Genomic DNA, 72089 nt, shown 5'->3' with positions numbered 1-72089 from the left:
CATTAAAAATAATAGTATCTCTGGATTGAACCTTCATGTCGTAGATGAGAAATCTGAAACCCAAAGAGGGGGTGGGATGTGCCCGAGGACACACAGTGAAGCAAGTGCAGAGCCCAGCTCTCCTGTTTTCCAGGGTGATGTCCTTCTCAAAGCGAAGTCTTTGAGAACAATGTGAAGTAAAGCAGTCCAGGTGGGCAGCTGCATCTGATGGACAGCTTTCTCCTAAACAAGAAACTGCTTAGATAATTGCACAGAAGATGTTTGACACATCCTTTATTCTAAAATACTGCACATCTTTTTTTTTTTTTCTTCTGGTTTTGCCATTTAGATTTATGGTTTGGCTAGCAGGCAGCAAGGTTGTTTTGCTAGGTGGTTAAATACCTCTCTTCACTCGTTTGTGAGCAGAGTATCCTGCTCTTCCTCTGTGGAATGTTTTTGTCATTTGTTACAAAAAGCAGGTTCACTAAATCATAGAGTCAGAAGCAAACCTCCCTGGTCCTGTCAATAGTTTAGTAACGATTCTCTTACACTTTCATTAGCAATGGTTTACCAGGGGATTTCCATATCGTTCCTGTTGTGCTCTGAGAAATGGTTCTTAGGATCCCCATTTTGGGGCTGTGAAAACTGACGCTCAGGAAGGGAGTTCACGTGGTCTAAGCATTTGTGCAGATTCTCTGTAACTCAAGTTTCAGAGATGCAGCCACAGGACTGGGGCGGGTGGGGGATCCATTTATCCCACTTACTGCATTCCCATATGCAACTCCGCATTTCGGGCCCATCCAGAATTACATCCAGTCCTTCCTTTACCTTTTTTCAGTTCAGCAAACCTGACCAACTTTCCATGCACTGAACATGAGTCGTCCAGATGAAAACGTGGATCATTGCTAGGCTTGATCAAACCCCATTTCACATTTTCACAAAATATAGGCAATTAACTAGGGCCTTGGTATTCTGTGGTTGTATCAGCTATTTGAAGAGTTAATTTTCTTGGTTGTTTGTACTTTCCCCCTTAATATTTGAATTAAATTTACTTGCTGTTTTATTCTCATTTTATTCTACTTTCATTATTCTGCCATTTGAAAACATAAACCCATGATTGAATCAGTTTTTAAGACAGTGTGTCTGAGGCTGGAAAACAAGGTTTTGTTTCCCAGTTCTTCCTCTCTCCAGATTTGTGACATTGGCTAAGGCTAGTCCCCACTTGGGGCTTTAATTTCTTCACCTCTATGCTAGGGTTTTGGACTCGATGACTATAAGGGCTCTTCCTAGTCTAAAATGCTCTACTTGCACACTTCTTTCTTTTTTAAAAAATAAATATTTACTTTCTAAACTAAAGCTAATGGTCAGGACTTTGGGCGTAGGGCTTCTTTTTCCTTAGCAGAATTTGATTATTTTGATTAGATGGAAAGATATGGGAATCAGGCAGATCAGGCAGGATGGCCTCAGTCTGGGATAATCTCTGTACGGTATCTGGATTTCTCAGAAATTGTCCAGGCAGAGGCCTCTCAGCTCCAGATCCTGGAGACATTGTGTCAGGTGCTACAGCGTCCGGCACTGCTCAGCGTCAGGACCTGACAGCCTAGAGATATGGAGGCCCTCAAAGCATCACAGAACTCCCAGCAAGCTGTTAACAGGTAGAATTGGAGTTTTTATTTGGTGGTTTTTTAAAAAAAACATGCTTTACAGCTTCATAGATTATGAACTCTGAGGAAAACTTCAAATCCTCATTTTACAAAGGATGTTGCCGAGGCCCAGAGAATAAGTGAGAAAGCTATCTATGATGGCCTCTCTTTCTCCATTTGAAACCTACCATTTTAGGTTAAGTTTATAAAGTTAATCTATCATTGTGCCGAGATTCTTTGAATCACATAGGTGCCTTCCCCTGTGTTAGACTCAGAGACAGAATTCAAGTTAAAATCCTATTAATCTAAGAAGCATATTAAAAAGCAGAGACATTACTTTGCCAACAAAGGTCTGTCTAGTGAAGGCTATGGTTTTTCCAGTAGTCATGTATGGATGTGAGAGTTGGACTATAAAGAAAGCTGAGCGCCAAAGAATTGATGCTTTTAAACTGTGGTGTTGGAGAAGACTCTTGAGAGTCCCTTGGACTGCAAGGAGATCCAGTCCATCCTAAAGGAGATCAGTCCTGGGTGTTCACTGGAAGGACTAATGTTGAAGCTGAAACTCCAATACTTTGGCTACCTGATGTGAAGAGTTGACTCATTTGAAAAGACTTAGATGCTGGGAAAGATTGAGGGCAGGAGGAGAGGGGGACGATAGAGAATGAGATGGTTGGATGGCATCACCGACTTGATGGGCATGAATTTGGGTGGACTCCAGGAGTTGGTGATGGACAGGGAGGCCTGGCGTGCTGCGGTTCATGGGATCACAAAGAGTAGACATGACTGAGTGAGTGAACTGAATCTGAGAAGTGACACCCCTCTTCTCAAATAATCTGGTTTCACACTAGGTTCCAGTTAGTGGAAGCCAGTTAGCCTCAGGTACCATGAGGCCATTTGGCTGTTGCGCCAGAGAATACTATTCAAACTCCACAGGCTGGCATTCAAGGTTATTTAGGCTTGAGTTCCAACCTATTTATAATACCTTAACCATGTTTAAACCTCTTTGGCTCATGGTTCTAAGCCTGTCCTTGATCTGCTGTGATTTGCTCTAGTATACAGATGACACTCTGTCTCTAGTAACTATCCCACCCTAAGATTTTAGACTCAACGTGAATATTTGGTATTCCCAGTTCAGACTCTTACCTTTGTCTCAAGGACTTGGCCTGGAGTTTTCTTCATGTTCTGTAGCTTCTTTCCCAGAGAAAGACACCCTTACCCGCCTCTCGGAACTCATGCTCTGGTTCCATGTTGCTTGTCTGGCATCCTGGCTGGCCTTCTAGATCACTTATTGGGGCAGCCTAGGAGTAAGAAAATACAGGACAACCATCATAGATCCCATGTGCCAGGCCTTGGGTTAAGCTGAGGATTCTGAGATGGATTAGATACTCTCAAGACCTAGGACCTGGTAGAGAAGCTGCTAAGTTGCTTCAGTCGTGTCCAACTCTGTGCCACCCCATAGATGGCAGCCCACAAGGCTCCCCCGTCCCTGGGATTCTCCAGGGAAGAATACTGGAGTGGGTTGCCATTTCCTTCTCCAATGCATGCAAGTGAAAAGTGAAAGTGAAGTCGCTTAGTCATGTCCGACTCCTCGCAACCCCATGGACTGCAGCCTACCAGGTTCCTCTGTCCATGGGATTTTCCAAGCAAGAGTACTGGAGTGGGTTGCCATTGCCTTCTCCAGGTAGAGAAGAAAACTGTCTAAGTAAATAAAACTAGTAATACAGTGTGGGTACTAGAGATACATCCATATGGAGTGAATGAGGGATATAGACGGGGGCAAGTCCGTTGCACCAGGTTGTGGGGATGGTTAAGGAAAGCTTTAGTGATAAGGTGCTGAGTCCCCAGGGGCATCCCCTGTGAAGGAAGAATGCTTCATACAGAACCAAATTTCCTTCTTGGGGCCAGGGAATAAATTCTGTAGAAAAGATAAGTCTTTGGTTTGTTAACAAGGCCTTCGCAGACAGAATAATGTGAGAAATAGGTCAGAGTCTCTTGGATGGAAATCTTTGACATTTGGGATCCAGAGTGCTCCATGGCCAGCCAGCCTGGTTGTGGGTCTAATTAGGTCTTCTTCAGATAGAGGAAATTCCCAGGGGCGGCGGAAGTGGAAATGCTAAATGTGGAAGGCTGACAGAACAAGACTTGTTTTATCTGACACAAATGAGGGGGAAATGGCTCTTGATATGACCTTTCTCCCATGGAGGGCTGTCTTTTAGACTTGGAAAGCTGGCTCAGAAACAAAATGCCAAATGAAATGATAAGTCCAGAGCATTGGTGGGTAGTAGTTTCCCCCAGACTGTTCTTCATGTGTGTTATCCGAGAAAGGCACAGTCAGATGTCTGCCTCGTTCCCCTCCCCACTTCACACCCAGAGGGTGTTGAACTGCCTGGCTCACGGAGATGGGTGTTACACTGGACACACTTTTCCATGGTGACATGGGTGTCAGGGCCCAGTGTCCCTGCAGGAAGTGGAGTGGTGGGAGGAATGGAAAAGAGCAATGTTTTCCAGCAGGACCATTACCTTATGGAAACTGTGACACTGATTTGCAAATATCTCTTTTCTCCTACTACCTGAGGCTTTCATTAACATCAGATACCATGGTGTTTCTGATTCAGAGTTGATGAAATAAAGCTACATTCAATGAAAATGTATGCAAGTAAATCTCAGGATCATATTACCGAATGAAAAATAAAAGGCATGGAAGAATACAGACAGTATGGGTGCCTAGACTATATGTGCCAGTGTCAAAGGTACCAACATTGATTGTATAGGGGCCACAGGTCAGTGACACGCAGCAGAAGCTGGTGTAGCAATGAGGAGGGAGGGACATGGGATCAATGCTGATGCCAGCCACCAGCTCTGGCACATCTCTGAAGAGAGCAAAGACCTGGGACTTGGTGTGGGGGTGGAAAGAAACCTGGAGAGGACAGTCTACTTCTCTGCTGGAATCTGCTGGTTCGTGGTCATCGATCAGCAGCTAAGGTTTTACCCTGCCATCTTCCAACTCCCAAGTCTAGTACTTTCCACCGTATCAGGCTCAATACTGTATAAAACATTATTTTATGTGTGAAAAGAAAGACAGAAATGAATAATACCTAATTCTTTCCCTCTTAATCAAGCAGGGGATATAGATGCATGTATTGCTCTCATTCATTAAAATAATTCTACCATAGCACAAATAACATGTTTGGGGAATATGTAACACCATGAAGTGGAAGGTATTCTGAGAGGAGTGTTTTGGAAAGAATTGATGGACAGGTGAGATTTTTGAAGTAGGCCTTGAAAAATGATGGTCAGACTTAAGAATAAAGAAGACATTGTGGCAGAGTTAACATCCTGAGCAAAGCACAGGGTGAGAATGTGAAGGTCCTATGGGAAATAACTGAAATGATAACAGTGGGTAGGAACAGATGGGAAAAAGCCAGGAATTGAGTATTGAATCAATATGGGATGTAGCATTTACAGCCTAGTCTTACGTAAGTAGAAATCAGTGAACGTTTTTGAGCAGGGATGTGGCAAAATCAGATCTCTGTTGTGGAAAAATTGCCCTTGTGTCATGGGGCATATATTTTGAGCAAGAAGAAGGACTGAAAAGAGCCCACTTAGGAAGGAGGCTATTGCAGTAGCCAATCAACCACCTCTCTGATATCCCCTAAGAGGCCATGGATTCCTTCGGGTAATGAAGACAAAACAGAAACTAGCTGAGCTTGTATCATCTTAAGAATATTTATGGATCTCAAGAAGATTTGGAAGAATGACCAGTATCTGGGTTTACACTTGGCAGGCTTCTGCAGTGGGCTGTAGTGGGTCAAGAAATTGGGTCTCTCAGCTGACATCATTGACCAGGAAGCCCAGTAAACCAAGGAAGGGTGTTAGCTAGAGGGTCAAATGCAAGAAGTCCCAATTAAGGCAGCTCTCAGCGGCTGTAGTATCAGTGAGGGGAAAAGGACAGACTGGGAGATTAGTGAGACCCAAGAGGGTTTCATGGATGCTCAGTGGTCATTTCTTATTCACTTATCTCATGATCATGAGAGAATGGAAATTGGTTTTTACCACTGTGTTCTTTAAGCACATGCGGAGGCAGAGTAGTAGGGGCAACATAAGTTCAAGAGTAAGGGGTCATAGGTTCATTTGCAACTGTATGCTTATTAACTCTATAACCTCGTAACTGTGCTCTGCCTCCTCTGGCTGTGACTGAAAGAGCAGCCTGGTCAGTGGTTAACAGGGAGGGCTCTGGATCCAGGGCAACCTGGTGTAGGGCCTTGAGGAATTGACTTAACTTCTCAGTGTCTCAGTTTCTTCCTTAGTAAAGTAGGGAAACTAGTATTGCCTACCACTTGGAGCTGTGAGAATTAAATTAGATAATACAAACTAAATTTTTAACACAGTACATGGAATGCAGTGTAATAATTAATAATATAGTGTAATTAGCATGTTATACTACCTATGTGTGCAGGTGCTCAGTCGTGTCCGACTCTGCGACCCCACGAACTGTCGCCTGCCAGGCTTTTCTGTTCATGGGATTATCCCAGCAAGAATACTGGAGTGGGTTGCCATCTCTTCCTCCAGGAGATCTCCCCGACCCAAGGATCGAACTTGGGCCTCCTGTGTCTCCTGCATTGGCAGGTGGGTTCTTTACCACTGAGCCACCTGGGAAGCTGTATTTCTAATGCATAATCATAATTATTAGCAACTGTAAAATGGGCATACAAATCCGTAGCTCTGAGAGATTCTGTGGGGATCAGATAATGAATACGAAAATGCTTTTAAACTATAAAGCACTGTACAGATGTAAGGTATTAATGATGATGATAACAGTGTTCGAAATGAAATGCTCCCCAGGCACACAAACTGAGCCAGGGCTGTGTGATTGCGGAGGAACAGTTCATTTCTTCTGGATGCTTAGCCTGCTTTGTCTGCCCTGGCTTCTCTCGCTGCTGAGAATTAGCTGATAATTACTCATCTGTTCATGCTGCCCTGAGTGGGGTGTTTGGTCTATTCTCACCGTGGCTCATAGCAAGGATGCTGCTGCTATAAGCAGATAATGGATGAAGCCAACATCCAACCTGAAGGCAGCCTTGGGTGGTCACAAAAGCCATCACAACCCAGCCCTTTGATGATGAAGAACGCAGAGCCCAGTTGCATTTTGAGCCTCATCACCTACAGAATTGTTAGAAATTTGCCCACAGGTCATGCAGTGGGGAAGGAGAGAAGGCCTTAGTTTTGGAGGCCTGTTCTGATTCTAAAGCTCGTGTTCTTTTTGCTTTGTGTTCTTTGTGCCTTTCATGGACCCTTTTGAGGGTGACTGAAGGGGGTTCATTAGTGTCTTGGGATGGGGGAAGTTGGCAGAAATATTTTGATGAGTTCAAAAGCCCCCTTGACTGTTGATTAGAGCCGATCACCGAAGTAGTGGATTAAAGTCTTAGCCCAGGAGGAGTGCTGAGTATTATCTGTTTGAAAAAAAGTGATGATTGCCATTCCCAGAAATCATGGCAAGAGCTGATGTTCATTCCTGGTAATCTTTCCAAGTAAGAATGAGCATTAGCCAGGATGACCCAGAGCAAAAGTATCTTCTCTCTCCCAATCAGTTTTGCTCCCAATTTCAATAAGAAGTAAAAAATCTCTTTAGTTCTAAATCTCAGAGTTATCTAGCCCCTTCTTCATCTCCCTCTGTCTTCAGTCAGCCCTTAAATCTGTTGTTTTACCCTTCATACAGTCTCTGTCTCACAATCCCTCTCTCCCTACAGGGCCCTGCTCCATCTATGTCCCACTCACCCTGTGTGTGGGTACCAGTGTGAGCTTTCAGAAGCAAAGCTCTTTTCATGTCAGATTCCTTCTCAAAGTACTTCTGGCATGTCCACAGTGTACCGAATAAAGCTCGAATTCATGCACATGGTGTTCAAGACCCTTCAAGACCAGGCACCTTTGTCATCACTCATGCTGCCCACTAACACCCTCATTGCTTTCTCATACTCATTCTTTAAGGCTGAGCTTAAAAATAATCTTTGTTGTGAAGCTTTTCTGGATTCTCTTGATCTGGAATAGTCAGTTCTTCTTCCGTATTTCCACAGTCCTGGCTTGGGTGTGCTTATTTCAGACTTTTTTATGTTTTCTGACTTTTCTGCATGTTCATTTTCCTGCCCAGATAGCAGGCTGCTTGCGGGCAGAGGATTGGCAGTATCCATTTCAGCATCCCAGGAGCACCCATTGGTCCCAGGCACCATGACACAGATGGGACTGAATTAACACTTACTCATCTGCCCCCATTCAACTGCAGCTACCTAGCTGAGCCTCATTAACAAAGGAGACACAGACATTTTGGACACAGTTGGGGGGAAGGAGAGGGTAGGATGATGTGAGAGGATAGCATTGAACGATGTATATTATCGTATGTGAAATAGATAGAGACAGTGGGAGTTCGCTGTGTGACACAGGGAACCTGTAGTCAGTGCTCTGTGACTCCCTAGAAGGGTGGGATAGCGGGGAGGACAATGGGAGGGAGGTTCCAGAGGAAGGGGACCTGAGTACACCTAAGGCTGATCCATGCTGATCCATGGCAAAAACCGTCACAATATTGTAAAGTAATTATCCTCTAATTTAAAATAAAATATAAAGACAAAGCAAATAAGAAAACTGCTTTTGGCTGGAACACTCATGTATAGAGAGTTTCTGAGCTCATGAGTAGATCTCATGATTTTAGTTATTGTGCCTAAAAACTACAGGTAAAAGAGATATCAGGCATAAAATCAATGAGCAACACATTAATAGCAGAAAAGCAGATACAGGATACTCTCCTCCCTCTGCAGCTAATAGTACTGTCCACACATTTGGAAGTGGTGAGTGTTCGTTTGTTGGCTTATTTTATGTATTTTTGTGTTCTTCTTTTTCCTCTTACATTATGTGCCTTGTCAGGTGTTCCTAAATTGGGATTAAATTATGCAAGCTGTATATTTTTTAAAAGGTAGCTTGAGTACATATTATAGTCACTTCTATGACACCAAATCCAGGAAATAATAGAGAAGACAGGTATTGAAATAAATCTGATATTGGGATAGAATATCCCTGATATTGGGATAGAAGTGGTGGTTGGGTCACTAAGTTGTGTCTGACTCTTATGACCCCATGGACTACAGCCCACCAAGCTCCTCTGTCCATAGGATTTTGCAGGCAGGAATACTGGAGTGGGTTGCCATTTCTTTCTCCATGGGGTCTTCCAGACCCAGGGATTGAACCCAGGTCTCCTGTACTGCAGGCAGATTCTTTACCATCTGAGCTACCATGGAAGACCAGGAAAAGAAGGGGCATGGTGAATCAGGTACTGTGAGAAAGCTCTGAAAGACAGCAAGCAGATGGATTGGGACTAAAGATGAAAGGACAGTCTGGGACAGGCGTGACCGGATTGTGCCATGAAGGTGAGAGCAGCGCCAAGAGTGTGTGGGTCCTGGGGCTGGAATAAGTGCAGGAGACACTGAGGGTGGTGATGGGGGTTCTAGAGAGGGAGCAGCCAGGTGTGTTGAGTTCACGTGTTGCTATGGGAGAGGCCACTTGCTCCCAGGCAAAAGTAGCATGTGGAGTCTTTGAGCCAGAGAGATGGGCCCAAGGTTCAGGTGGCTGGCAGTGCTGGGAGGAGCATTTTACAAAGTATCCTTAACAATTAGTAAGAGAGAGAGAAACCAGAGGACATGAAATGACAGTGAATGTTATGCAGACGTTTGAGTTGGGAATGAAACAGTGCCACTGACTTGGTCATTCAACAGATGAGAAATTTCAGCCTTGAGTCCTCACCACTTAGAGTCACAACCATCTCAGTTTGCCCAGGACTGAAGGGATTCCAGAATCACATTTACTGCCAAAACCAAGACGCTCCCAGGAAAACAGGGACAAGTTGAGTACCCCACCACCATTCTTCTTTTTCTCATCTCATCAAGCAAAACAGTGTCTTATTTGACCTCTTGTTTCAAAGTTGCTCTGGCTACTCTGTGGCTCAGTTTTTTTTTTTTTTTTTTTTTTGGCAATTCCCAATGTTGGTGAGTGGGTCTCAGATCACTTACATAAAACATCTGTTTCCTCCGGTGTTTATTGTCATCAGTGAAAACATTTACAATTATATGAATTTGGTAAATGTTGAATGAGATATGTGATCATTATGATGCACAGGAAATAGGAAACCCATATTGTATTTATCGTAACGATGTATTTTTTTCCATGGCCAAACTAAGTTTTATTTTCATTCTAGGTTCTCCAGGTTCTATAACTGATGCTGATGTCCTTGTCCTCCTTAATTACACTGACCTTGTAATCAACTCCAGAGAGGAATTATGTACACTTAACTACAGAAAGCAAAGCTCTGGGTCCGATTGTCTAGCAGTTGGAGATTTCTTGCCTCTAATTGCTCTTTGTGCCCCAAGTTTGAGGAAATAGCTGTGGATATTCCTGGGTCCTCATCCAACAGATCTCTCCCTATCAGAGGGTTTCTAGCCGCTGTGACCTATTACCCATTCACAAGTCAGGGTCTTTAAGCATCTGTAACTTTAATTAATTCATTCAATATTTGGTAAGTTGACAAATGTTTTTTGAGAAACTACAATGTTCCAAAAAGTTTTAGTGTTGAAGATTTAAGAGTGAATAAATTGACAGAAGCTCTGATTTCATGGCGTATATTCTAGCGGGAATGGGACACTGATAAAAGACTGAACACAGAACTACAGGATAAGCATAAACAGGAAAGCTGTCAGACAGTGCTGGATACTTAGCGGACAAATACAGGTAGGTGCTGTGATGAGAATTTCCTGGGTAGTGGGTGATGGGTTCTTGATGGTCAGGAAGGCGTTTTAAGGAGGTGACATTTAAGCTGAAATTGAATGGTGGGGAATGGGCCATACAGAGATGGCAAATGAGGCGAAATAGGCACACCTGTTAGAAGGAAAGCTAAGAACAAACCCACAGAAGGAAATAAGCCTACAGTATCTGAGGATCAGAGCTGACTCATTGGAAAAGACCCTGATGCTGGGAAAGATTGAGGGCAGGAGGAGAAGGGGACGACAGAGGACTAGATGGCTGGATGGCATCACCAACTCAATGGACATGAGTTTGAGCAAATTCTGGGAGTCAGTGAAGGACAGGGAAGCCTGGTATGCTGCAGTCCATGGGTTTGCAAAGAGACAGACACGACTGAAAAAGTGACTGAACACCAACAACAATCTGAGGATCAGCAAGAAACCCAGCAGGGCAGGAGTTGGAGGTTAGCCTGAGGTTAGGCTGTGGGGAGGAGTTTGAATTTTATGCTAAGTTAGTGATAAATTTTTGGTGAATTTTGAGCAGGGGAGAGATACAATAGGAATTAAAAAAAAATCATTCAGATTGTGGTGGAGAGAAAGGATAGAAATATCTGAATGTGGAGACAGGGAGTTCTGTTAGGCTGCTACAGTAGTGGTCCGAGGAATGATGATGATGGTATTGGCCTGAATGGTGGTGTTAAAGGTGGCAAGAAGGAAATGATAATAGAACATATGGTGGAAGTCAAATCAGTGGGACTTGGGACTGATTTGATGTGGGAAGGAGGGTTGAATTGTGTCCCCCAAAGATATGACCACCTGCATCCTCAGAATGTGACCTAATTTGGAATAAGGGTCTTTGCAGCTGTAACTAAGACAAGGATCTTGAGATAAGATCATTCCAGATTACAGTAGGTCCTAAATTCAATAAGAAATAGAAAAGAGACAGATACAGAGACCCAGGGAAAAGATCATGTGAAGACAGAGACAGAGATAAAATCATGCATTGACAAGTCAAGGAATGCCAAGCGTTGCTCACAGCCAAGAAGGTGGAAGAGGTGTGAATCCTTTCAAACCACCAGAAGGAATGAAAACTGCCAACATCTAGTTTTGGATTTTTGGCCTCCAGAAGTGTGAGAGAATACATTTCTGCGGTTTTAAGCCAAGTTTGTGGTAAATTTGTTATGGCAGCCACAAAAAGTCAAAAATATCTTCTGAGTTTTTGAGAGGATGATACCATTTACTGACATGGGGAAGCCTGGGAGAAGAGCACCTCATCTTCTAGAGGTGGCAAGGGGGATGGAATTCCACATGAAGCAGAGTTCAGTGCTGGTTGGCAGATCCAGGGAAGAGGAGAGAGGTAAGCAGAGATGGTTCCAGGTCTAGGGTTCAAGTATGGGGAGAGGGCCAAGAGCACTGCTCAAGTAATAGCCTGATGGGGGGATCTAGTGCTGCCTCACTCTACTCTTCCTTCACTTACTTGTGAATGAACTAGGGGCATTTACTTAATTTCTTGGACTCTCTTTTGCTTCATGTTAAAATAGAGTGAAGAAGATATCCTTTACTTTTATCATTTTCCTAAGATATTATTTTCCTCTTAGGAAAGATCAACACTTTCCTCTTTTTATTCCATGTAAAACATCAAGAGAATTAATTTAAATACATGGATGTGGTTAGGGCTTCCCTTGTGGCTCAGCTGGTAAAGAATCTGCCTGCAATGCGGAAGACCTGGGTTTGATCCCTGGATTGGGAAGATGCCCTGGCAAAGGGAAAGGCTACCCACTCCAATATTCTGGCCTGGAGAATTCTGTGGACTGTACAGTCCATGGGGTTGTAAAGAGTTGGACACGGCTGAGCCACTTTCACTAATCACTAATCTAATGTGGTTAAGGGGAAGAATGCTCCATCAGTGGAAGTGAGCTCTGTTACCTTGTAATATTTGGGAACACAAATGTGTTCAAACCAGCTGCAATTTCCAAGTGCCTTAAATGTTATTTCAAAGCGTTTTCAGGAATTTCCCAACTTTTCATTCAATAAAGTACAAACTCCTCCCTACTCGCTGCCACTGCCTGGTCCAAAAGGGATCACTTTACTGTAATATGATATTTATAAACACGTCAACATATTTTATTGAAAATAATTTTCAAATTAAGAAATCTGTGAAAAGTCTTTTAAATCATTAAGGCAATTGCCTCTTGCTCTTCATGTAAGATCACAGATGCTATGATAAAATCAATGGAATTGCTCAACCCTCCTGTGTCAATTGCCTATAAATTTTCAGGATTCAGTCAGTAAGCCTCGAATGTGCTGACAGATTCTTTACGGTTTGGTTTCTGTGGTTAGAAAACATCGAGGAAGCTGTAAATGATGGCCTCTTTGACTTTGCTTAAGCTATTTTCTCGGCCTCCCATTTTCCCATTGTCACATCCTTCCTGTCCACCCACCCCCGCCCACAATCCTTCAGAGCACACTTTAAGGCCCCATTTCCAGGAAAATCACTCCTTTTATTGCATTCATGATGAGGTGGAGATGTTGGGAGAACTCTAGGTATTCCCTGCCCGGACCCCACACCAGCCAGCTGTGACCCTATTCTCCTTGAACCTCCTTCCCATGGCAATTTCTGTACCTCTCTCAGCTTGCTGACACTGTCTCCCTTAAGTGCTCTAGTTTCCTTTTTCTTGTTTCTTTCTTCTTAGCATCTTGATCTATACTATATTCACCTCTGTACTCACTCATCACAACCTTACACAATGAGGAATGGAGAGGGTCCATGGGCATGGATTAATGGATAGATGCTTGTAGGCATGCAGGCATACTAAATGCATATGCTGTCTGTAGATTTTGAAGTGGTCTTTCTTTGCCCACATTCTTGCTTTGGCAGTATGCAGCAGGTGCAACATAGATGGAATGTTCTGGCAATTGGGTCTTTTTCAGTTTAGCTTCTTTAACCACCAGTTTGGCTCCTTCTTCCTTACCTCTCAATTCTCCCTTGATTCCTTTTAACAGCTCAGTTCAGTTCAGTTCAGTCGCTCAGTCGTATGCGACTCTTTGCAACCCCATGAACCACAGCATGCCAGGCCTCCCTGTCCATCACCAACTCCTGGAGTCCACCCAAACCCATGTCCATTGTGTTGGTGATGCCATCCAACCATCTCATCCTCTGTCGTCCCCTTCTCCTCCTGCCCTCAATCTTTCCCAGCATCAGAGTCTTTTCAAATGAGTCAGCTCTCTGCATCAGGTGGCCAAATGATTGGAGTTTCAGCTTCAACATCAGTCCCTCCAATGAACACCCAGGACTGATCTCCTTTAGGATGGACTGGTTGGATCTCCTTCCAGTCTAAGGGACTCTCAAGAGTCTTCTCCAACACCGTCGTTCAAAAGCATCAATTCTTCAGGGCTCAGCTTTCTTTATAGTCCAACTCTTACAGCCATACATGACTACTGGAAAAACCATAGCCTTGACTAGACGGACCTTTTTGGCAAAGTAATGTCTCTGCTTTTTAGTATGCTGTCTAGGTTGGTCATAACTTTCCTTCCAAGGAGTAAGCGTCTTTTAATTTCATGGCTGCAGTCACCATCTGCAGTGATTTTGGAGCCCAGAAAAATAAGTCAGCCACTGTTTCCACTGTTTCCCCATCTATTTGCCATGAAGTGATGGGACTGGATCCCATGATCTTCGTTTTGTGAATGTTGTGCTTTAAGCCAACTTTTTCACTCTCCTCTTTCACTTTTATCAAGAGGCTCTTTAGTTCCTCTTCACTTTCTGCCATAAGGGTGGTGTCATCTACATATCTGAGGTTATTGATATTTCTCCCGGCAATCTTGATTCCAGCTTGTGCTTCTTCCAGTCCAGCGTTTCTCATGAGGTATTCTGCATATAAATTAAATAAGCAGGGTGACAATATACAGCCTTGACGGACTCCTTTTCCTGTTTGGAACCAGTCTCTTGTTCCATGCTCAGTCTCCCATAAAACTTCCCCACAATACTCACAGCTGCTTTTCCCTGGATAATAATTCAGTTTATCTCTTGACCATGGCTTTCCCAACTATGGCTTCTCTGGTGTGATGAATATACACTCTTGAGTTACCTTGGATAAAAGACTTCTGAGTTCAATCCATTCTTTGGGGCTTTCCTTTCTCTCTTCTCCTGTTGGATTTGCCTTGGTTTTATTAATGGGGTGTTTTTCACCTTATTGATAGTAACTCGGGGAAGAACTTAACTCCAGAGACTTTATACTCGCTCTAGAGAGACAAAGATTTAGAGAAAGCTGTATGGCAGTCCCAGTTTATTTATACATTAGGTTTCATGAAAACCTTGCTATAGAGTGTATAGAAAAACTACCTGAGTTTTGTAGATTCATTTTATCAACCTTTGTGGTTTGGGGAGGCCCAAATCCATGTAATTACTTTGCCCCACTTGGTAGGGCCCCATAATCTGATGACATGACTAAGGAGAAGGGTAGCTATGAAGATGTAAGGCTGTTTTCCCAAAGTTAGGCAAGAAAATCAGATTTGTTGCTTCTAAAATCCATTTCATATGTTCATATCCACCTCACACTGATAATTTTACTGATGATACAATTTTTATCCGGGGAAAGATATCACTAAAACAGATTGGATTCCTGAATGTCAGTGCTCAAAGGCCCTTAGAGATGATCTAATGTGATGTTTTCCAAAGCAAGAGATTATACCCTTGTATCACTGAGGTTGTTTCGATAAGGTACGTAGATACAGTACTAAACACCATTGACTCGTAAGAGGCATTCTCTTTTTAAAATTCTCCAGCTTTCTGATTAATCAAGGAAAAGCTGCAGTTTGGATCCCAAATGTCTGTATCACCTCCCTGTGACTTAATCATCTTTATTTATTCATTTGTTTATTTTTAAAAAAGCATAAGCATACACAACATGCAAATCTTCTGTAGACAACCCTCTCTGTGAAGTGAATTTTGTAATGCCTCTTTGTCACAGTGTTTATTTTTCATGTTTCATGATTACATGTGGCAAGGAATATTCACTTACTGTATAACACGGTAATATAAGGCTTCCATTTACAAACATTTATATAAGTAAGATTGTGAGTTAACTAAAAGAGAAGTAATGACACTTGTTGAGATCCACAGAGTCTCTTGCTTTCGGAAGTCCACATTGGAAAATAAAGATGCAGTCCCCACTCTCTTTAGCATTAATTCAATGAGAATTGGGCCATCAAGAAGGCTGAGTGCTGAAGAATTGATTCTTTCGAACTGTGGTGCTGGAAAAGACTCTTGAGAGTCCCTTGACCTGCCAGGAGATCAAACCAGTCAATCCTAAAGGAAATCAGTCCTAAATATTCATTGGAAGGACTGATGCTGAAGCTGAAGCTCCAATAATTTGGCCACCTGATGTGAAGAGCCTACTCATTAAAAAAGACCCTGATGCTGGGAAAGATTGAGGGCAGGAGGAGAAGCCAGCAACAGAGAATGAGATGGCTGGATGGCATCACTGACTCAATGGACATGAGTTTGAGCAAGCTCTGGGAGATAGTGAAGGACAGGGAAGCCTGGTGTGCTGCAGTCCATGGGTCACAAACAGTTGGACACAACTTAGCGACTGAACAACAATGACAACAATTGATTGAACCTCCCAATCTTTATGACTTACATTTGTCCTAATTTGGAGCTTCTAAGAATCATTTCCACCAAGTACGTGACTTAGTTCCTCCTTATGACAGTGAACTCCTCAGGAATACATGATGCAATGGGAAGCCAGGCGGGGCTGGGATGTGTCAAGGCATTCCAGGTTGGGGCCACTCCTGCAGGCAACAGGTTTCATAAAAGCCTCCCTCCATTTTAGGCGATTTAACTCATGGCTGATCCAGGAAAGAGCTAGTCTGCCAAATGCTTCCATGGCTTCTGTCAGAAGATGACTGGATACTACTCTTGAAAACTCTCAGGACCTCATGTAATCCCTTTCCCCTTGCAGAAGTGGAGTGAAGCCACAATCTGATAAGTTCTTTGGGAACTACTTCCCCTCAATTGTCATCCTAGCTTTCACTTTTCTAAATCGAGTTGGGGGAAAAGATATTGGGGTCTGGTGAACATCTGGGTAACATATTTGTCAAAGGAATCTGTTTCTCTTTTCCGCTTACAATGAGGAAACTATCCTCCATTCCTAGGAAAATGATTAATGATAACACACGGAAGCCAAAAGCATGTGAGCTTTTACTTTACTTTCTGTCTTTTCCCCCTCCCACCTGTGCACAGATAGGCTTTTCCTATCTGTGTTCTGGCTTGGGACACTCAGAGTCTCAGGAATCTCTCAGGTCTGTCTCTTGAAAGGCCTGTGGATTTGCTGAATCACTTCCTCTTTGGTATTCTTGAGCAATTATTTGTTGTAGATGGTGTAGAAGTTTCTGAAGCACACAAGTCTGCTTTTGCCTCCACTTCAGTTTCTCTCTATCTGTATCAAGTGAAGGCAAACCACAGCTCAGACAGACAGAAAGGCGTGTTCACAAGTGTGTTGTGACCTGAAAGTGTTGGGTGACTCATGAGTGAGGTCAGGGTCACCTCCTGTGGCCACCCGATTTCATATACCACAGAGATAACAGAGACCTGGTCCCAAGCCCCAAGCTCACCCCTTCCTGCAGTGGCTTGAGGCCTTGCAGCTCCCTCTTCAGTTTATAAGACTTGGGAAGCATGGTCTGATGTGAGGCATGTACATAGAAGTGGGGGTTTTGGTGGCTTCCTGTAGCCTCATGAGGCCAGTGTGGCATCTTCTCTCTCCCATAAGGCCCTCCTCACACAATCTTTACTTCCATTTCCATTTTTTCAGCTTGACTATTCTCCTCTTGAGTACTCCCCCATTCTCACTTATGAGTACCCCCCTATTCCTACACCTGAGCACAGAGGGCAACCTCTGTTGTGATCTGGGTCTATAGGACGCTTCTCTTGCCTTATTCCTCCAGATTTGTACCCCCTGCACTGACTCTTTAACTCATTACTTCCCTTTTCCCTGTCCCCTCCTCACACGCAGAGGCCATGGAAGGCCTCAACTTATGGTGGAATCTGAGCCATGCTGTTACCACAGGGGATGTCTACATATATGCCTTATGCAAAATAGTTTAACTTATAAAAGGCTAGTTCTATTTATGAATATTAATGAATTAGAAATGGGAATAGAAAAAATTATATTACATGAGGAAATGACAGAAATGATAAAATTTAGGAAACATTTAACAAGAGATTTACATAACATGTGTAAAGAAAACGATTCAGTTTTATTCTTATTTAAGAAACAAATGGTACCTAGTTTCTCCAAGACCTTGTAACCCAGGAGAGGTCTGATTGCGGCTCCTGAAGTATGTCATTACTGTATTGTTGCAATGTCCCTCTCCGGGTGTAATAGCTGATAGTTACACGACATAGCTCCAGACTGTTTATGTAGTTATATGAGCCCGTGTTACCTACATACTTAAGCAAAGTATGCAAAGTAAGCAAAGCATACTTAACAAAGCAATAATAAAAAAAGAAGCATTTAGTCAATAGCATACATTTTGTATAAGAGACAGTGGTTAACAAGCTTATTAATAAGGTTAATGAGCACATTAATGAAGTTAATATGTTTATGCTCAACAAGTTAACCACTTGACGATACTGACAGTGCTTATTGTAGAGCATAAAGGATTCTGGTAATTAGATCTAAATAGACTCTGAATAATTAGTTTCTTTTCATTTCAGAGACATAGAAGTAGATTTTAAGCCAGGGAAAATCTGACTGTCTCTTCAGGTAAAAGTAATTGAAGAAATACTGTGCATTTCATTTCAATGTCTCTGTATAACATGTGCTCCTTTTTAGTTTATAAAAGAGGTTATAAAAATAAAATGACAAAGCATTTTATGTTACTGATGTTGCAGTGCTTATATAAGGTATATTTGTAAAATACAAAAAAATAAAAATTATATGTGTTTAAGGTATACAACATGATCTGATATACATATACATAGTGAAATTATTACTATGGCTAAGTTAATTATTAAATATAATTACCATTTTTGTGTGTGCAGTAAGAGCACCTGATATGTATTCTCTTAGCAGATTTCCAGTGTTCAGCATATCATTATTAATAAAGTTTATTTTCTGCTGTATTTTAAACTATAACATATAGTTGGTAACCTAAGTTGCTTCAGTCATGTCTGGCTCTGTGCAACCCCACAGATGGCAGCCCACAAGGCTCCCCCATCCCTGGGATTCTCCAAGCAAGAACACTGGAGTGGGTTGCCATTTCCTTCTCCAATAAGACAGTAGCTGCTGCTGCTGCTGCTGCTGTTGCTGTCGCTTCAGTCGTGTCTGATTCTGTGTAACCCCATAGACTTTTCTGTGTAACCCCTACCAGGCTCCGCCATCCCTGGTATTCTCCAGGCAAGAACACTGGAGTGGGTTGCCATTTCCTTCTCCAATGCATAAAAGTGAAAAGTGAAAGTGAAGTCACTCAGTCATGTCCAACTCGTAGCGACCCGTGGACTGCAGCCTTCCAGGCTCCTCCGTCTATGAGATTTTCCAGGCAAGAGTGCTGGAGTGGGGTGCCATTGCCTTTTCCATAACATATAGTTAGTGTATTATAAAATAGAGCTTATGAGAATATGAAAATTTCTAGAGACTAAATGATATATAGTTAAAAATCATAATAAATAACATTCTGCTTTAGATCTTAGGACTTCCCTGATGGCTAAGAGGGTAAACCGTCTGTCTGCAATGCAGGAGACCCAGGTTCGATCCCTGGGTCAGGAAGATCCCCTGGAGAAGGAAATGGCAACCCACTCCAGTACTCTTGCCTGGAAAATCCCATGGATAATCTCAGTGTAGAATGCAAAATGGTGTGAAGTTGTAAAAAGTAACAACAAAACAGCTTAATAGTGGCTTGTGAGGAGCTCTCAATAGTGTGAGAGTTCCAGTAGTTCCTGTGTGAGGAACATTTCATGCAAAGATGAGCACAATAAAGGACAGAAATGGTATGGACTTAACAGAAGCAGAAGATATTAAGAAGAGGTGGCAAAAATATATACTCTTAGGTATCAGTTTTTTTGAAAGCCCTTCAAAATATATTGATGACAGTCTGATTTTTTTTTTTCCAGAAATGTTTGTTGAATTCTAAGCTGTTTTACGTCATGGTCTATGGAATAGATATCTGAACACAGGCCATCCATTCTTCTGGTGAAGACTAAAAGCTGTTTTTCATGGAGAAGTGAAGTTTTTCATGGAGAATCCTGGCTCAGTCCCTGGGCAGGTAGCTCTCAGATAGGTGGGCTGGGTGCAGATGATGGCATATTTCCTGGTCAGGAACCCAGAGCCCACTAGGGCAGTGTTGTTAGACTGTGGGTTGCAACCCACTGTTGTTGCTGTTTAGTTGCTAAGTCAAGCCCGACTTTTTTGCGACCCCATGGACTGTAGCTCTCCAGGCTCCACTGTCCATGGAATTTCCCAGGCAAGAATACTGGAGTGGGTTGTTATTTTTTTCTCCAGGGGATTTTCCTGAGCCAGGAACTGAACCTGTGTTTCCTGCATTGGCAGGTGGATTCTTTACCACTGAGCCACCTGGGAAGCCCTGCAATTCATTAGCAGGTCATAAAATTAGTTTACTGTACTGTTGCCCAATAGAAATATCAGTCATCTAATAATTAAAAAAAGTTTCTTCTAACCATATGAAGAAAGCAGTTAACTTTAATTTTAATAATTTAATCTGTTATATTAAAATATTATTTGACATGTAATACTGAACTGAAGTGAACTTTAATATAAAATAAGAAATAAAAATAAGAAATAAGAAGGCCTTCCTCAGTGATCAATGCAAAGAAATAGAGGAAAACAGTAGAATGAGAAAGACTGAGATCTCTTTAAGAAAATTAGAGATACCAAGGGAACATTTCATGCAAAGATGAGCACAATAAAGGACAGAAATGGTATGGACCTAACAGAAGCAGAAGATATTAAGAAGAGGTGGCAAAAATACACAGAAGAACTATACAAAAAAGATCTTCATGACCCAGATAACCACGATAGTGTGATCACTCACCTAGAGCCAGACATCCTGGAATGCAAAGTCAAGTGGGCCTTAGGAAACATCACTTAACAAAGATGGTGGAGGTGATGGAATTCCAGTTGAGCTGTTTCAAATCCTAAAAGATGATGCTGTAAAAGGGCTGCACTCAATATGCCAGCAAATTTGGAAAATGCAGCAGTCGCCACAGGACTGGAAAATATCAGTTTTCATTTCAATCCCAAAGAAAAGCAATGCCAAAGAATGTTCAAACTACCATACAATTGCACTCATCTCATATGCTAGCAAAGTAATGCTCAAAATTCTCCAGGCCAGGCTTTAACAGTACGTGAACCGTGACCTTCTGAATGTTTAAGTTGGATTTAGAAAAGGCAGAGGAACCCGAGATCAAATTGCTAACATCTGCTGGATCATCGAGAAAGCAAGAGAGTTCCAGAAAAACATCTGTTTCTGCTCTATTGACTATGCCAAAGCCTTTGACTGTGTGGATCATAACAAACTATGGAAAATTCTGAAAGAGATGGGAATACCAGACCACCTGACCTGCCTCCTGATAAATCTGTATGCAGGTCAGGAAGCAACAGTTAGAACCAGACATGGAACAACAGACTGGTTCCAAATCGGGAAAGGAGTACATCAAGGCTGCATATTGTCACTCTCATTATTTAACTTATATGCAGAGTACATCATGCAAAATGCCGGGCTGGATGAAGCACAAGCTGTAATCAAGATTGCCGGGAGAAATGTCAATAACCTCAGATATGCATGTGACACCACCCTTACGGCAGAAAGCGAAGAAGAACTAAAGAGCCTCTTGATGAAAGTGAAAGAGGAGAGTGAAAAAGTTGGCTTAAAGCTCAACATTCAGAAAACTAAGATCATGACATCCTGCCCCATCACTTCATGGCAAATAGATGGGGCAACAATGGAAACAGTGTCAGACTTTATTTTTTGGGGCTTCAAAATCACTGCAGATGGTGACTGCAGCCATGAAATTATAAGACACTTGCTCCTTGGAAGAAAGGCTATGACCAACCTAGACAGCATATTAAAAAGCAGAAATATTACTTTGCCACCAAAGGTCCATCTAGTTAAAGCTATGGTTTCCCTAGTAGTCATGTATGGATGTGAGAGTTGGACTATAAAGAAAGCTGAGCCCTGAAGAATTGATGCTTTTGAACTGTGGTGTTGGAGAAGACTCTTGAGAGTCCCTTGGACTGCAAGGAGATCCAACCAGTCCATCCTAAAGGAAATCAGTCCTGAATATTCCATTGGAATGACTGATGCTAAAGCTGAAACTCCAATACTTTGGCCACCTGATGCAAAGAACTGACTCATTTGAAAAGACCCTGATGCTGGGAAAGATTGAAGGCAGGAGGAGAAGGGGCCGACAGAGGATGAGATGGTTGCATGGCATTACTGACTCAATGGACATGAGTTTGAGTAAGCTCTGGGAGTTGGTGATGGACAGGGAAGCCTGCAGTCCATGGTGTATCAAAGAGTCAGACACGACTGAGCAACTGAACTGAACTGATAAAATTATTAATGAAATATTGTACATTAACCTTTTATACTTATTTTTCAAAACCTGGTGTTTATTTTACACTGGCACCGTCCAATTCAGACTAGGTACACTGAAAGTTCTCAGCAGCCACATGCGGCTATTTACTATCACACTAAACAGCCAAGTTTGGTGCCTGCAAGTTTATTCATTGAAATATAATGGAATAGTTTCAGCAGGAATTGCTCATGGTAAGGTAAATACTTTTTCAGGAAATGCAAGGTGTGTTTTTGAATGAGGATTGTGGTTTATAAGTATGAGATGTATAAGACTCAGAGATGTAGAACACAGACTTTGGGTTGCCAAGGGGGAGGCAGGAAGGAAGAGGGATAGACTGGGAGTCTGATGTTGGTAGATGCAAACTATTACATTTAGAATGGATAAACAACAAGGTCCTAATGTATAGTACAGAGAGCTATATTCAATATCCTGTGATAAGTCATAATGGAAAAGAATATGAATAAGGAATGTATATATGATATGTATTTAACTGAGTCACATTGCTCTGTAGCAGAGATTGGCACAACATTGTAAATAAACTGTAATTCAATAAAAAAATTTTTAAGCATGTTTGAAAGCTGATATGGTACATTCTCCCAGCTAAGTGTCTACGGAGATGTGCTAAAGGCAGTTGCTTTCTTGGCAACATTAAGAACTCCATGGAGTACTTGCCAGGCTCACCACTTCTTGATATCTGCTCAGACTTTAGATAGCTATCAAGTAAGACTTAAAGGATTCCTTGAAGGACGTGCAACTCACCAATTTGCATGTATGCTCAGACTTCTGGACAGATTCAAATCGAGATGGGGCCCTTGACTCACTTGGGTTGTTTTTATTATACTTTGATACGACATCATCATAATGGTGTTCAAAGCTGCCATCACCATATATATGGGCATTTTAACACGTTGCTGCTGCTGCTGCTGCTAAGTCACTTCAGTTGAGTCCAACTCTGTGTGACCCCATAGATGGCAGCCCACCAGGCTCCCCCATCCCTGGGATTCTCCAGGCAAGAACACTGGAGTGGGTTGCCATTTCCTTCCCCAATGAATGAAAGTGAAAAGTGAAAGTGAAGTTGCTCAGTTGTGTCTGACTCTTGGTGACCCCATGCACTGCAGCCAACCAGGCTCCTCCGTCCATGGGATTTTCCAGGCAAGAGTACTGGAGTGGGGTGCCATTGCCTTCTCCAAATATGTTGCTGAGGAAATGTGTATTGTTACAACACTTCTGGTAGACAGTTCAGTGACACACATTAAAAAAAATGTGTGTGCCCTAGAACCCAGCACTTCTAGAAGTTTATTCTGCTTCCAGCAATAAATGAAGGTGATAAATATGTACATGAAAGTTCAGCTATACTAAATGCATTGAGGTATGTTGGATTGGATCCTTGAACAGAAAAAGGACATTGGCAGAAAAACTAATAAAATCTGAATAAAGTATGGAGTTTAGTTAATAGTAATATGTCAAAGTTTGTTTCTTAGTTGTAACTAATATAACATGGTAATATATCAACGTTAGGAAAAACTGGATGTGGATGTACAGAAACTCTGTGTACTGCATTTGTGACTTTTCTGTAAACCTGAAATTACCCTAAAACAAAATGTCTTTAAAATATTTTTTTAATTCAATTTTTTATAAAAATAAATATTTTCATTATAGTACTGCTTGTAAAAGCAAGAATTTGAAAATAGCCTAAATATCCAGCCTCGATCTCATAGGGTGAAATACCAGGCAGTCATTTAAATGATGTTGTAGAATTGTATTTGCCAACAGGTAAAGATGCTCTTAATATATTGAGTGAAAAATAACTTTCAAAATGTTGTTTTATTAAAATGTATATATACAGAGAATTGGCAGAATGTTCACCAAAATGTCAAGAGTGGTTATGTCTAATATCAGTGAAATTAGAGGAGATTTTTAAAAAATGTATGTTTTATGTGTATATGTGTTTTCTTGTTTTCTTTTATGGTAATTGTATTGATTTTTTAATAAGAATTCTAAAATATTTTTTCTATTTTTAAAGAGCTTTATTGAGATATATTTCACATAGCATAAAATTCTTCCTTTTAAAGTGGACAATTCAGAGGTTTATATTTGCAGAAGCAGAATGGATGAGTCAGAGTGCCCCGACATGGCGTGACAGTGATGAGTGTGCTCTCACCACAAACTTGGAAAGAAGGGACTCAGCTTGCCCTCTGAGAATTAGGCTCAGAAATCAACATTGAAAAGTATTAGCATTGAATTACATGAAATCTCTTTAAAGAATCCAGATGACTCACAGGCCAGAATTTATGCTGGCTACAACCAGACTTGACATTCAGAAATGCAATCCAGGATGTATTTGTTGAAAAATAATTGATAAAGGATGAACGTGTCTGAAAGATCACAGAGACGGCTGGTGCCCATCTCAGCAGGCCTCAGTTTCTCTTTCTCCATGGTAAGTCTGCCCAGTGGTGAATTGGAAGCATCATAATATTATCCTGCTGATAACAATAAGCATTTAGATCAGGTTACTTCTCTGACTCTTATCAGGGTTAGGCCCAGTGAAGAGCCTGCTGGTCTCTTGGCTCTCCGTGTAGCCTGTCCACAGCTGGTCAGGCTGACATGAGCATCCATCCACTTGACAGTGAGTTTCCTCATGGCGAATTAGCAGATTTGGCAGCAAATTTGATGAATGTCTCTGTGAGCAATGTTAGAATGAGTCAGTGTTCTGGGTCCAGTCATGTCCATGGCTTTGACAGGAGGAATTTATGAACCCAGGAGGGGAGTGGCCATACTGTGGACCCTGTCAATTGCCTGAGATAACAGTTCCCTTTGGGCCTTGTCAGGTACCCTCTCAGCCTCATCTCCTCAATACTATGAACTGTATTTCTCTTTGTATATGGCAGTAAATTCTTTTTTCTTTTTTTTTGCAGTACCCAGCCATTCCATCTAATATTGAGAAAATCAATATTGGACAAGAAAACCAGTCTTGTTCCCCTGAGTAGGGCAGCAGAACCCAGTGGGTGAATGCTACAGGAACCAGGCCAAAGGACCGAGAGAGCCACGGGACCCTGGCCCGACTCCCACTGACGGTTGAGTAGTTTCTGGTGTCTAACTGAGGTTGGTCAAGGTAGCTCATATCGTTGGCGCCATAGCTCTGTTGTGGTGAGAGAAACATTAAACTTGGACTCAGCAGGTTTTAGTGCCATGATTTTGGCCTCATTATCCGGGTGACCTTGCACAAGGCAACGTTTTGGGTCTTTGACCATGAAGTTAAGAATACACGTAATGCATGATAATAGTATGTACTGCCCAGTATTGTTGTAAATTTAAATGCTATGATTGATGGAAAAGTATACTATAAGCTGAAAGAATGTTGTGATGTTATTTCTTTATTCATGAGCTGTAAGCGGAATTTCTTTGCATGAATGATATTTGAAATCCAAGCAAAACTGAAATTTTTTATGTCCTGGGAAGTGGAGAGCCAATTTAGTTTGTTATGTAATATGTTGAAATTAATCTGTTACTGAAAAGACAGTCAGCAATGCCCTAGCTTGCTTAAAACTTCATAATTGAATATTTAAGTTATATTAAGAATTCCATCACTAGGTTTTGTTCTGAATGATTGCTTTGCATACAAAGTAGATTGCCGTCTGTTTTATTTTATTCTGTTCTATTTGTTTTTGGTTGTGCTGGGTCTCTGTTGCTGCGCAGGCCTTTTTCTCTAGTTGTGGGGAGTGGGGGCTACTCTCCAGTTGCAGTGTGTGGACTTCTTATTGTGGCGGCTTCTTTCATTGCAGAGTACACGATCTAGGTCATGCAGGCTTCAGTACGTGGGCTCCATAGTTACGGCTCCCAGGCTCTAGAACACACGCTCAGTAGTTGGGGTACACAGGCTTAGCTGCTCCATGTCATGTGGGATCTTCCCTAATCATGAATCAAGCTCATGTCTCTTGCATTGGCAGGTAGATTATTGACCACCGGGCCCTCAGGGAAGCCTCTACGTTTTTTAAGATACAGTTTTATAAAGGTGATTCTTTTTCTGCCAAAATTCCAAACTGCTGCAGAAGTCTTCCAACCTAGAAGACCCTAGAATTCTTATGGGTAATTTTTTTTGTGAGCTTACGGCCATATTACCTGATTCTATTTTCTGGCCTGTGCCCTACTTAGAAGACTAACTTCACTTGTGACCTTTGCAAGGCCACACTTATGCAGCAAGAGAAAGACCTCTGCAACTGTAGTTAGAAGACACTCACTGTGTGACTTCTGGTATATCATTTCACCTCTCCAGGTCACAGATTCCTCCAACAAAATGGGGAAAAGACTTAACAATCACTGCAGGATGTGGCTTCAATGGAACACTGAAGATGAAATTACTTTGTAAACTATTTATAGTTCTATTACTTAATTATCTTCCTATTTTGTTTGTCCCATAAAATGGTAACAGTCAACATTTTAAACTTATTTCTGAGACTGAGCCATAGTGTAGGGCAGACTGGCATCCCAAATCAGACCATTTGATATTTGGATACCATTCTGTCAGGCTTTCAGGCCTTGGCCATGTGTATTGACAGAAGACCTCCTATTGGTTAAAGTAACTATTCCTACTCTGGAAGAGCTCTACTTCTGAAATTATTTCTATAAATAGAAATTTGCTTCGCTCTTTTCCATTGTTCTGAATTCTTCCTCCTCAAGTGACAATAGGAAAAAAAAATCTATGCCCTCTTCTGCTATGATACAAGTTCAGCTTTTGAAGACAGTTGTCAGGTTCCCTCCTCCATATTTCTCTTTCCATACCTCACTACCCTCTACTGTTCTTTGCCTGAGTTGTTTTACAGATTCTTCAATGTCTTGGCCTAGCTTCTCCAGATACATGGCAGTTCATCAGCATGTGTCTTAAGATCCATCACCTGAATTGTAGTGATGAGTCTGCACTAAATATTAACATGGCTAACATTTATGGAGGACTTACTCTGTAGTAGACACACTGTTATAAGAACTTTATGTAAATTAGCTAGTCCAGTACTCACAACAACCCTGCGGAGAAGATATTCTTATTATCTCCCCTGCTCCTTTTAGGGAGAAGAAAATAGAGGCATAAATGGTAAAGTGCTTACCTGGGGAGTAAGTGGAGAATCTGGAATTTGACATTGGGCTACATTGTATTATCTGGCCCTGTATGAAAAAGAATGCTTGTCCCTATCTTTGGAATGATGATAGCAGGAGAATTCATTCTTCATTCACTCATCGGTCCTGTTATTGACACCCTGTGTCTTATTCTATTGCACAAGCCCAAGTGGCTTCTTTCTGGATCTTGTTTTTCCTACCCTTCATCTGAAGGAATTGGACAAGGTAGTTTCTAAAACATCTTCATAGCAATAATATTTGATAATTTCATGGCCCAGGAATTAACAGTGATGGCAACTTAAAATGTCTGGCATAGTTCCTGCATCAAAATATATCTAAATGATTTAGACTTCCCAAAGTTAGTTGAAAGCAGCTCTCTTATCTAAAAAAAAAAAATCCTATCTGATCTTGGATATTGTTTCTATATGATGAGAGCATTTTGTAGAAAATGGGAGGGTTTCTCTGGTAGTCCAGTGGCTAAGACTCCCAATGCAGGAACCCTGGGTTTGATCCCTGGTCAGGCAAATAGATCCTGTATGCCGTAGCTAAGAGTTCACATGCTAGAACTAAAGACTTCATATGCTACAACAAAGGCTGAAGATCCTGCGTGCCACAGCTAAGACCTGGCACAGATAAATATATATGTATTTTTAAGAAAATTGGTCCTGGTGAAACTGGTGAGATTTATTTCAGATCTGATCTTAAGTCCTCTCTATTCTTATTTAGCCCACACTTAACATGCTGATTTGTCTTTTTGAAGCCCAGATCTGATAGTTTAGTCTGCTGACCAAACATGGTAGTTCAGTCAGGACTTCCTGGTGTTTATTGAATGGGGCTGAACTTACTGGCATGCTATTCAAGGTCCTTGATTCATGTTTGCAGTCTTTCCTTCCACTGGGCATCTTTACCCACCATCAGCTGCTGCTTCTTTGGTTCACACTTTCCCCTCTACTTGGAATGCCCTTAACCTTTTTCTCCTGTTGAAATTCTACTTGTCTTTCATAGTCAGCACAGATAATACTTCTATTTGAAGCCTTCTGTTCTTTCTTCAGTTAGATAATTTCCCATCTCTAAACTCCTGTAGCTTTTAAACTGTGGTTATCTCTCACTACATTTACTCCAATTTAATAATTATAATAATTATTGATATATAGACAAAATGGTCTTTGTTTTTGATGAATACAAAGCTAAATAAAATCTCAGATATCATTTCTGAATACCAGGTTTTTTTTTAATGCGATAACTGTAAGAAAATAGGTAACTGAAAATAAAGTCTGTTTCAAGGACAGACTGAGCTGTTAAAACTATCTTAGCCATAGTAAAGGAGGATCGATCCTAGAAAGTCAGCCTCAAGAAAAATGTTTGAGGTGAAATCTGACCTCACTTCTAAAATTTCTGGCCCTAAGTGTCTCATTTGTTAAGATGTATGAAAGGGTGTTTGCCTTGTTTATAATGCTCAGCAACTTTGAATACCTTTCTCATACTAGGGGAATATCTTTATAAATTTTGCTTCCTCAAGGAAGAAACTAGCATTTTCAGGACATACGCGTATGACTACAAGCTCTATGAGCCAGAGCTAATCATGTGAGATTTCATTTTATTTGGAGCAATCTGAGAATCAGCTGCTATAAGAACTCCATCTTTTTTCTTTTTTAGTGCAAGTGATGATGTGGCATCTGTTTTCAGGATCAGCAGTTGCTGACTCTTTCTGTCTGGGCCCTATGGTTGGTGGTGCAAGTCATGGTGTCTATTTATACTTGAGATACCTTTACTGGAGTATAAATATGTTGCTCCTGGCAGGTAGACTCCAAACTGGACCCCAGGCTTTCTTCAGAGGTTCTGAGTACTATTTCAGTAAATATCTTTTCTGCTTAAATTCAATGGAGGGTCTTATAGTTGCAGCCAAGAACTCTGACTAATAAGGGGAACTTCATTATTACAACAGGATGTTAAATGTGATTCTTCCAGTTCCCTTGTAATTTTAGCAAAAATCCCAAAGGAGAAGAAAAACATAATAGGTACCTTTCCTAAAGCAAGGTACCAGGTATCTCTGCCGTACCATCTGAGCAACTATAGATCTGGTTCTGTTGATGTTAGCTAAGTTCCTTTCTAAGCTATATAAAATGTGGAAGCTGAATGTCCAGGAGAGTGATGGATTTCATTGGAGAGAGTTGTCTTTATCCCATGGATTTCAATCCAAGTGAGAGAGCCTTTGAAGGAATCCTCTTAGGAAGTTTGATATCATGTGTGTCTCCTCTAGGTTGAGGGGTAAAGAAGCAGGTACTTAACTCATTCCTTGTCTGTGACTCCAAAGGCTGTGATTCAGTGATGCTCATATTTTCTCCATTGCCTCATTGGGGGCTACTACCAGATAAAAGTGTATATATATATATATATATATATATATATATATATATATATATATATATTCATAACCAAGTCATCTAGTTTGTAATCTATATATACTGCTCACTCCCATCAGCTTTGTATAATCTTTACATTGTCTTTTTTTTTTTTTATTGTCTGTTTGAAGCCCTCCATTAAAAAAATTCCCTGTAGGTGTTACTGTAGCTAATGATCTGGAGTGAATGGATCCCAGTTCTTGCTGTAAAGATTTTGGTGCCCGATAGGAGGAAGAGTTGAACAGCTCTACCACCCTCTCCCCTGTTATCTCCCCCACCCCCCAAAACACAACTGTCGTTTTTGGAAATTTGATCATATCAGGCAAGTATCCATTTGTATTTGCCCTGACTTCTGGATACCCCTAACTCAGAATCTAGCACATGATGGGTGCTTCTTTCCTAGAAAACATCCATTGTGTTTGATATCAGTTTTTGTATCAGTAGCTGACAGCATTTTTAGCAGCCTAAAATGATGATTAATGCTTATGACTTTCTGGCGTCCAGTAATGTTATCCCCTACTTTCTCTGAGGCTGGCAAGGACAGAGATATTGCATTTGTCTTACAAATTTGCTGGGGCAGAGCCAGAGTAAACATTGACTGAAGGTTCCATTTAAGGCCAACTCATTAGAATTTTAGCCAGTTTGCAAGAATAATCTCAATTAGCACAGCTCATTAGACTCTAATTGGACTTTAAGCCCTTCCTGTAACCTGGTAGCCTCAGTGGGGCTCCTGAGGATGTGGTCGGGGGTGGATGTCTATAGGATTGTGTACCTGTGGCTGTGCCAAAGAGTTAATTTTCCCATGGCAGGGTGGAGTAATCCAAAGAAAACAAACAGGGAATCAGACTGGCTTGACAAAAACACTCTGATTATAAAAGACAGCAGGACCTAAGCTTTGTGTTTAAAAAAAAAAAAGATTTCTTTCTATCTTATCATAGTCAAAAGTTTCTGCTGATGTTAATCTGTGCTCAAGACTGGTCAAGGAAAATGTCTTTGGAGAACAGCCACTGCTCTCTCATTCCAGGCCAGCTTTAGGTAACCTTAGGATGACTTACTCAGTATTACACCCAAGCTCTGTCCTGGCCCTCATCCTAGCCAGTACCTATCAAGTGCCTGCAGCAGTGTCTGAGGCATCTCTTCACTCCGGAAGGTATTTGTAAAGTGTCCAACCCAACCCATGTTCCGCTTAACTCTTTGTAGATGCCGGTGTTCCCCTTTCCCTTACCATCCTGGAAGTTATGAAATATTTTAAATATGTTGATTTTGGTTGTGAAACACATCACCTCAAGACTCTGGACACCTACTATCTTTTTATGTGTTTGATTCCCAGGAGTTCATAGACTTGGAAGAGAACCCGAGGTCCCACCCAGTGGAACTTCCAATTTGCATAACATTCTCAGGTGCTCGTTGCCTTCACTTCCAGTAACAGGGGCTCCTCCTGTCTTCCTGTCTTCCATCCACACCAAGTCTTTTGATTTCTGAAGCCGCACTGACTATGCTGAATAAAGCTCCCACATAAAGACTTCCTTGACTCTCTTCTTCTTCAGGTGAAGAGCTCCTTTCTCCTTCAACCAGTCCTTCAGTGGTGCTGTTCTGAGATCCTTTGCCATCCTGACTTACAACTCTCGTCCTCTTTGTTACTCTTTCCTAGTTACAGTGAAAGGCTTAAAACAGAGAACACCTTTTTCCTGCACTCCACCCCCGGCACAGCATAGGATATATTTTTACCTTTCTCACCCTGCCCTTTATACTTCTGTTGCTAGATAGTCAGCATGTGGTGCCTTTAGCTTTATCTTTGTCAGACCTTTGGTGCATACCACGCATCATAGCCTACAAATGTCCATATGGTCAAAGCTATAGTTTTTCCAATGGTCATGTTCGGATGTGAGAGTTGGATCATAAAGAAGGCTGAGTGCCAAGAATCAACGCTTTTGAACTGTGGTGCTAGAGAAGATTCTGGAGAGAAGTCTTTCTGTAAAGATTTTGGACAGCAAGAGTATCAAATATTCATTGTTTAACCCGAGTGAAACGTTTAATATTCATTTAACAATATTCATTGTTCAACCCTGAATATTCATTGATGCTGAAGCTGAAGCTCCAGTACTTTGGCCACCTGAGGTGAACAGCTGACTCATTGGAAAAGACCCTGATTATGGGAAAGACTGAAGGCAGGAGGAGAAGGAAGTGATAGAGGATGAGATGGTTGGATGACATCACTGACTCAATGGACATGAGTTTGAGCAGCCTCTGGGAGATAGTGAAGGACAGGGAAGCCTGGCGTGCTGCAGTCCATGGGGTTGCAAAGACACACTTTAGTGACTGAACAACAGCAAGAAAGCATCATATCAACCAACCTCTCATACCCTGGCCTTTTCAATGCAGCAACTCATTTGTGTCTATCAGTGCTATGGTGACCCTAAGAGTAGAACAATGTGTCAACGTCACTTAACTTTGTCTTGTTGTATGTGGATGGTTGTTCTTAGTAACCCTTTCAGCACTGAGAAATAAGGACTGTCCAAAGCTGTTCCTTAAGGTGAGGTGTAGTCCCTGCCATTCACCTCTTGTAACACACTGGCTTTTACTCAGAAAGCCCAATTTATGATTTTTCTCATTCCCATTGAATTCCAGATTCTAACCTTGTTTTCTGCTCACAGGGCAGTGTCTTAGAAGTGAAGAGAGCTTTGGAGAGGGTGAAAAATAGAGGAGATATTCTTCAACTCTTTTTCTTCCTTTTCTTTCTTTTCAGGGATTGAATAGCTTCCCCTCAAGAATGCAGTCATAGTCTTTCAAACTTCAAATGACATTTATTTCTCTGTTACTTATAATCTCATAGAGACTGGGGATGGGGAAGGCAGGAAGCAGTCAGCATGCCATCGAAGAGAGATCATGACATTAGGAACTGGGCTGCTTCCTGGGCACTGACCTGTGCAGTTACATGGGTCCCTGTGCTCAGAAGAGCCCTGAGTCTGGCTTAAAGCTCTGTCATTGCCATCTTGAAATTCGTAATTATTGAACAGTGGATCCTACATTTTCAATTTTCACAGGGCCCAAAACATTTTGCAGCTGATTCATCTTGATCACGGAGAAGGCAATGGCAACCACTCCAGTACTCTTGCCTGGAAAATCCCATGGACGGAGGCGCCTCGTAGGCTGCAGTCCATGGGGTCACGAAGAGTCAGACATGACTGAGCGACTTCACTTTCACTTTTCACTTTCATGCATTGGAGAAGGAAATGGCAACCCACTCCAGTGTTCCTGCCTGGAGAATCCCAGGGATGGTGGAGCCTGGTGGGCTGCTATCTATGAGGTCGCACAGAGTCGGACACGACTGAAGCAACTTAGCAGTAGCAGCATCTTGATTAGGAGTGTTTCTCTCTCTCCCTCCTCATCTCCAGTCTTGGCATATTGTCTCACCTCATATCTACTGTAAGGAAAATAATAGTTTCTATCTCCGGCAATCTGAGTCTAAAATAGAAAAGACAGAAAAAGGGAGCAGTGGATTCTGGCAGGAAAACTCATATATATGGAATCTAGAAAGATGGTACCGACGATCATATATCAGTTCAGTTCAGTTCAGTTCAGTCGCTCAGTCGTGTCTGACTCTTTGCGACCCCATGAATTGCAGCATGCCAGGCCTCCCTGTCCATCACCAACTCCCGGAGTTCACTCAAACTCACGTCCATTGAGTCAGTGATGCCATCCAGCCATCTCATCCTCGGTCGTCCCTTTCTCCTCCTGCCCCCAACCCCTCCCAGCATCAGAGTCTTTTCCAATGAGTCAACTCTTCGCATGAGGTGGCCGAAGTACTGGAGTTTCAGCTTTAGCATCATTCCTTCCAAAGAAATCCCAGGGCTGATCTCCTTTAGAATGGGCTGGTTGGATCTTCTTGCAGTCCAAGGGACTCTCAAGAGTCTTCTCCAACACCACAGTTCAAAAGCATCAATTCTTTGGCGCTCAGCCTTCTTCACATCCATACACGACTACTGGAAAAACCATAGCTTTGACTAGATAGACCTTTGTTGGCAAAGTAATGTCTCTGCTTTTGAATATGCTATCTAGGTTGGTCATAACTTTCTTTCCAAGGAGTAAACGTCTTTTAATTATTTCATGGCTGCAGTCACCATCTGCAGTGATTTTGGAGCCCCCCAAATAAAGTCTGAGACTGTTTCCACTGTTTCCCCATCTATTTCCCATGAAGTGATGATCATACATAGAGGGCAGCAAAGGCAACTTGGATGTAAAGAACACACTTTTGGACTCAGTGGGAGAAGAAGAGGGCGGGATGATTTGAGAGAATAGCATTGAAACATTACATTACCATATGTAAAATAAATGACCAATGTGAGTTCAAGTAAAGTAATTATCCTCCAATACCATGTGTAAAATAAATGACCAATGTGAGTTCAAGTAAAGTAATTATCCTCCAATGAAAATAAGTAAATAAAAAAAGAATTACAGGTAGAACTGAAGCTTCATATAGGTCTTTTGAACTTAGTTGGTCCAGGTTTGTCATTTTATATTGGAGGAAACTCAATTCTTAAAAATGAAAATTGTCTCCTCAAGTCCCATAATCCACTGGAGTGGCGAGGATGACTCTACTCCCCAGAGGAGCCCACCAGGAAGGTAGCTAATGTAGCCATCATGGCCACTGTAGGCAAAGATATGGTAACACAGGATCAGGGCGAGGGAGAGAAGACTGTTTCCTTCTTATTCCAGTGCCTGCCTTTGCTTCTTCTGCTCTCTGAAGCACACACATATACTCCAGATAGATTTATGCAGCTTTGTGCAAAGTTCCAGTGATAAATCCAAACCACTCAGAGCCCTAGGTAGAAAATCAGTCCCAGTGTTGTAGAGAAGTATGGAGCTGCCTGCCCAGGCCAACCATACTTACTCTGGAGATTCTCAGAATTGGCTTGCCCTTTGCGTGCCTTAGAGGTACTTTGTCCTTCCTGATGCTGTTCAATCTGCCTCCTTCCTATAATCCCTCTGACTTTTAATATCTCCTTTTCCAAATGCCAGTATCCTCTCCTTGTCTTTCTTGTCCCATAGTTCCTCTTCCCTTATATATGTGAAGGCCACAATCCCCTCTGGTGTCGTGTAAATACTCATGACTTGCAGCATCTGCCTTGAGTGCAAGCTTCTCTCTAACCAGCCTTCTTTGCTGCTTGGGTGACAAGCTGAGGCTAAGGTCAGAGGGAAGAAGGATATGGGGGTTTAGGGAGGGACTTCTCCACTTTTCCCTCCACCACATTCCCCCTGTGAAGTTTTCTTTGCCTGTTAGACCAGTTTATGTTTCCAGCTATGACTTCAGGACCTGATGCTGCAACCTCACCGCTTGCCTTTTAGTTACTATGGCCTGTTCTGACCATATTCTACCTTAATGTCAGTATAAAACATCCCTGCAACACTTCTTATGAAACCAGACCCAAGAATCATAGAAAAAGATGATGGATGGAGACCCAGTGGACATTCTCTCTTTTAGGGGTGGATAAGTATAGAGTTCCCTTTCAGTGTGTCCTGCTGTTGCTGCTGCTGCTGCTAAGTCACTTCAGTCATGTCTGACTCTGTGCGACCCCATAGACGGCAGCCCACCAGGCTTCTCCATCCCTGGGTGTGTCCTAAGCTTGGCCATATTGTGTCTAAGGGGGATGATTCATCAATAATCTTCCTATTTTTACTACTGAAACAATTCTAATCCAAGCCAGTTTCCATTATAATGGAGGGGACTTCTCAGCCATGTTGAATGTGTTAATACTTAAAGCAGAGGTTGAAGGGGATGGAGAACATAAAGGCAGTCCATCGGGGAACACACATCTTGATTTATGGTCCACTGCAGAGGTTACGGACAAGGGGTTCTGATTACATCCCATGTTATTTCATCCACGTATATAAAAATTATCATGGGCCAAACTCAGTAGTAGTTGTTGTGGGTACAGAGAGGAGTAAGACAAAGTTACTTCCCTGGGTATGTGTCTGTGGGAGCATGCATCTGTATGATTGGGTGGGGGCGTTGTGGGTTGAGTATTCACTGTAATGCCAGGCTGAGTGAGCTGGGTTAGTCCAGTTAACTCTGTTAAAATGCAGGAAGATCCTTAAAAGAAATGCCATTTGGGCTCTAAGAGAATCTAAATGATTGATCAGAAGAGATGGTGGAAAGTGTGTTTCAGTTAAGTAGGATAGAATCAGCAGAGGTCTGAAAGGCAGAAGGTATTTTGAGGCATAGGAAGTCATTGGTCTGGAGAGGATGATTTATTAGGTATTAAAGAAAGTGGAGAAAACATTCTGGAGCCAAACCAAGAAGGAAATTTACACTTTAGCTAATGGTGGAGATGTGGTCCTAGGGGAAGGGATTTCCACTTCTTTCTCCTATCTCCAACATCCTAAGTTAAAATTCATGTCTAAGATAAGAAGGCTGAACACAGAGAAGATGAGATCCATGGTCCCCATGAGTCCTCCTTCAAAAGGCCTGACCAGCTCTCCTGCTTCGTAAGGATTTAATCCAAAAATGCTTATTTCATATCACTCTTTCAGCAAAATTTCACCTGTGTGTCAGCCAGTCTATGTATCAATACTAGATTAAACCATAACTGAATTTCTGCTGTTTCAAAGTGCTCTGTTAGGCATTGGGAAGAGATATCAAACTGAATAAGACAAGTAGCCTTGTATGCCAAGTATATACTATATTTTTACAATCATTCTATGAGTTTTGTATAGACAATAAACTGAGGCTTTAAAAGGTTAAGTAGCTTGCACAGGATCATGTAGATAGTGAGTGGTAGAGCCTGAATTCAAACTCTGGAAGCTCCTGGATCTCACTTTCCTAGTCTGTTATCTGAGGAGACTATAAATACATCATAGAATAGCTGAAGATTAAATGAAATAGCGTAAGTAAAGCCCTGGTGCAGTGCCTTTCACCTAGTCACTGTTGTTATTTTTATTGCCATCTACAGAGTTAGTGCATGGCAGAGCTGGGAAACTGGGGCGCAGGGGTGTCTAAGCTACTCTCAGTGTTGTGTTCTTTTTGTAGCTCCATCCTGTCTTGCTGCAAGATGAGGCAGCGTATTTAGGTTAGCTTCTCAACATAAAAACTGAGGGTATAAATAGACTAGAGAACCAAGTGGCTTGAAGTGATGCTGGAAAAGTGATTAACAAAGTAGATGACTAGTCTGAAGTATGGGCCAATCTGCCATTCTTCAGGATTTACTAAGCGCTCTCCTAGGATCAAGTCCAATTCCAGTGAAAACCTGCATCCAGCAACCGTTGGACTTGAGCTCCGATGGCCTGCCTTCAGATAAGAGCAACATGCCTTTGTGCTCATGGCTTCCACAGCAGTCACCACATCCAAAAAGGCTTTGGAACTTGGCAGATGTAGGCTTACATCCTAATTCCAACACTTGTGTGCTCTCTGATCATGGGTTAGTTACTTAATTTCCTTCAGTTTCAATTTCCTCCACTGTCAAACAAGAATACGAATACCTACTCACAGAGTTGTTGTAAGGTTAGATGAAGATTAAAATTATATACTGCACTTGGTACTCTATCTAATAGAAGCTCTCAACGAGCTTTTGCTTTAGGGAAGTTTACATCTTTTGTAAGAAGGCTGTTGATAAGTCTCGAATAACAGTCCCTCTGGTATGTATACTTTTATAAGTACCTCTTTGGAAGAGAGAGTCACTTCTCCCAGTCCAGCTCTTTCTGTGACTTCACAGAGAAGAATATACAAGAAGCCGGTAGGAAGCCCAGAAGAGATTTGCCACCCCAGATTACATCCTAAACCAGCCCACTGCATGGAAACCGGCACTTACAGAAAGGTAAATCAGAGCACAGTGACTCCCTTCTTAAAGTACTTGGAAAGAGTACTTGAAATCTGTCCAAAAGTAGTTTGGGAAGGCTTTAAATAGAAAATAAAGCATAAATTTTAAATTAGGATTCTGGGTAATTATTTAAAATTTATATTCCATTTTATCATGTTGTTTTGCAGGAAAAGATATAAAAACAATTAAGTAAAAAATGTAAAAAGGATTAAACATTTTAGAAATTGTCTTTTCTTCAGCTTTCTAGGAGCACAGAATTAAGTTTAAAATGTGTACTCATTTTCCTGTATTGTTTCCTTTGAGCTGTCCATCTTTCAGTTTCCCTCATTACACTTTCTTCTTAATTCCATTATTCCTTATTCTGTTCTCTCCTTTTGTATTTTTAGGTTTTGTCTTTTGAAGGCAAAATACCTAGTTCATTTGGTCAGTTAGTCAAATTATTGTTTATTCAATTACAGGAAAAAATTCAAAACCACAATACAAAAAAAAAAAGAGAAAAGAACCTAACACAAAACCACCAACCACAACCATCAAACTGTACATCCAGACTTTCTCCCAGGCACCAAGTAGATCAGCTTCAAAGAGCTGACTGTGCTGTTCAGTTTTTGTTGGCAGTGGTTGGTAAAGCCGCTCGTTTTTTGTTGATAAAATCAGCTAAGTCAGTTCCTCATTCATTTATTCCCCTCTAATTCTTAGAGTTGAGTATCCTTTCATGGTATGTCTTATTCTTAGAGTGGTTGAATTTTTCAAACAATTAAGAACTAATTTTTAATCCTAGCCTTGTCACTTAGGATCTAGTCACATAGTCTATGACTCTGTTTCCTTAACTGTAAAATGGGTTACTACTATGAGGATCAATTAGATAAGAGATATGAGAGCCCCTTCAAAGGCAAAATGATGTAAACATGCACGTGATTATTATCCCTTGTTGAAATCCTACTGCAAAACTATTTTTCCAAAGAGGCAATAGTGACTTTTAATAGTCCATGGACTCATTTGGGACTAGAAATATAAATACCAACTACTATTTATTTAGAGATATCCTAATCCTTTATTGAATAATAAATTATATATGAGGAACATTGAAAAAATTCTCACTTTACTGCATTTAAAAGTATGGTTTCTGTTGATTTCCTAAATGATTCTTAACTCCCAAATTCTGATTCTTGAATCAGTTTAGGACTAATTCCTCTGTTCTTATAGGTTACAAATCTGAAATCCCAGAATTTAAAGACATGGGGCATCCGATTACCATATCTATTGTTTGTATGAATTTTTAAAGAACATAAAAAATCTGACTTAATCCACCCCAGTGCAGCAAACCATTGATGAGCATTGTAGTGGATGCTAGGTTTCCGGAAAGGGACTGGAGAGTAAAAAGTTACACATAGATTGTAGAGGATGATGTGTGCATATGTAAGGGAGCTTGCTTAACATTGTTTCTACTAATGTCATGAGAAAACAGTAATTTAATACTTGCGCTGCAAGACTTCATGTTTTATAAGGTGCCATGCTTTACTTTTATTGTATTTTCATAGTAATCATATGATGTATATTTTATATTATATATTAATATATATAATGTTAATATATTATGTATATATTATATATGTATATATATTGTGTATATATGTATTATATTATGTATATATTATATATGTATATATAATACATATATACATATTATAATATATAATATATATACATCACATATATTATACATATATATTACATTATATATACATTATTATATATAACAATATTATATATAATATATATACAATATATATATAATATATATAATATATATTATATATAATACATATATAGATAGATAGATAGATAGATTCCCTGGTGGCTCAGACAGCAAAGAAACTGAGACCCAAGTTTGATTCCTGGGTTGAAGAATGGCAATCCACTCTGGTATTCTTGCCTGAAAAACCCCAAGGACAGAGGACCCTGGTGGGCTATAGTCCATGGAGTCGCAAAGAGTTGGACAGGACTGAGCAACTAATACTTTCACTTCCATATATATGGCCATACTTAACTCTTATTTTGTCTTCACAGTAATCATATGAGATAAATATTCACTATTTCCCTATTATAGGTGAGAACTTTGAGTTTAGCAAGGTTAAAATTTTGTTTAAGTGTGAATCCCCAGGTAGTTAATAACAGAGCCAAGATTTACACACAATAGCCTGCATCTAATTTCTGTTTTTTTCTTTCTTACACCACACTGCATTCATCTTAAGAAAGATAATACATTCATCAAATATATTATGGTCTCATTTTAGTGCTTTAATTTGGCATAAATAACATCTCTTTCTCCTTGCCAAGTTCACTAGTACTCATCTGTCTATTCTCATGATCTACTAGACATACTAGAGCTTTGAACTTCTTGAAAGAAAGTAACTGTCTAAATTCAAGGTATTATTTTTTGCTATTACTATTAGCCAAGACAAATGAAAAGTGATGAATAGAGCATTTCTTGTCTTACCAGAACACTTTAATTAAGGAAATTGGTTATTTTCATTCCCTGTAGCTATGTAATGATTAATGCAACACAGCACAGTATATTCAGAATGTAAGATATATCTCACTATGACCAGTCAACAAGTGTAGTTCTCTAAAGAGAAAAGAATAGAGACCAGATTGGACCCAATGCTAACATCTGATTTCTGTAGTGAAACACCATGATGAATTTTGCAAATTACAGAGAAGCTGTTTACTTCTAATCTTGGGATCCTAAAATTATCTAGTGGAACCAGTTTTGAGTAATTTTTTTTTAATAGGTAGAAGTGAAAAAAGATCAATTTTGCCTACCAGATGAAACAGAAGATATTCAAGGGCAGATAAATAGCTTATTAATATTTCATCATGCAACACCATTTTTAGTTATACAACAAAGGTGATGAATAATTCTCAGTATAATATAGACAAAGAATTATAATAAAAGCAGTTAAATAACTTTGCCTCAACTAGTAACATTTTGGCAGCTGGTGGGTGCTGTGGGTATATATTGATATATTCAATTAACTGTCTTCATTCTTTAGAGAAACTGGGATGCTACTTAGTAGCTGTGTGATCTCGGACAATTTACCCAAATTCTCAGAGATTCAGTCTCCTCTTCTGTAAAATGGAAGAAATAATATCCACATCATGAGTTTCTATGTATGAAGCATTATGTTTGATTGTAGGGTCCGACTGGAGTGAGCGGATAATAAATTATAGTTAAAGATGCTGATGCTGATGGTGGTACTTTGGCACCATGCTTCCACCACCTTTTTGAATAGGCCAAGAAAGCATTTCTTAATCACTAGTCTTTGAATTCCACTGGCAGGGATTGGGACTCAGCCAAAGCTTTGGCTCACTTTTTAGGAATTTGCTTGTGACCCATAGCATCACATCCAATCCTTTCCTTCTGTCCCAAGCCTCTAGCATAGCCTCTGCTGAGAAGGAGGCAATGAGAACCCTAAAGAAAGGGTCCTATTGCACTGTCTGTTTCCTTTGGATATTTGAAGGCCAATCACTTGGTCCTTGGGATCACAGTATCTCAGGTCTCTTGTTCTTCTGGGATCCTGATGGAGTGTCTGTTGAAACTGTCCCCATCTTGGTGCTCGTGACTGGGGTCGGATGAGTGTCAGGGTTGTAATTAGACTTACTTCTGTGCCACTCACTTCTGATCCTCACCCCTGAGCTCAGAACTTGTGAGCTCCAGACAGCATGACAGGAAGAATAATTGATGATTGTGGGTCCCTGTGGAGCTTAGTAATCTTGCATCAGAATTAATGAGACTCTACTGTGTCTCCAGCACTGGAGACCATGGATCTCTCCAGGCAGTACGTGCGTCTCACTCTTTGCTTTATCCCATGTCTCATCTACTGCCTCTTAAGTTGCAGCTTCTTGAATTTTCAGTGAACTGAATTTTCTGACTTTGGTCTTTAGTACTGTACTCAATACTGATGGTGATGAAGACGATAATGACAATGAGAGCGATGGAAGAAGAGAGAGAGAAAATGACAGAATTAGAAGGGGACAAAGTAAGTGAAAGTCACTCAGTTGTGTCCGACTGTTTGTGACCCCAATGGTTTACAGAGTCTATGGAATTCTCCAGGCCAAAATACTGGAGTGGGTAGCCTTTCCCTTCTCCAGGGGATCTTCCCAACCTTGGGATTGAACCCAGGTCTCCCACTGCAGGCAGATTCTTTACCATCTGAGCCACAAGGGAAGCCCAAGAATACTGGGGTGGGTAGCCTATCCCTTCTCCAGTGGATCTTCCTGACCCAGGAATTGAACTGAGGTCTCTTGCATTGCAGGTGGATTCTTTACCAACTGAGCTGTCAGGGAAGGGGACAAAGGTAGTCAGCAATTATGGGATACAAGCCATGACCCAGTGCTGGATGTTCAAGAGGGACAGTGGATATTACACAGACTATCAACTAGAGGAAAAATGGCTCACGTTTCCTATTGAGATTTGAATCAGAAAAAGTGCTTACTCCCATGATTCACATCAGTTCAGTTCAGTCACTCAGTCATGTCTGACTCTTTGCAACCCCATGGACTGCAGCATTCCAGGCTTCCCCGTCCATCACCAACTCCCAGAGCTTGCTCAAAGTCACGTCCATTGAGTCGGTGATGCCATCCAACCATCTCATCCTCCTTCAGCCCCTTCTCCTCCTGCCTTCACTCTTTCCCAGCATCAGGGTCTTTTCAAATGAGTCAGTTCTTTGCATCAGGTGGCCAAAGTATTGGAGTTTCAGCTTCAACATCAGTCTTTCCAATGAACACTCAGGACTGCTCTCCTTTAGAATGGACTGGTTGGATCTCCTTGCAGTCCAAGGGACTCTCAAGAGTCTCCTCCAACACTACATTTCAAAAGTATCAATTCTTCAGGGCTCAGCTTTCTTTATAGTCCAACTCTCACATTCATACATGACTACTGGAAAAACCATAGCTTTGACTAGATGAACCTTTGTCAGCAAAGTAATGTGTCTACTTTTTAATATGCTGTCTAGGTTGGTCAAGGCTTTTCTTCCAAGAGAAAATGTCTTTTAACTTCATGGCTGCAGTCACCATCTGCAATGATTTTGGAGCCCCCAAAATAAGATCTCTCACTATTTCCATTGTTTCCCCATCTATTTGCCATGAAGTGATGGCATTGGATGTTGAGTTTTAAGGCAACTTTTTCACTCTCCTCTTTCACTTTCATTATGATCCACATAATTGCATAAAATTGATCGTGGTGGTGGTGGTTTAGTCGCTAAGTCGTGTCCGACTCTTGCGACCCTGTGGACTGTAGCCCACCAGGCTCCTCTGTCCATGGGATTTTCCAGGCAAGGATACTCGAGTGGTTTGCCATTTCCTTTTCCAGGGGATCTTCCTGACCCAGGAATTGAACCCAGGTCTCCTGCATTGCAGGCAGATTCTTTACCGACTGAGCATAGCCAACATTAATTAAGTACTTTCTGTGTGCCATCATTGTTCTTAGCAGCATACATCTATTATCTCATTCAGTCTTTCCGACAGTCCTGTGAAGAAGTCAGTACTGTTATTATTATCTCTACTTTATGGATGAGAAAACAGAGATATAGGGATGTTAAGTGATTTATTCAAGATCACACAGTTTGTAATTGACAGAGCTGGGAGTTGAATTCAGCAGTGTGATTCCAGAGCTACCCTCTTAACTATTGCTATTGCTCTTGAGACACAAAGCAGTAAAGGTATGGGGCCCTATGTGCAAAGTGAGATGTAATCACCTTGGAAAACTGGGTATTAGAAACTTGACTCTGGTTGTATTATGCTTTAATTAATCAGTTAAGACAAAATTTTCATTTTTAGCAAAAACAGTATATTAGTTGGTCAAAAAATCCACAGAGGGTAGAATAAGATCTTGGTTAAAGTAGTCTGAGAAAGGCACAAGTCAGGATGTTTCCTAGATTCAAGAATCCAGATATAGACACACATGACCTGAGTGATTGGGAAGACTGAGGCTCTAAGGTTGGAATTAGCAAAGGATAGTCCACTCCCAGATAAAATTATTGTCTATCAAAAAATTCGACAAAGTAGAGACATCAGTAATTCTCAGCAGACTAATATATGTAAACGAGGAGTCTGTTTGAGTCTGTTATATTATCCTCTGGTCTCTCCTTTTTGTATAGGCTTAGCTATAATGTTCTCTCTTGAATATCTTCATTTTTATATGAAACAGGTTTTGTTTCATTTTTTTCTGTTTGAGAAGGTGATACCTCTCTTCAGTAAGACACATTAACTGCAAAAGTTTATTATTAATCATTAGTTGTGAGCACAATAATTATTATTACATAATTGTTCTCTGCATCCTATAAGATTAGGGGTAGGTGGGTGTCAACAGTTGTCACATAATTATAAAATCATGAAATTCACATTGAAGTCTTTGATCTAGAAAGTTGTATAGTACAGCCTTGAACTATGTATCAAACACACTTAGAGAGCAAAGGTCGGTAGAAAATGGCCCTTTAGCTCTCTCTTCGGTCTGCCTTTCCGTTGAGCAGATTCTGCTTCAGACGGGTGTCTGGAAGTGCTTTAATTCTGATGCTCCTCATCTTTTCCTTTCATTACCTTTGTCCTCCCCAATCCTGGAGAGAACCTGATGCTTCCTGGCCCCATTCTGGAGCACAGCTGTGAGGTGCTCACATCGTTTAGTATAGAACATTTATAGACAGATCTTCCTGGTAGTAGTGATACCTTCTTAGAGCAAAATTGAGTCATTATTATGCTGTCAGGTGTCCTCCCCTCCAGAGGGAATGAGAAGGGAGATCACAGAACTTGACAAATGTCCTAAAAAGGACAGGAACTATCATGCAACAGTCTGTTGGAATACAGTCATAACCTTAGTACTTTGGCCATTTGAATACCTGACCAGTTGGCAAAATGGCCTACTGGACAATTCTTGAACAAGAAATGGAGAGACACTGATTTGAGTCCAGGTACTCTCGCCTACCCACTATGTGATTTTCAGCAAGTCAGCTTTCTCTCTGAATTTTGGTATCTTCATAACACAAAGAAGTTAGACTAATTCAATGATTTCAAGCTCTTAAGAATACTCATATATCACTTTCTTTAAATATTCCTGGGATTATAAACAGATAAAATATTAAAGCAGGGTAGCTCTGGGGTTCCTGGTCTCACCCATGTACACCATCTTCCTCTACCTCATGGTAGAACCTGTTTTTAACAGTTCTAGTATACTGTAATAGGTTATATGAATGATCTTTTCCAGTTCAGAAATTCTGCACAACAATCTCAAGCAAAGGCAATAGCTTAATGAAAGTCAGCATATATATAAAATCCATATCAGCTATTTTAAAAAATATTTTTCTTAGAAAAACAAAAGCCCAATAGTTCCTTAATATATTTCAGCTCAAAGAAGGATTATTCTTTACCTCCAGGTGAACAAGTTGTAGTAATGTTAGAGACAGTAGACCTAAAATGAAGTCAGGAGTTGAATCTGGGAACAGAAATCAGATCTCACACCTGTCTTCTATGTGTCTTTTAAGCATAAATGCTTCTGAATCAATTCATAGAGCATCATTGGATTTGAGATTCTTGAAGGCAGTCACACCATGTGCATATTTCACCGTGCAGTATTTCCACACAGTTCAGTTCCTCTCAGCAAATTTGTATCAAACCACTGAGTGTTTTTCATACTGTTTATGGGTTTCAGTATGAAACCTGATGCTGGGAAAGATTGAAGGCAGGAGAAGGGGTCAACAGAGGATGAGATGGTTGGATGGTATCACCAACTCAATGGACATGAGTTTGAGTAAACTCCAGGAGTTGGTGATGAACAGGGAGGCCTGGTGTGCTGTAGTCCTTGGGGTCACAAAGAGTCACACACGACTGAATGACTGAACAGCTGAAAAAAAACACCAACAGCTGAATGTTTTGTCATATGATATTCTGCACACATAGTGGCCTTGAGGGCGATGGACTGTTCTGCCAAAACTGTGAGTGGCTCTGGTTTGTCACCTGTCTGGTAGATTGATATTCTGCATTGCCTGATTTGTAGTTGGCCCTCAAAAATATCTGTGGAGTGAATGGATGAATTCAGGAAGTTGACTCAGGTCACTGAAAGGTCCCAGTGGTCACTCAAGCCAAGCCTTATTGAGAACTAGCTTAACAGTTGACACAGCCATTCAGAGACCTAGCCAATTATTGTTCTTGCATACATGTGAGCATGGAAACATGAGCCTATAGAATAATAACTTCACAAAATGAGAGGAGAATACCCAGGGCCTTTGTTTTATGTTTCCAGTAGCAAATAATATCCGGAAATCAGATCTTCAAGGATAATGTTTAAAAGTAATTGATAATTTGATCTGTTTAATAAAAAGTAGAAATATATATTTGTAAGATGTCATGCTGCCTGTGCCTCCTTGCTGGTGACCAAAAACTCACTAGTCTAGGATTGACCTATCTACTGTCCACTTTGAATCAGGAATTTTGGTTTACTAGAGGCAAAGGCAGGAAAGAGTATCCTATTGATAGAATCCTAGTTCTTTTCTCTCCAGAGTATATTTTATGCTCACTGGGTTGAACCAGTTACTCATTTTGTTTTTGTGATTTCAAACTACATAGAATATTTTTGTAATCTGAATCTATTTTTTGAGTTATGGATGGTTATTAAACTCTTGTTTGAAGTTGTAAAGTTTAGAGAGTACCAGGGTAGCATTTCTCTTACATGGTCAAGAAAATAAGAATTAAAGATATTTGATTCTAGTGTTTGGTTTATCCTGAGGTTTTCACATGTTTTACGTAGAATATATTTTACTATTCTCTTGACTTTCAAATGATGTTGTAATTTCTATTTTTTTGGCTATGCCATGTGACTTGCGGGATCTTAGTTCCCCAACCAGGGATTGAACCTGGGCCCAACAGTGAAAGTGCTGAGTCCTAACCACTGGGCCACCAGGGAATTCCCCACATTTGACTTCTGAGATGCTTCCTGATAAAAGGGTTCTGCAATCAAGCAAATTTTACTGAAATGATGCAACAGAACCAAAGTTGGGTTAAAAATTTATTTTTAACTAGTATGCAATACATCTGAGTTTGTGTTACTCAGAATCTTATTCCACTTGGATATGACTTTTAAATGTGACTGATCAATACTGACATTATATGACTTAATGATGTAATGAACTGCTTAAATGAAATTTTACCAAAAAGGCTTAAATATAGAGTTAAAAGTAAATTTTAATATAATTACCTGATGGAAAATGATGAAAAATGAATGAACTCCATGCTTTCTTAAAGAGACTGTGGTAAGTACTGTGGTTTTCCCTTCACGCCTCAGGGTTATCACTATGAATGCTGCACAGTGTTAGGGAGCAATGACGCCTGCCTTCGCAACTCTGTGTTCAGAGTTCAGGTCCCTTCAGGTCCCTTCAGGTCCCTTCAGGTCCCTTAGTTCTTTGAGTTCTTGTGTGTACTTTTTATTGACAGGCTTCATCACCTCCTCTCTGAAGTTATTACCTTCTCATTTATCTTTCCATTCTGACCCATCCGTTTTTAATTTTTTTTCTGATGTGATGTGGGATAGGCTAGTGCAGTTTTAACAACTATGTATAAAATAAGATGAATGTATTCTGAGATCCATAGCTTTAGTAAGGTGTATGAGTATTACTTCAAATTCATGATATTTAGTAAACACTTATTTTTCCCTGTTCTTTTATTTCTCTTTTATTCCCTGGACTGAATAATTGCTATTTTGAATGTGCAGAACTTCTGCTTCTTAACATATATGACTAATAGATGAAAATTTTCTTTTCTTTTATTTAAAATATTAACATATTTTATTGTAAGAGACCATTAATTATTATACATTCTCAATTAGCCACACACATACACTGTCTGAATGGCATCATGGACTCAGTGAACATGAGTCTGAGCCAACTCCAGGAGATAGTAAAGGACAAGGAAGCCTGGAGTGCTGCAGTCCATGGGGTTGCAAAGAGTCAGACACGACTTAGCAACTGAACAACAGTAGTACACTGACCGTTCCAACCAGTCAATCATCAAAGAACTTCCATCCACCTGGTAGCACACATCATAAGTATAAACAGATTAAATAAGAATGGAAGACTTATCAAGCTCAGTGATTACACATAAAAAAATAAATGAATGCCATGGTATGTAGTTATCTCAGTCACACTACATGGAAAATTTGCAAATCATGCTCAAGAGACAAAATAGGACATCACTTCCATTGAAAGCCACAGACTCAGTAGTGTTTCCACTATTAATCAAACTGAGCTGCCTGATGATATTGGATTAGAATTCTGTATTTGTTCACATCTCTGTAGAAAGACGGAGAAGACAATGGCACCCCACTCCAGTACTCTTGCCTGGAAAATCCCATGGACGGAGGAGCTTGGTGGGCGCAGTCCACGGGGTCAGTGAGGGTTGGACACGACTGAGCGACTTCACTTCACTTTTCACTTTCATGCATTGGAGAAGGAAATGGCAACCCACTCCAGTGTTCTTGCCTGGAGAATCCCAGGGACGGGGGAGCCTGGTAGGCTGCCGTCTATGGGGTCGCACAGAGTCGGACACGACTGAAGCGACTTAGCAGCAGCAGCAGCAGCTGTAGAAAGAAGTCAGGTGAAAATCTGTGAAGTCATAAATACATTCAAAAAATAATTTGGCCATGAGAATGACTTGAGTAGATCACAAAAAACAAGAAAACCATAAATGAAGGTATGAGAAATTTGATGATATTAATACAAACCCTCTGAAGACCTTTATCTTTTAGAAGTGCAGACTAAATTATTGGTAAATTAAATAATATGATATTTTGAATTTGCTACAAAAGAGCACAGGATTGGAAGAAGGAGGAGTTTAAAACAGAAACAAGATTGTGAATTAATTAATATTGAAGCTGACAGTAAGCACATGGGGTTCACTTATATTTGTCTCTTTTATTTCTCTTTCTCTTTTCTGGATGTTTGAAATTTTTAATAATTAAAAAAATCATTTATGTGACTAAGAGCCATTAATTTAAGGTTGAAACACCACACTAGAAAAATATTTGCAGCACTGGTAGGTAAAACAAGGGGTGATATTTCTAATACACAAAGGACCATTAACCAATGCATGAAAAAGTCTATACAAATAAAAAAGAATGGTAATAAACATGAACAAGTTACAAATGGAGAAATACTAATAGCCAATGAATATATATGAAGATTTTCAACCTCACTGATAATCAAAGAAAAGTTAATGAACATAAAACTCATCTATCAGATTGGATTAAACATGTTCAGGGAAAAAAACCCCTCAAATATAATGAGAGTATAGGTAGATGATGTAATTTCCTATGCCGTCTCTGGAAGTGTAAATTGGCACAAACCTTTAAGAGTGTAGCTTGGCAATATGTTTCAAATTATAAAATGTAAATACACATTGACATCCACATTCTACTTATGGAAATTTATTTGAAGGAGATATTGGCGCAAATGACAAAAAAGGGAACATTAAGATATTCTTGTTAATATGAAAGATAGAATATAATGCCCATTAATAGGAAGCTGGCTAAGTGTTCTATAATATAGCAGATAATGAAATATTTTACAGCAATTAAAATGATTATATATCTCCTTATTTATTGCTAAGGAAGGGATCCATGTCATGTATTTGAGGAGAAAAGCAGTATTTAAGTGTTTGCATTTTCCAATTTATAGAAAATACATGGAATGTCTGTATACATGCATAAAGAGGAATGTCTGGAAGAGGGTTCACATCTCTACTGGCTGGATTTCTGGTAATTTTTATATTACCAGAAATTTCTGGCAATTTTATATTATCAGAAATCTTCTGTGTATTTTTGTACAATGTATAACTAAGAAGTATAATTTATCAGAACCAGTTTGTCAAAAATAGTTCATATCATAAGCCTAAATTCCCCCCCAGGGTATTGAAGTGCTAAGGGATTGTGAGCGAGCATGTAATTCAGTGATCTTTGTATTTCTAACTCCTTTTGGTGCCTAGTAGGATCTGGGAATCCAGGCAGTGACCACATGTAGGAGTGAGGCTTGGGAGCAGAAAAATAGCAGCTCTTCCAAGTTTGGAGGAGTGGAACTGGGATTTAGCCCTGTGAATGTGGCCTATATGGGGAAAATATGCTAAATGGGGTGAGAGCTGGTGTTGGGCAACTCTTAACATCATCAGGTCAACAATATGATCACAGATGGATGATAGGAAACAACAGAACTTGAGATGGCACAAATCTACACTGATGGTTACTGAGAGTTAGAATACGGAGCTACATAGGTGCCCTAGAATGAGAGAATTAGAACTTTGTTGTTTTGTTAGAAATCCAAGTTTATCAACCTAAGTTGGAAGCATGGCCTAATTTCAGGTTCAGTGGGAGGTGTGATAGGAAAGATTAGCTGATAAACTGATATTTTGACCTACTTAGGTACTAGCTTAGTCACTGGGATAGTAATAGTTACTAAGGAAGAGAACATTTTGGTCCAGTACCAGGGCAATCAGTGGTAGAGGCTGACATCCTCTATTTTCTATCATTTGTAATGAGATTTGTTCATGCAACTCATCTGTTGCTCTGTATACTTTCAGTGTATGTAGTTCTTGTTTACTTCTAATCAGCTAGCCCTCACATAATCCCTTGGCCAAGAGAGACATTCATTGGAAGTCAGTCAAAAGGAAAATACTATGATGCATTTAAAAATATATAGGACAGATAATTTTCATGCAATCAAAATATAGCCTACAACTTTTAGCCCTTCATCTCAGGTTTTTGCATCCATTCAAAGTAAGGCTAATATTTCTTCCTAAGTTTATGTTTCTGAGCAATCTTCTAATCTGATTATCATGGACAATAAAGTCACTGAAAGGTGTGTGAGTATGAGAGAGGAGACTGGAAATATTTGATTTTATCACATTCTTAAAACCAAGTTTGGATTTTGTTTTGTTTTCAGAATTCTTTTCTTTCTGTTGTAGGATCTACTGGGTCTTTTTTACCTTACCCCTGCTATAGAGTCTGCCAGCTCCTGGTCAAGTCCCAGAATGTAGTTCAGTAAGATTTAACAGAACCCTTACTAATGAGTTTGAATGAATACTGCCCACTGTGGGCATTGAAACTGGGGACGGTTGGCACAGCAGATAAGTCAATTATAAGGATTCCGTAGGGGGGCTGCAGAAGAGTTCATCTTCCTGTTGATGGGATATCCTGTTCACAGCTTCAGCCTCTAGAAAGTCTTTGATTCAGCATCAAGTTGGAACTTTTAAACACTCCATTGGGCCTTCGTTGGCAGCTGCTCTGCCAGCATACACAGAGCGCTCATTCTTCTTCAAAGGGCCACACGGCCTGCTGGTGGGCCAAACCAGTTTACACTGCTGTTGCTAGTGGGAGGGAGAAGCAAGCAAGCATGGATCAGCGTGGCCTAAAAAGGCCCCATTTATCCCTTTCCAGCTCAGTATCCTCTTCTCCAAGTGCATGCCTCCTTCAGCGTACCTCTTGTTTGGTGGCTTTTAAGCTGCAGTTCTTATGGACTGAGCTACCTCTGACACTCCTCTAAAATAAATTCCTGAATATACAACAGAGGCTGTTACAAGGTGCCGTCCCTGTCCCTGGGGGAAATGGCTTTGTGGAGAAGTAATGTCATCACATGCCCCTCCACACACCCACCTTTCCCTTTGATCTTGGTGTTTACCTGTGGCTTATTGGTACCAAAGCAAACTGGGTATTGAGCATTTGACTTTGAAATAGGCCTGGTTGTCCAATAGGCATTCTTTTGAAGTCAGATCCATTATGCATTGTTTATTGTCCTTTCAGACATACCCACATGTATTTCTAAGACCAAGCCTCATCTTTACTCATTCAAAAGGAGCACTGGAGTTTGTTGCCATATTAATTATCCTTTGATATTTTTAAAATGGGAGAAATAATATCTCTGGAGTCCATTTTGTCCACTTACAAATTATTTTAACAATATATGTTAAGGGCAATTTTACATTCTCTCTATCCCATTACTATCTTCCAAAACACAATTATATGTCAATTGAATGACTCAGAACTTCTTCAGCCCAAGTAATAAATCATAAGTGTAATGGGTAAAAAGAATTTGTCGTTGTTCAGTGTGTATACAGAGTTATATGGCATATAACCTCAAATTTCTTTCAGATCATGTATAAATACATAATAAAATAATAATACTCATTAGTCAACACCAAATATAAGTTCCAGATGTCTGAACATCAAAGTATTTGTAGCCCTATAGGAACTGCCTTGAGACAGGAACTGTTCTTCAGAAATGGTACTGGAAGAAATCAGGCTACAAAAACCTCCCAAATTCTCTGAAACAAAAGCTATTCTTGTTTATACATAAATTATGAATGACTTTTTAAGGGCTGACTCATTGGCCAGTGCATGTGCCTACAAATCCGGTTTCACAAGAGAATGAGAGCTGACGGGACTAACAGGAATTCTACAACAAATCATTTTTTCCCAGCTTGCCTCTAAAGCAAGTCAGTTTGTCCGGGTTTTTGGCCACCACTCTTGTAAAGGCACAGTGGGTTTATTGCTCCTATTGGGAGCTCTGCCACGGCTCTGATGCCACTTCAGTTGCCTAGCAGGAACTGCCTGCTTTAAGCGCACCACGCACCAGCCCTCCTCTGCGAAGAAGCCTTTGGTACTCTCAAGCTAGTCCTGGGAAGAAGGGGCTCGACAGCCCCCTCAAGCGGTGGAGCTGGAATGGCATCGCGTGCTGCGATTCATGGGGTCGCAAAGAGTCGGACACGGCTGAGCGACTGAACTGAACTGACTGAAACTTGCCTGAAATCACTCACCCAAGAAGCTTTTCTCTGGGTGTTGGCCTTGTGTCCAGGTGGATTGCCCTGGGTGACAACAGTATCAACTTCTCATCTCAACTGTGCCATGTATTCAAGGTCTGGTTTTAAACAATCAACTGACTTTCCTCAGGTTTTTTCATTCATAAAATGAGATGTCATACAGGACAACCTTTCAGCTCCTGTCTGTCTTTGATGAGCTATGATTCTGTTTTCCTCTACACAAAAGGAAGTAAGTGAGTATGCTACTTAGTTCACCCACATGATGTATTAGATCCCAGTGACCAAAACTGCTAATGAATGGCCTAATTAATCATGATGCAATATAAGATTTCACTGTTTAACAGAACTTCCAAGACTTGAAACATTCTCTCTTGGAAGGAGGAGAGGGGCCAGGATCTGCTTATTTCCTGAGAGTTTAAAGATGAAAAAGTAAAGCCAAGACAACTCATTGGTAACATGAAAAAAAATCCTGTTATCTTTTTCTTCTTCAGATTTTATTATAGGAATTTCTTACAGGAATGAGGGAAAGAAGGCATGCACTTTTTAAAATGCAGTGATTCAAACCCTCCAGTGACTGATAGTACATGAATGTCAAGAATTTTAAACATGAGTTATCCATTCTAATTTTTCTACCCAAAATGCTTTTTGTTGATTTTTCTAATCATGAAAAAATGTCCCTAAGAAGGAAGTGTTTGGTTCTTGAAATGTTGAACAGAGACATAAGTATTTGAATCTGAGCTCCATTGGACTTTGGGGAGCTGTGACCACACTTCTTTTCCTCCTTTTCTCTGAAGTAGTTTGTCTTTATCCGCACCCTTGTCTATGGTTAGAATCCAGAATTTCCTCTGATAACAAAATTTGATCACTACAAGGTAGTAATAGTGTTCACTTATCAGTTCTCATTACTAAATAAATGACTTCAAACTTCACAGGCATTGTGGAATAAAATCAACATGGGAGAGCGATTACTTAAATCTTGAAGCTCCAGTGTTGCACAATTAACAATAAATCCATTATTGCTTGATGTATTTTCTCAAACAAAAAACACATGTGACTGGGAATTTAAAAACTGAACAGGCATTGGCAAATGTTTTCCAAATATAATACACCATCCTGACAGCTAATGCATCAGCAATGTTTACTTCAGCAAATGTTTCCAATTTGGAGGCAGGAAAAAAAAATGAGTGTCTAATAATAATCTTTTACATTTGAACATGTGTATGGTGCTTTAGAGTTTACAGAGCACTTTCTATGTATACATCCACTCAACTGATCCCTGAAACCACCCTGGGAGATAGATGGGACACATATTATCTTCCAGCATTTTACAGTTGCCCACTCTCGTCATGCTGTTGTGTGTTTTTGTGACTTCACACGTGTTCTTCCTGAGTCCCGGCATGCCCTCTTACCCCTCCTCTGTCTCATTTTTCGTCTAGCCAATTCCCAGTGGACTTGAAAAATCAATGTAACTGTCGCCTCTTTTGAAATCCTCTGGACACCCTAGTCTGATTTAGGCGTCTCCCTTCTCTGCTGCTTCTGTAACCTATGTAGTATAGCAGTGATCATATTTGACTATGATCGTCTTTTTTGCCTTTCTGTCTCCCTTGCCAGGCTGTGCACTAACTTGATTACATTGCTCTGTTTTCATTTACTTGTCACTGTCACAGAGTAATACTCAGTGCTGAAAACACAAATGCGCTTCATTTATGCAAGGAGGAAACTGATACTCCTGAAATTGTGTCTTGTTCGAGGTCATGTACCTAGGGAGGCACAGAGGCTGAACTTTAAACCTGTGATGCTGGTCTCCCAGTTCAGTAGCCTTTCTTTGATAGCGTGCTGTGTTTTCTTTTTTGTTTCTATTGAAATACATTAAGTGATCATTGATATAACATAACAGCATCTTGAGGGTATTTCTTCAGCAAATATAGGAAACCACTGAGAAGAAATATGCTAACTTTTTTCTTATTCATTTATTATTTTTAATTCACTATTCACTTCCTATTTTCTTCCAACAGGGATTCGAGGCAGCTTAAAATCAAGTTTATGTAAAACAAAGATAAAAGATAAAGAGCCAAGTAAAAGAGAAAGCAGAGACATTACTTTGTCAACAAAAGTCCGTCTAGTTAAGGCTATGGTTTTTCCAGTAGTCATGTATGGATGTGAGAGTTGGACTATAAAGAAAGCTGAGCCTTGAAGAATTGATGCTTTTGAACTGTGGTGTTGGAGAAGACTCTTGAGAGTCCCTTGGACTGGAAGAAGATCCAACCAGGCCATCCAAAAGGAAATCAGTTCTGGGTGTTCATTGGAAGGACTGATGCTGAAGCTGAAACTCCAATACCTTGGCCACCTGATGCAAAGAGTTGACTCATTTGAAAAGACCCTGATGCTGGGGAAGATTGAGGGCTGGAGGAGAAGGGGATGACAGAGGATGAGATGGTTGGATGGCATCACCAACTCAATGGACATGAGTTTGGGTAAACTCCGGGAGTTGGTGATGGACAGGGAGGCCTGGCGTGCTGCAATTCATGGAGTCGCAAACGGTCAGACATGGCTGAGCAACTAAACTGAATTGAAAAGAGAAAGTAAGGAGGGAAAGAGTTGCATCAAAAGTCTTAGGGTAAGGAGAGTGATGACTGAACTTAAAGCTTGACTCTGAGCTTCTTGTGTTCCAGGTAAACAAGGAAAACATGGTGTGCTACATTGCTTTTATGTAAAGAGAAAGAACATCCTGGCACACGATTTTTGCCCCTAGTATTAAACTTTGGGAGGAATTTATTAGATATATATTTGTAGGAGTCCATGAAAAAAACACAGTGGAAAAACCTGTACCTACAGCTCCCAAAAGAGAAATTTCTTCATCAAACATGTATTGAATATCTCCTGTATGTTAGGCACAGTATTAGGACAAAGATTCAAAGATGAATACAATATGATCTTGCCTTCAAAAGAATTCATAGTCATCTTGAAAACAAAAGTAGTTTACAGCTTCAGTCAGTTCAGTTCAGTCGCTCAGTCGTGTCCAACTCTTTGCGACCCCATGAATTGCAGCACGCCAGGCCTCCCTCTCCATCACCAACTCCCAGAGTTCACTCAGACTCACGTCCATTGAGTCAGTGATGCCATCCAGCCATCTCATCCTCGGTCGTCCCCTTCTCCTGCCCCCAATCCCTCCCAGCATCAGAGTCTTTTCCAGTGAGTCAACTCTTTGCATGAGGTGGCCAAAGTACTGGAATTTCAGCTTTAGCATGATTCCTTCCAAAGAGCACCCAAGACCAATCTCCTTCAGAATGGACTGGTTGGACCTCCTTGCAGTCCAAGGGACTCTCAAGAGTCTTCTCCAACACCACAGTTCAAAAGCATCAATTCTTCGGCACTCAGCCTTCTTCACAGTCCAACTCTCACATCCATACATGACTACTGGAAAAACCATAGCCTTGACTAGATGGACCTTTGTTGGCAAAGTAATGTCTCTGCTTTTCAATATGCTCTCTAGGTTGGTCATAACTTTCCTTTCAAGGAGTAAGTGTCTTTTAATTTCATGGCTGCAATCACCATCTGCAGTGATTTTGGAGCCCCCCCAAAATAAAGTCTGACACTATTTCCACTGTTTTGCCATCTATTTCCCATGAAGTGATGGGACCGGATGCCATGATCTTCGTTTTCTGAATGTTGAGCTGTAAGCCAACTTTTTCACTCTCCTCTTTCACTTTCGTCAAGAGGCTTTTTAGTTCCTCTTCACTTTCTGCCATAAGGCTGGTGTCATCTGCATATCTGAGATTATTGATACTTCTCCTGGCAATCTTGATTCCAGCTTGTGCTTCTTCCAGCCCAGCGTTTCTCATGTTGTACTCTGCATAGAAGTTAAATAAGCAGGGTGACAATATACAGCCTTGACGTACTCCTTTTCCTCTTCAGAGCCAGTCTGTTGTTCCATGTCCAGTTCTACCTGTTGCTTCCTGACCTGAATATAGGTTTCTCAAGAGGCAGGTCAGGTGGTCTGGTATTCCCATCTCTTTCAGAATTTGCCACAGCTTATTGTGATCCACACAGTCAAAGGCTTTGGCATACCAGACATTAAAGGGCAGACATTTTTGACAAGGTTATACATATTTAGGCATATTATCAATGTTTGATGAATGAAAGGATTACTGCCTTGTTTTTGTTTTTCTTAATTCTTTCATTTAAAGTCTATGTCCTTTTCAATATGAGGGTGTAGGTGCTTTAGAAGCTTATAAACATTATCCATACATAGATCATCTTTTTCAACTCTAGCCCACTTGGAAGTAAACCTAATAATAAATTGTCTGGACATGGTTAGAGTGAAAAGTCCACATTTTGTTCCTATAATTTGTAACGCACTCAGAAAATCCCAAGGCTGGCTCAAAACCAGCTGACGACCCCTCCAGCTCTGGGCTAATAATGGGGAGCCTATTTTTCTCTTTATTACTGGTAACTGGAAAAGCCTAGCAACTATTTTCCATTGACATTCTCTCCAGGATGGAGAGCTTGTTTTTCCTAGATTTTTGTATATTTTTAGATGGTCATCATGGGCAGTCTGGCTTCATATCAAAAGTGTATTTAATTGAAGAGGTTCTCCCTTGGGCTATTGGGTAGAAAAATACATTCTCTGTATCTCCGTGCCTATTTTGGGGGTCACAACTGGATTCCAGTTCCCTATCTTTTTGCAAAGTGGCTGCTCTTTCATCTTAGCATGGCAGTGTGCCTGGAATAAGGAAAAAGGAAGGAAAGAAAGACTCTGTGATCAATCTTCAAATGGCTGACTTAGAAGTGGCAAAAGCAGCGACCTTGGGTCACCTACTCTATTTTCTCAAACTTATAGAAAATGCAAGAAATGTTGATGGAAAAGCAGCAATGTTTTTGTGTTGGGCAATAAAAAGATGGTGGTCTTCTTAAAAGTTGCTGTTGGATGGGCCTTATGGGGGGCATCCCTGGTGGCTCAGATGGTAAAGAATCTGCCTGCAATACAGGAGACCTGGGCTTGATCCCTACATCAGGAAGATCCCCTGGAAAAGGGAATGTCTACCCTACCCAGTATTCTTGCCTGGAAAGTCCCATGGACAAAGGAGTTTGGTGAGCTATAGTCTATAGGGACTTATGGTCGTTTTTTTGTTTTTTTTTTTTCGCACCCAAGGACACTGCCCCCACCTAGCATTTTTCATTTGCACAGTTTTCATTTTCTTAAAGGCAGAACATACTAGTGCTTAAATTTGGGTTCATGAAACCCAGAACTTTTTAAAAGTCCTGACATATGTGTGGCTTTTGCTTCTTTTGCTTCCTGCTCAGTGTGATGAAACAAAGCACAAGTACAGAGGAGAATCATCCTTGATCATTTCAGAATATTGTTTAGCAATCTGACAAGTAATGGGCTCTGGGTCTGTCAAAGAGAAGATGGGAAATGAACTACCTGGGATCCATAGGCTATAAGCCACTGATTTCATCATAGATATTTTACCATGCTAACTCATTTAGTCCTCACAAGCAACCAGGTGTAAGAAAGGAATCTGCTGTCGCTTTCCAGAGACAGATTTCAGAGGTTGACCGACTTGTGAAGGTCACACAGTTGGTAGTGGTGGAACAAAGGGTGACCTGTAGCTGATATAACTCCAAAGTTTGGTAATCTATTCTGTTAACCCCATGGATGCCTGGTGTGCTCAGAACACCACAATATATCTTCAGGAGAATAAAGGATATCAACACGTTCCCTTGACAATTTTCCTTAAATGATTCTTTCCACAAGGTAAGATCAATAGTAAGAGACGTGGGTTCGATCCCTGGGTCGGGAAGATCCCCTGGAGTAGGAAGTGACTACCCACTCCAATATTCTTGCCTGGAAAATTTCATGACAGAGGAGTCTGGCAGATTACAGTCCATGGGGTTGCAAAGAGTTGAACACAGCTAAGCGACTGCGCAGTACTACTATGGGATTATCAGCAGAGAAGAGTTTTAGACTATAACCCAGCCTTCATGTTCTGAGGAAAACACGGATTTGCCCAGTTATATTACTCAGAGGAGACTAAGAGTATGAGGCATCCACAGAGGATGGAATTCCTTTTCAGTGAAGCCAGAGACGTCAGAGAAGAATTAATTAATGGCATTTCATAATGGTTTATACACAGTGTATTTATCTGATTCTCAGATTCTCTTGTGCTAACCAAGAGGACAGGATAAGGAGTGAGACTGCATGGTTTTACTTGGAAAAGAAACACATGCTAAAGTCAAATCTTTGAGGTGTTTGCTGATACTGTTTGTTGGGAGTGGCTGCTTTTCAACTGAGGCCATTGTGGTTCCAGTATGGTGTTAGAGACCTAGATCTAGGTTTCTGAGAATTTTACTGCTGCACTCCATAGAAAGTCATTTTGCTAAAAGGAGTTAACACTAGATGCTGCTTAGTATTCTGTGATAATTTGCTTTCATTTATAACAAGAATATTTTTGAAACTCGAGTTATAAGTAAAAATTCTTTGGAAGCTTCTAGAGTGTCTCAAGTTATTAATCAGCATGTATATATGCTAGGGTTATGTTCAAAATAGTAAACATCTGCTTTTGGCATGGCCACCAGCTTTTAGAATGGCCCTAGCCTGCCATTGGGGCTGGATTGGGGGAGGAGTCTTCCTTATCAGGCTCTAATCCTACAGGGATTGGGAAGGCCTAGGGTGGGAGTTGGGGGAGACACTCCCAAGGGAGGCACTAAGATGTCCAGAACAGCAGGGAGGCTCTCAGGTGTTATTTATGAACTGTTAGAGGAGCCTGGTAGGCTGCAGTCCATGGGGTCACTAAGAGTTGGACACGACTGAGTGACTTCACTTTCACTTTTCACTTTCATGCATTGGAGAAGGAAATGGCAACCCACTCGAGTGTTCTTGCCTGGAGAATCCCAGGGACGCGGGAGCCTGGTGGGCTGCCGTCTATGGGGTCACACAGAGTCAGACACGACTGAAGCAACTTAGCAGCAGCTGCAGAAATTGTATACCATTTTAACAATGGTTATTACATGAGTCTGGGCAAACCCCGGGAGATAGGGAAGCCTGGCATGCTACAGTCTATGGGATCACAAAGAGTTGGACACCCTGGACTGAACAACAACATTCCATGTCAGTATGTGTGAGCTGAATTTCAGTTCAGTTCAGTTGCTCAGTCATGTCCGACTCTTTGTGATCCCAAGGACTGCAGCACACCAGCCCTCCCTGTCCATGACCAACTCCCGGAATTTACTCAAACTCATGTCCATTAAGTTGGTGATGCCATCCAACCATCTCATGTCCCCTTCACCTCCTGCCTTCAATCTTTCCCAGCATCAGGGTCTTTTCAAATGAGTCAGTTCTTTGCATTAGGTGACCAAAGTATTGGAGTTTCAGCTTCACCATCAGTCCTTCCAATGAATATTCAGGACTGATCTCCTTTAGGATGGACTGGTTTGATCTCCTTGCAGTCCAAGGGATTCTCAAGAGTCTTCTTCAACACCACAGTTCAAAAGTATCAATTCTTCTGCACTCAACTTTCTTTATAGTCCAACTCTAACATCCATACATGACTACTGGAAAAACCATAGCTTTGACTAGACAGATCTTTGTTGACAAAGGAATGTCTTTGCTTTTTAATAAGCTGTCTAGGTTGCTCATAACTTTTCTTCTAAGGAGCAAGCGTTTTTTAATTTCATGGCTGCAGTCACCATCTGCAGTGATTTTGGAGCCCCCCAAAATAGTCTGTCACTGTTTCCACTGTTTCCCCATCTATTTGCCATGAAGTGATGGGACCAGATGACATGATCTTAATTTTCTTAATGATGAGTTTCAAGCCAACTTTTTCACTCTCATCAAGAGGCTCTTTAGTTCTTTTTCACTTTCTGCCATAAGGGTAGTGTCTCATCTGCATGTCTGAGGTTATTGATATTTCTCCCAGCAATCTTGATTCCAGCTTGTGTTTCATCCAGTCCAGCATATCTCATGATGTATCCTGCATACATAAATAAATAAACAGGGTGGCAATATACAGCCTTAACATACTCCTTTCCCAACTTGGAACCAGTCTGTTGTTCCATGTCCAGTTTTAACTGTTGCTTGTTGACCTGCTGAATATCAGGTCTGTGTGTATGCAGTGAATCTAAAATAGTAATTAAAGTCCTACAGACGTCAAGCACTATGGGGACAAACAAGGGAAACACTGAACCAATATGGAACTCCTTTTATAAAGTCTTTTCTAGGAATATTGACAACTAATACTGGAAAGGCGATGTAATTGTATTTAAGTATACAGTCTCTGGAGTAGGCTTCCTGGATGTATACAATCTCTGGAGTAGGCTTCCTGGATGTATTGGTGTCCTATTGCTACTGTAACAAGTTATCACAAATTTACTGGCTTATCATAGTGCACATTTGTTCTGTTACAATTCTGAAGGTGAAAAGTCTAAAATCGAGGTATTAGCAGGGCTTCTTTCCTTCAGGAGGTTTCAATTCATTTCCTTGCCTTTTCCGCCTCTGGAGGCCACCTGTATTCCTTGGCTCATAGCCCTTTCCTTTTATCTCCTGCTTCTGACAATACATCTCCTATTAGTGAATTTGACCTTGTTGCTCCCTCATAAAAGGATCCTTGGGATTACCTTATCTTCCCACCTCAAGATCTTTCATTTAATTCCATCAGTAAAGTCCTTTTGGTCCTGTAAGGTATTACCTTCATGGGTTCTGGGAATAAGATCATGGACATCTTTAGAGGGTTATTATTTTTCTACCACAGTGAATTCTGACACTATTTCTGCCACTTCCTAGCTATATGCCATTGTAATTATCTATGAGCACATTACTTGCTCTCTCTGTGAGTTTCCTTGAATGAAAAATGGTGATAATAGCAGTCCTTTCCTTGTAGGATGAAGATTAAATGAGTTGTTATAGGTGAAGGGCTTGGAATTATGCCTGGCCCCTTGGATGTATTCAGTAAATGCTACCTATTGTGAACTAAGGATATCAGTGCTCTTCTGGTGAATTTGCTCCCTACAAACTCTGTTTCTTTCTCTGTTACTGGCTGCAGAGCAAATGTCCTTGTCACGCCAACTTATCTATGTATTTACTTATTTGGCTGTACCGCGCAACTTGCAGAATCTTAGATCTCTCACCAAGGATAGAACCTGTTCCCCTGTAGTGGAAGCACTGAGTCCTAACCACTAGACTGCCAGGGAAATTCCCCTTGTCAGGCCAATTTAAGGAGTAGTGCCTTTTGTTTCTTTATCATTTTGTTGCAGTATAACGACCTTTCTGGTTTCCTATTCTGGCAGCCACTCTTACACTGTAGTCAGGGGATTTCTTGAGTTCCATTTGCAGCATCAACCTTGGGGACAACAAAAAGGGTAGACTAACTTTAAGAAATCATAGTTCAGTATTACAGGATTAACCGTGAATCCATATCCAAAGTCTACCAATTTTTTGTTTCAGTGACTGTCCTTGCAAGAATCTCCCAAAATGGAGCTTCGTCCTGTTCTTACCCATCTTCTTAGCACAGGGTTGCTGTCCCCAGTCTGATGGAAGCCCTGACACTGCCGTCTTCTAGTCTTTATGCCTCGCATCTCCACATCCTCCAAAGTGCTGTGGCAGCCCAGCACCAGCATGTGCCCTCCCCCCTGCAAGGGATCTCAAAGTCCTCCCTTTATATCAAGCGTGGGGAATAAAAGTCAGTTCCTTGCATAGCATAAATTGGATTTGGGCTTGCAAGTGTCTGCTGGCTGAGTGTTGTTATGACAGAAGAAAATGGCATGTCTAGATGAGAGTGGAACAGATGTCTCCTTCCAACTTGGGAATCTATGGATTCAGTGGAAACATATAATGAAAATTATAGATGCTCTCCTGGCATGACTGAATCCAGAGAGACAGTGTTTCCCAGAGTATTATAAGAACTTATTCCATTTCTGTAGTGTCCAGGTTTGCCTTTTTAAAAATATCCCTATTCATGGAAATTTCTTACCCATAAAACCATATGCAGATAAAGACAATGTCTTTCCAGACACTAAAAATCAATCTGTTTAAACCACTGGTCTTTCTCAGCCCCCTTTTCTGCCTCATTACCACCATTTGGAAAAAAAAAAAGAATTTCAGTTTGTGGCATCATTTTGGTAACTTCTATTGCTTCTAAACTGGGTTGTACTATTTTGAAAAACAAAAAAAGTATTTTACCCAGACTTATTTTCCTTGTCAACTGCCTTCGCCACAAAAGACTAAATTCGTCTCTATTATAAATAGAGCTCAGTTACAGAGACGTTTTACTGGCTACCTTAAAAGAAGCATGGTTACTTTAATGAGTAGAATAATCTGAAAGTTTTGTTTTCGTCATTTTCCGACCCTTTTTCAAATTAAAGAAGTCCTTCATTCAAAGTAATGTAAAAATGTCTATAATATAAAATTGTATAACTCTTTAAGCATCTGAAGAGGAAGACACAAATACTCAGCCCAGAGTCAGCTTTCAGTGTGATGATATGAAAAGAACACTTGGCAAACCTGGGTACTAGTTTTTAGTCACTAATTGTTATGAAGTTTGATTCTTTGTGCTTGAGCTGTTTGTCTGCAATATGTGGATAATAATTTCTCCACCTTATGCACTTGTAACAGAGTTCCTGGGCAGTAATATTTAAGAAAATGTGTTGGAGAGTATGAAGGGCCATTTTAAAATATAAAATTTCAGCACAGCATAGTAAAGAAAGCACAGGTCTGCTGTCAGCCTATGCAGTGCATACTAGGTTTATCAAATAACAAGCTGTGTGACTTGCCTAAGTTAGTTAACCTCTCTGAGCTTTGAATTCCTGATCTGTAAATATAAAACCTTTCTGGGTAATTGTGAGCATGGAAAGAGAGCGCAAAACAAGTGTTCAGTGATTAGCTCGTATTCCTTTTCTCCGCTGAACAAGTCATTCCTGTTTGTATATCCAAGCTATAAATATACTGGAGGTTTCCCTGGCCCAGGCACTTTTGGAACATTTGACTCAATAGACTTTCTCCTTTTTTTTTATGAAAAAAGTTGATACTTTGGGTAGGCTTGTGGTTCTCCATGTCATTAAGTTCAGAAATAAATTTGCTCAACCGCAAACTCCCCATCTTGCTGGAAAGGCAGCTCACGTTTTCTGTCTGCACATTAAGTAAAGTGTATTCTTGCCTGCAAGGAGCATTCCTGTCCCTTCAGTCAGGGCCCAGGGCCCAGGTGGGGCTCAGGCCTGAGCAATTTTAAATGTATTCACTTTCTATGAATTTTCTTCACTTTCCTCAGAAAGGCCCGAAGTCTCTTGCAGCTCAGTGTGGCATGGCCTTAAGTTAGCATGTGCAAAGTTGAATGAAGGCAGGGAGGTACCAAACGGGTATTGCAGGGGCATCAAGAAGACCATGGAGAATAAGGAATTTGTTGCTGTTCAGTCACTAAGTCGTGTATGACTCTCTGCGACCCCATGAACTGCAGCAAGCCCTGGAACAATTCCCTGTCTTTCACTCTCTCCAAAAGTTTGCTCAAACTCATGTCCATTGAGTCAGTGATGCTATCTAACCATTTCATCCTCTGTCGCCCCATTCTCCTCTTGCCCTCTCTCTTTCCTAGCATCAGGGTCTTTTCCAGTGAGTCTGCTCTTTGCATCAGGTGGTCAAAGTACTGGAGCTTCAGCATCAGAGCAGGGAATGGCAGCTCTCAGTTTAGCTGGTGGTTGCCAGATAAGAATGCAGTTTTACTATATACTATATACTTTTTATTTCCCCCAAGAAAAGCCACAAGTCTGAATTTTCATGTGATATTTTCCCATTTTTTACATGTTGGCAGCTGATCCTCATTACTCTCCAACTCTGTAGAGATTAGAGTTGTCCCATTGACAACATGTTTATCTTCTGATATGCAGTGCCAGCCTGTAGGCCACTAGTCACTCTATGGTCCTGGAGACACCACCTTTATCTGCATGAACTTAGGCCACTTAGAAGCATAATCACCTTTAAATGAAAAAGCCACAAAACCCCCCATATGATAAGATTTTAGCTCTGAAATTATCTAATATCTTTGCTGTTCTTGACTAGGAATATTTTTCTAAAAGCTTAAGAAAAGGTAACCCTCCTTGATCATTATCTCTTGATAAAAATTATGGTTTTAAACCATGTTCATATAAGACTAAAGCACTTATGAGTAATTCATCTATGCATGCAGGCTCCAAACAGCAGAATGTTTTTGGAATGGGACAGAGAAATCTTGCCCAGATATGATTTGCTTCTGCAGGAAGTTCTTCTGACTTGAAGACCCATCTAGGATCAGTAGTTTGCAGATTGAAAACATAGTTGGAGTAGAGTCCTTGGGCCGTCTATGGAGGCAAGCCGGTTTGGACTCTGTTCCCTCCACCCACTTAGATCAGGTAGAAGGAGAGGAGATTCACTCCTCTAGATAGGGGTGGTGGGGAGAAATGCAGCTGATAGCCAATTCCTTCTTTAGAATACCAGTGCTGGAACTCTTGCCTGGAGAATCCCATGGATGGAGGAGCCTGGTAGGCTGCAGGCCATGGGGTTGCTAAGAGTTGGACACGACTGAGCAACTTCACTTTGACTTTTCACTTTCCTGCATTGGAGAAGGCACTGGCAACCCACTCCAGTGCTCTTGCCTGGAGAATCCCAGGGGAGCCTGGTGGGCTGCCGTCTATGGGGTCGCACAGAGTCGGACATGACTGAAGCGACTTAGCAGCAGCAGCAGCAGCTGGAAGAGAAGATATATTCTTGGAAACAGTCTAATTCAATTCGCAGTCCAAGGGGTTGCAAAGAGTCGGCCATGACTGAGCGACTGCGCGCAAGCACAGGCACAAAACCTTGACTTGTTGCACTTGCCAGTTTCCATTGTGTAAGTGTTTCCACCATGGCAGTTTCATGTTCAAATGAGACATCACTGAGCAAAGAAGTGAGAATAGATATGCACACTTGGCTGTCTCCAGGGGTGTCAGCTGGCCCAATTCTCACCTCTACAGCCAATATTTTTCTTTCTTCCTTACTCTAACGTTTCTCTCCCTGTAATGCCAAACCAATGCCTAAGGATGTTTGCTATATCAAACACCTGATTGAATTAAAAGCATTCTTGTATTATCTAAGAGTTCGAAACGTATTTCAAAAATAAGTAAGACAATAAACACACTTTCCTCCGTCCTGTCCTTTTAAAACCTTACCTCTTTCATTGATTTGTATTTTTAATCATTTCTTAAGTTTTTATTTTTAAAAACCTTACGTATTCTCTTATTTCACTAGATGGTGCTAGATATAGTTTAGACTTAGGGCAAGTATCAGCTCAGAAATCTGGGAGTCCTCTGAGGAACACATTTCTTCTTATAACCAAAAGTTGTCATCAAACTGAAATTGGGATATTCCAATCTACTTTCTGATTTTCTTTGCCTTTGTCTGTGGGGCTGGTGAAAGCTTCTCACTAAGAAACGTTGTCCTTTGTCACTTTCAAGCATTATTTTCCCCAGTGGTGGAAGGTGCTTTAAATTTTCTCTGGTCATGAAGTCCTTGTCATATATTTTGTATGTTTGAGCTCTGCCACAAGTCACACTTCATTTGGAAGATGTCTCTGTCCCCTGCTCTGTGACCACTCCTTAATCTTTATCCTTTGGGTGCCAACATTCTCTGTCCCTGTAGTTTCACTTCTGCAGAATATGAGCTGCAGAATATGTTGCTGAAATAGTTCAAGAGGATTCATAAGCATTTGAAATTTTAAAAACCTCATCCAGTACTTATCGTTTAGGAGGAAATGTATAAGCTCTTCTATGTATTTCATTTTGTTTTCATCATTAATACACAGGAAGTTAGCATTTTAACTCAACTTCTCTGGTGTTTTTTGTAATCTCCATTCTCAAGAGATACATAGAGAACCTCCTGAAAGAAAGGATTAAAAACCTTATCAGCAGCTTTTTACACCTGTAAAATAGTCATTGATCGTTTTCACTGTTAGCCACAATGATATGTAGGCCTATTAATCAAGTGTCATTAAGTTAAAAAGTTAATTCTACATTAAGCAGAGAAATGAAGAAAAAACTATTAACATTGACTGTGTCTTTTCAACCACTCTATTGCCCCCATGGAGAAGCCATGTTTTACTTGCAATTGTATCCCCCAGTAGAGTACCAGTTATGTAGGAGATGATCAATAATAGCTGCTACATTAATTGTTAGGTTGTACACTTTTAAATACTACCCCAATTATTCTTTTTAATTCTAGGAGAAAGCCACCATTATACCCATACTGTCCCAAAGAATGAGGGCATGGATTCTCAGAGACTTGTCCTTAAGTCCCACAGGTAACATAAGCAAAAGGGCTGGGATTTTATCCCAGGTTTGATTCCAAAAACCATCATTTTACTGATTTTATGAAGATTAAATATTAGGTCATCTGGAATTATTTCAGGTCCTGAAACCTGGGGGAGAATTACAAATGCTTATTGGCTTTTCTTTTTTGGAAAAAATATAGCTAAATGTTATGGCCAATAGAAATGGTATAGCACTTAATTTTGATAACCGGATCTTTATGTTGTTGACATAAATATCATTCTCCCTACCTAAAGGGATGAAGCATTTTATTTCATATCTTGCAAATCTTCACAACTGACTATAAAAGAATTCTTTAAAATGGAAACATTGAAGAATACTTGACCGATCAAAGAAGCCACATTGATTAATAATTCAGTCTCCTTATATGTTATAGGCTCAGAGCATCTCTTTATTTTTGAGTCAGTTTCAGTAGTTTGTGTTTTTCCTAAGAATTTGCCCATTTCATCTAAATTGTCTCATTTTAGGGCCTACAGTTGTTTAGAGTATTGTAATCTTTTTATTTCCCTAAGGTCAGTAGTAATGTCCCCCTTTTCATTCCTGATTTTTAATCATCTTTCTTTTTCCCTGGTCACTCTAGCTAAATGTTGTCAATTTTATTGATCCTTCTAAGGACTTACATTCCAGCAGGGGAGAATTAAAAAACAAAATAGTTTGAGAAGGTCCTAAGTTCTGTGCAGAAAATGAGCAAGGAGAGGTGATAGAGAAGGGATGAATGGATAATGAGGGCAAGGCCCTCTTCAGGCAGCATGTTTGGAGAAGGTAGTGTTTTAGTTAATCTAGGAAGAAAGAGAAGGGGTTTATTGGAGGACGCTGAGAAAGATGGAATAACCTGGCCAAGGGGTGTTAACATGGAAAAAGCTTGGTATCTTCAAGGAAGGGAAAAGCTGGAGGCAGAAAGGTACAGACAAGGTTGGAGAGCTAGTAGGGCTGATTAAACGGAGCCTTTGATGTCCTGATGAGGACCCTGGGTTTTATTATCAGTGCCATGTTTGTATGGGTTTCAAAAGGTGACTAACAAGATCTGATACATTTCAAAAATTTCTCTCTAGCTACTACGTGAGAATAAGTATAAAGAAGGAAGATGAGAACAGTTAGAGGTCTACTACAGTTGTTCGGCTAAGAGTTGATCGGGGCTTGAAGTGGGAAGGGGTGGTGGTAGAATTAGGAATTATCTACCTAGTTTGTGATGAGATCTCTAGCCTATTGCTAGAAAAGTAAATAGATTATAGTTTATGAAGTCAGACTGGCAGGCTGGCTTTAGAGGGATATGGCATAGAGGAACGGTGGATCAATAGATGGACAGGTGGAAGGAAGGAAACGAGATAGGTAAGTAGATCAGTAGGTGGGTATGCTCCATGCCTTAAACTTCTACATTGTTATCAAGTAGGATTTTAAAATGGCATGGTAAGATGCCCAGATTTGTATTTTTGTGAGCTGCAGTTCTCTGGGGGCTTATATAATACCGTTGTTTAGTTGCTAAGTCATATCCGACTCTTTTGTGACCCCATGGACTGAAGCCCACCAGGCTCCTCTGTCCGTGGGATTTCCCAGGCAAGAGTACTGGACTGGGTTGCCATTTCCTTTTCCAGGGGATTTTTCCCAACCCCAGGATTGAACCAACGTCTCCTGCATTGGCAGGTGGATTCTTTACCACTGAGCCACCAGGAAGCCCATGTAATACCTCGTTGTACCTATATTATGCACAAGTGGTATCAAGACATTCCTGTGCATTTGTGTGGCTTATTTAGGTTTTATTTTAAGTTGAATCTTATATTTAAAATGTTTGAGGACACTCTCTTATTACTGACTTTTCATTAGGATGCCTTGCCTATGTATGGTATGGACTCCATAAATACTTGTTGAATTTAAAGTAATTGGAGCCAGTCAGAAAACTAGCCTCAGCTGATGCACTTTGAAACACATTATTGATTGATGCTGTTTTTTCCTTCCCACCCTGCTTCTTTCCTTCTCTCCCTCCCTGACTCTCTCTCTCCCTCCATCTCCCCCTCCTTCTTCCGCCCCCTTCTTTCTTTCCCTCCTTTCTTTCATATCTCTGTTTTTTTGACTCACTCCTTTCTGGGATTGGAAGTCTAACATCTCACTGATATCCCAGTGTCTGGTTTGCTATAGACTAGTCAGTAGACCTTTAAGTTTGGGGCAAGGAATATTTTCACAACAACCGATAAATCTGTAAAAATCATTGGAGTTACATTCTCAGCTATTCTCTCCTGTGTTCAGAGACATCATCATGCAGGCTGCTGTTGGTCTGAAGAGATCTGTGAGTGAAACTTATTTTTTCAATGTTCTTGAAGCAGAAAAAAGCATCATCCCAGTTGCCCAGTGAAAAATGTACCAATTGTATTAATATATAGCTTCAATATTCTTAAATGAATTTCCAAGCTGATATATAGATACATTTTTTAAAAATATACATCATTCCTAATTTGAAATGGAATCCTTTCAATCTGAGGGTCAGTTTGACCCTGAAGGTGTTTCTGAGCATCAGTTTATAAATGTTCAAGTCTATACTTCAAATGCAACTTAGAAATGATGATGGAACATCTTGCTATGACTGTTACCATAAGTAGAAGTCACTCCAGTAGACGAACTCCAGCGACATCAGTTCTTTGAATATGCCCTGGCCCTATGTATAGAGACTCAGTTTTTCTCGTCCTTCCTAAAAGACGTAATTGTGAAGGATTGTGAGAAAAGCCAGGGTCCTCTTTCACCTGTGTTTCCCCTTTAAATCATAGCTCTCCGAAGCATGAGAGATGGGACCTGAGGCAGACCCCAGGTTGGGCTTGGCCAGTGCCAAGCCATGGATGAAAGGCCAGGAGGTGGAGTGCCCAGGAGAACACTTGCCTTCTTGCCCACGTCTGAGCTGACAGCACCTCTCAGTGAGGGCAAGGGAATGTGAACTTGGTGAGCAAAGGCATTGCGGGGCTGCCTTTCCTGTTCTTTCCTGGCATGCCACTTATATAGGAGGCAAAAATTCTTTTTTGTAACTCGGAAGAATTTTTGAGTTATCCAGAACAGGTGATATAGAGCCTGCTCAGGATAAGAGGTGAAGAAAATGGATGAAGGTTTACCTAATAAAGGGAAATAGTCATTGTCCTCTTATTTCCTCTGGCAGCACTCACTGTACAACTGTTGTCCATGTCTTCATAATGGAAACATTTTTAAGGCTCTTTAAAAATTGTCTGGCAAGTGCCCTAAAGATAAGCAGACCGAAGTAAATAAACAAACATATCCACGTTTAGAAGGTAATTTAAGATTGTTCCTATATAGAGACTTAAAGAAACAGATATTGATGATATGTTTAAAAGAGAAACAGTACTTATGTTACCTGGGTGTTTTATCCCGAAGGATCTGGGCCATGCCCCACATTCCCCCAAAGGGTATATCATGGAATGTGCGCTTAAACTTGGTGGGGTCCTGCAACAGTAGTTTGCCAAAAGTATCCCCTTGTTCTAGGCCAGAGGCAGGTTATAGGATGGCCTCTTCTCTCCCGTTGGTTTCCCCACTGCAATACCAGATGCCCCCATCAAGACCATTTGGCAGCACAATAGAGGGAAGCATGCCAGCAAAGCTCCCACAGTGTTTATGGTGCCAGCTGCTTCCTTGGGATCCGGCGGAGTTTCATCTTCTTTTGTTTGGGATTTTCTTGGCGCTCGTGCTAATTTCTTAAAGGTTGTAAAAAGAATGAGATATTTCCACATCTGCAGCTACCAGCGCTTGCTCAGTGGAAAATGATGAGAAATTGTTTGGTTACTTCTGTAGGAAGCCAAAGGCACGGGTCTATAGCACTTTACAAAGTGTTCTCACGCCTAGTGTTTGGCTGCAATCTTGGCAAGCCTGGGAAGTACACACCACTTGTACCAGCAGTTAACAAGGGCTAATAAGTTGATTAGCCCGGGGCAATTTAACTAGTGAGCAGCAGAGTCAGAACTCAAACCCAAGACTTTTTTTTTTTTTTAGTAAAATTTATTTCTTAGAGCAGTTTAAGGTTCATAGCAAAACTGAACAGAAAGTACAGGAAATGCGCATATACCCCTGTCCCTACACATGTGCAGTCTTCCTCACTGTCAGCATCCTTGGTTGCTCCAGAGTGGTACATTTGTTGCAGCTGATGAAGTACCTTGGCGCATCCTTCACTTCATTATCACCCGAAGTCTATAGTCTACATTAGGGTTCACTAACGGTTTTGTACATTATTTGGTTTTGACAAATGTATAATGATATGTGTCCACCCTTGTAGTATCATATAGAATAGTTCCACTGCCTCCCTCCTAAATTCTCCATGTGGTGTCTATTCATTCTTTCCCCTCCCCTAACCCTTGGAAACCACTAATATTTTTCCTATCTCCAATGTTTGTCCTTTTCCATAATGTCATAACTTATATAATGTGTAGCTTCTCAGATCAGCATCTTTAGCTTAGTAATATGTATTTGTTTCCTACATGTCTTTTCATAGTTTGATAGGTTGTTTCTTTTTAGTGCTGAATAATATTCCATTGTCTGTATATACCACAGTTTATTTATCTGCTAAAGCACATCTTGGTTGCTTCCAAGTTTTGGCAGTTATGAAATCGGCTGCTGTGAACATTCATGTGCAGGTTTTTGCATGGATGTAAATTTCAACTCTGGGTAAATAACTAAGAGCATGATTGCCAGATTATATGTTAAGAGTATACTGAGTTTTGTAAGAAACTACCAAACTGTCTTCAAAAGTGGCTGTATTATTATTTTGCATTCTCATGAGGAATGAAAAATAGTCCCTGTTGTTCCATATTCTTGTCAGCATTTGATGATGTCAAGGTTCCAGATTTTGGCCGTTCTAATAGGTTTGTAATGGTATCTCATTGTCGTTTTAATTTTCAGTTCCTAATAGCATATGATATGCACATCTTTTCATATGCCTGCTTGCCATCTGTATATCTTCTTTGGTAAGGTGTCTGTTCAGGTCTTTTGCCCAGTGTTAAGCCAGGCTGTTTATTTTCTTATTGTTAAGTTGTGTGTACTTTGTATAATAGTCCTTAGTCAGCTGTGTCTTTTATTAACTCTTTTTTTCCCCAGTTTGTTGCTTTTCTTCTCATTCTCTTAACATTGTCTCTGGTATAGCAGAAGTTTTCAATTTTAATAAATTCCAACTTATCAATTCTTTCTTTCATGGATTGTGCCTTAGTATTATATCTAAAAAGTCATCACCATGACCAGGGTGATATAGGTTTCCTTTGTTGTTTTGAGGAGTTTTGTAGTTTTGCATTTTACATTTAGGCCTATGATCCTCTATTTTTTTTTCTTCTTATTGAAATACAGTCGATTTACAATGTTGTATTAGTTTGTAGTGTACAGCAAAGGTTTTCAGTTATATGTACATGTATACATATACATATCCTTTTTAATATTTTTTCATTATGGTTTATTACAGAACATTGAATATAGTTCCTTATGCTATACAGTAGAATCTGTGTTTATCTATTTTATATATAGTAGTTTGTATCTGTTAATCCCAAATTCCTAATTTATCCCTCCCCTAGCCCCTTTGCCCTTTGGTAACCATAAGTTTGTTTCTGTGTTTGTGAGTCTATTTTTGT

The 72089-nt window shown here is 40.6% G+C and overlaps 1 non-coding gene across 1 annotated transcript; it reads right to left on the bottom strand.

Annotated features, from left to right (window-relative positions):
• Positions 46200-46270, bottom strand: TRNAE-UUC. The gene has a single exon. It is a non-coding gene; the product is annotated as a tRNA-Glu (tRNA).

The sequence above is a fragment of the Capra hircus genome, chromosome 8 (genome assembly GCF_001704415.2).
Source record: "Capra hircus breed San Clemente chromosome 8, ASM170441v1, whole genome shotgun sequence".
In the NCBI taxonomy this organism is placed as follows: domain Eukaryota; kingdom Metazoa; phylum Chordata; class Mammalia; order Artiodactyla; family Bovidae; genus Capra; species Capra hircus.
Note: the sequence above shows the minus strand (reverse complement) of the source record. Positions and strands in the feature narration are given on the sequence as shown.